Below are 72,089 nucleotides of genomic sequence, written 5' to 3' on the forward strand. Positions count from 1 at the left end.
TTAACCCATTGGGCCCTTATTACTCGAAGCCCATCTCGATTGGTCTGACTGGTCTGAATTGGTGCGGCCGAACCAATGCAAACCATTCGGCTCAACTCGAAATGGTGCAACTACTCCCAATTGGCTCAATTCGAAATGGTGCAACCATTCAAACAAAATGTACCTTTTTACTCCAAAAGGACACTACTTTTCGAACCTTATAAATAGACCCTAACTTTCCCACAATTCCTCACTTCAATCCAAAAATAAGCCTACTGCATATTAAGCCTACCCTTCACAGATTCTCTCGAAAAGTTCTACACAAAGTACAGTTCGTCGTACTTGGGATTTGGAGTGCTCCTATTCCAAGCCTTGCCGTTGTATCTTGGGAGACGATTTCCATTTAATCCGTTAGCACCGTTGCGGGGAAATTTCGTCTTAAGGACAGAGTCAACTCGCCTCGGCAAATTTACGTTCATTGCAGATAATCTTTTCGTATTTTCACTAATTAATTTGTTCAACCAATTTACTAAATTCACTACCCGTTTTATGTATCGGGAACAACAATCTTAAGACGAAATTTTGTGATTTAGTAAATTATGTTTTCTGCACACGTTGGTAAACGAGATGGAGAAGAAGATAGTCTGCCAAAAATCAAGAAGTTACAAAGTACAATTGGAGAAAGTTCATTTTCGGACAGAACACGAAGTCCACATTCCTGCCCAATTTCGAAGGTTTTAAAGTCCGAATATGGCAAATTAATATTTCACAAAAGTTGTAGATAATCAAGTTAGCTTTCCAGAACATGTTAAATCGTCACAATCGGAGATCGTACGAGGAAGTTATGATGAAAACACGAAAGGGTGGCAGAACTGCCAATGCACCTTTTCATGAAAAATGCAACCGTTCGTGACCAATGCAACTTGTCGCATATTAATTCCTCACCAATGTCCAATGCACGAAATTTTGGTGAAAGAAGACTGAATCGAAGAATAATGATGAGGTTTTATATTATTTTCGATTCATGAATATTATTTAATATTTTTTTTTGTGATTCCATTGTAGGTGCATTTTTACAGCACACCTATTCCGACTTCGAGGCTTACTTTGATCATGAACCAGTCCGAATCTCAGAAAACGTGAAACATGAAAGTTGTAGATAATTTCGTTGGCTATTCGGATCATATTGAATCAACAAAATCGGACTTCAGACGAAAGAGATATGAATAAATCATTCAGCACTGCCGTAATATTGACACGATTTGGTGCTACCCACAAAATTTTGAATTGGCGAACATATAATTTACGGGTACGCTTTTTAATTATAAGATATCTATTTATGCAATAAATTGATAATGCTATATGATATAATGGTGGATTATTGCATGATAGTTTAATTTTAATATGTGCAAGAATGGTAGACCATATACAATATATATGCTTTAATGAATATTCATTATGTTTGTGTATATACATTAATGATATAAATATTTTCTAAATGCAATAAAGTGATAGCGTATATGTTAATTATTTAAATAATTTTATCATAACCCGCATGATATGTGCTATACTACATGACATTTCTCATGAAAATGCAATATTTATTTGCATAAATTGCATATAGTTTGATATGGGATTAACTTTTCATTTGATGTGGAACCATTCAATTGATATGTTATATGAAATTTTTGAGTACGTGATCTTATTAACGTTTTTATTATTGTCATGATCGATTAGACTTGTCTCGTATATTAAGTATGAGTTACTTAGTAAGAGGAACATTATTATACATATTATTATTTGCGTAAGCCATACTAATTCCTTAGAATTGTGTTATTGCATGGACATGCATTGATTACGTGCTATAGAATTTTTATCAATTCATTATGTTGGACATGAATTTATTTATGCCATGAAATATTATGTTCAAATTTGATGTTATTATATACTCGTGTGTATACTATGTATATGTTGATATAATATGCTTGATATATTGTTTCTTTCTATGATCAACTAGTATGAAAGACGTGCTCACATGTCAAATATTATGTTTATTATAATATTGATGTACATATGTTTTATATATATGAATCATACGACGGTTTAATTAAAAGCATGATTTGAAATAAAATAGAAAGAAAGAGAAGCTCAATTCATGAGAGCACATGAGTAGTTCTTGTCTCAAGAACATAAAAGAAGATCGACTCGTTGGGTTCGATTTGATTTGATATCACATTTGCAAAATAATGATCTACAATGTGAATGGATGAGATCGGATTTTGATTTTTCAAAGATCCGAAATAGTTGTTAACAACAATGGATGTTTTGTTGAAATAAAATTCGAGCAGTTTAATTAAGAGCTCGTTTTGTAGAATTAAATCGTTGGATTTGACTGAATTTTGAACAGCATGTTTAGGACATGCAATCCTAAATTATGAATGATTAAGATTAGAATTTATATATTCTAACTTTAATGTTGAATAGTGGAGATCAACCACCATTTGAAGAGATTAATATTCTCTTGTTTATTGACAAGATTTAAGTATCTTGACGAATTTTCTCTTTTGAGGAAAAGGAAGAAATCTTACTATCTCATTTGTTGACAAGATTTAAGTATCTTGAGAATATTTCTCTTTTTGTGATTTCTTGAAATACAATTTCTCTTGTAATTAAATCATATTGGTGATCCAATATATTTCTCTAACTAAAGAAGAAATGTATTTTATTACATTGTGTATCCTTATTGATAAATAAAAAATAAGGATTTCAAAGCATTTAAATGCTATCTGAATGAAAGTTGGAAAATGCAACTTTGACAAATGAATTAAAAAATGAGTATGGAAACTCTTGAAAAAAATTATGGATATCATAATGATAAATTCTAGAATACATACTCTAGAATTTGTGGGGAAAAATAGATATTCCGAGCTAACCACATTAATATTTAGAAATGTGGGGGTCTTTAGGCCCTAAACACATAAATTAGATACCCCGAGCTAACCACATTAATATTTAAAAAATGTGGGGGTCTTTAGGCTCTAACCAGTAATCACATTTATATTTAGAAATGTGGGGGTGTAAGGCCTAGTATAATTAAGTGGATTGATTATATTGTGTTTTCTTGTAAAATAAGAAAATAAATAAGTTCGTAATAAAAGAACTTATAAATGTGTAAGTGGTAAATCATCAAAGTGATGAACAACCAAGTTAATATATGTGTGAGTGGTAAATCATCAAAGTGATGAACAACTAAGTTAATATATGTGTGAGTGGTAAATCATCAAAGTGATGAACAATCAAGATACAACAAGATGGCAAAGAAAATCAATACATGAGTTATAAAATGAACGATGGACAATTGTCTTCTTTCAAGTAGTAAACCATTAAGGTTTAGATGGACTATTCAAAAGAAGAATTAAAATGGTGGTCCAATTAAGCTAAATTAAATAGCTATGGAAAATCTTGATTATTTATAACAAGATATTGAAACTCGTTAAGTGATTCTAAAGTAATATTTGATAAAATTGTGTTATCAAATAGTTCTCGTAATAACGAGTGTGACCAGTGTGTTTATATTAAAAGCACATGGAAGTGTATGTCCATAGACGACATTATAATCATGAGATAATGATCATGATATTATTTTGAACGTTGAGAAAATATTGAAAATAAAAATAAAATTATGTTTGATGTCAAAAGACGAGGGTTTAGACGATGTAATCTTATAGATTAAAGTCACTAAAACAAAGATAGTTTTATTGAAAGTCTCATGTTGAGATACTACTAGAAAATTGATCTAGTTGTCTAAAAAACCAAGTGTTTACCTTGCCAAAAATAATGATGAACAATGGTTCAATTACAAATATTTTTGGATAGCTTGGCAGCATAATGAATTGCAAACTAGTAAATATGTAATTCCAAAATAAATAATCATTCAATGATATTATAAGGGTTCTTAGGTAATCTAAGTATCGCCTTTAAATGGATTACATTAAAGAAAATATCTTATTGTATTAGGAAAGTACATTGGATATTTGAGTCCACTAAGATTATGTATCTTGGAAATCCTCAAACAAAATTGAATAGCTCGATTCATGGACGAATTCGAATGTATAACTTGAGATAAGGTTAGAAAAGAAGTTGAATAAATTTCATAAAATTATTGGAGGATGTTCCGTGTTGGACTTAGTCGGTGTCTACAATTATGAATAAATTGTGATAACCAATCGGTTACGTTAAGGGCACAAACGACATGTATAATGGCAAGTATCGATACACTCGTACACATAAGACCATTAGGCAATTGATCTCAAAAGAAATAATATTGATTATGAAAATCAATGGTTAATAGCGGATCCGCGACTAAAAGTCAACTAAAGAGATCAAACATATTGCCTATCTAGGGGAATGGGATTAAAACCCATAAATTAAGGACAATCTTGGTGGTAACCCAACCATGCTGACTGGAGATCCCAAGAACTGGTTCAAAAGGGACAACTAAGCTAAGAAAGTTCAGTTGAGCACTAAGGAACTCATTCCTAACTCATTCCCGCGAAAGATAATAGTGCTACCTGCAGAAAGGGTAAAGGATAAGCTAACGCTTTTAATGATTCCAAAACCTTATAACAAAAGGTGAGGTATTGGCAGGATACCTTTAATAGGAGATCACCTATGTAAGTGTATGAAGTGAGGGCCGCTTCAAAACTTGACAAACACTTATGAATCCAAGATGTGTGTCCATGGCCAAAACGGACACAATCATGAGAACTAAGGAAATGTGAGAATAGTATTGTGTGGGTTGCATTGTCTTGGTTTACACGAACGGCTGACAGTTCAAGACATCGCGTTCACTACTCAGCCTAGTAAATCCGATGTAACTCCACTACGGAAGGTTCAAAGCTATATGCTACCTATCCCGATGCAATACTATTCGTGGGAACTCTAGAGAGAATCGACGCCCTCGTTTTCATTCATGTGGGGGATTGTTGGGAAAATTGGTTAAAAATTGAGTCATGAACAATTTTTTATCAATGTTATTGTACGGTCTAATTGAGTATATAAATGAATTTTGGATTAGAACCAATTTTGTGGTGAATGAAAAAATTACTAGTCCAAAACATAAGGAAAGTGGGATTTTGAGTTATCCCACATTGGAAAAGTAGAGAAGTACTGAGCTGTATATATATAAAAAACATTGGGTCATGGGCTTTTAACCCATTGGGCCCTTATTACTCGAAGCCCATCTCGATTGGTCTGACTGGTCTGAATTGGTGCGGCCGAACCAATGCAAACCATTCGGCTCAACTCGAAATGGTGCAACTACTCCCAATTGGCTCAATTCGAAATGGTGCAACCATTCAAACAAAATGTACCTTTTTACTCCAAAAGGACACTACTTTTCGAACCTTATAAATAGACCCTAACTTTCCCACAATTCCTCACTTCAATCCAAAAATAAGCCTACTGCATATTAAGCCTACCCTTCACAGATTCTCTCGAAAAGTTCTACACAAAGTACAGTTCGTCGTACTTGGGATTTGGAGTGCTCCTATTCCAAGCCTTGCCGTTGTATCTTGGGAGACGATTTCCATTTAATCCGTTAGCACCGTTGCGGGGAAATTTCGTCTTAAGGACAGAGTCAACTCGCCTCGGCAAATTTACGTTCATTGCAGATAATCTTTTCGTATTTTCACTAATTAATTTGTTCAACCAATTTACTAAATTCACTACCCGTTTTATGTATCGGGAACAACAGGACTTTCCCTGGATACAGGGTTAGGGTTGCTGTATTCGATAATGGGGTTGCCTTTGTCGATAATTTCAGATGTTTAATGTCCAAGGTCAAAGACACTGGCTTAATCGTTTGTATCTCTACACACTTGAACTCATCTTCTGACTGCGCCCATGTGACAAATTTCATGGAAGAAGACAAATAAAAAATTATTCTAGGTTATAAATTAATAGTAGCAAGTATATATTAATTGGTAGTAAAAAAGGAAAGCGAAATCAACCTTGTCTATAGAAGTCTGCTTGCAGACAACACTTGCCATTATAGAGAAACAGTATGTTAAGAATTCAACTGTATCTTCCTTAACAGAGATCCGAACTACCAAAAACACCAAAGGTCAATCAACTATATATCCACAAAAATAAAATGTCGACTTAATTAAAGGTACAAGTAATTAATTACCTGTTTTATCAATTTGGCCAAGTTTTGCACAAATATGTTCAAACTTGAGTGCTGGCATTTTAACTCTAGCATGAAACTCTAGATTTGCCAAGTCACGATACTCAGGAGGCACGGACAAGGGAGGAGCATCGGCAGAATGCATATTCGAGAACATAACTTCCAATGTCATAAATAAATAAATAAATAAAACAAAACAAACAGTTCTTCAGCACATATGGTTAGAATATAAAAATATACAGATTTCATATATAATTGAGAAGAATCAAAATAGATAAGTAAAAGATAAAAAACAATACATACTAGAATCCTCAAAATTGAAGGCAAGAAAGCCAGAAGTAATAGACATGAGGGCGATAACTCCATTGTAGTCATTGTGATCGCCGTCAAATATTTCGTAAACGTCGTTAATGTTCATGTTCATCGGCATAGACACTTTATGGTCGGATCGGTAGTCCTCCAGGTAATCCGACAGGAGCAACATCTCCACCCACGCTGCTCCACTCGAACTCGAGTGGAGAAACCGCATGAATAATCCCTTCTCGGTTAAATCGAAATACACATTGTGTGTAACATCTTTAATAGCTTCACACACCTTCTTAAAAATTCCAGCTGGCTTCAGCCTCAACATCGGGAATTTAGCTTACCGGATGTTTCGGATTAGGGAATTTATATACAATCTGGGATTCCTCTTGGCAGAGTATTTCTCTAGGTAGAATATTTCACCTTCCTTTTTACTTGCCTGCATAACATTATCACTGATATTCTTTACATATTTCACTTTCTTACCATTAAATTGCCACAATTATATTTATATTAAGAATATTTTATTTTTCTACATAATATAAAAAAATCAATATTCGAAAACCGGACCGGTCCGGACGGTTGAACCGGTTAACCGGGATTCGCCCGATCCGGTCTATGAAAAAAACCGGAAGTTCATAAAACCAGGGTACCGGGAGTCCGGAAACCGCTCCAAAACCCGGATTTCAGGGAATATGTTATTTGTTTACGAAAATAGAAAAAAGATTTGTCGACTAAAAAAGATTTGACTTACAGAACTGGAATTATGTGCAAAAGTTGAAGTCTTAGAAGAATGGAATCCAGATTTTATTGATCTTGAGGGATTTGGGTAATTTGGGTTGGATTGTTTGTTGTCGGCCGTAATAAGATGAAAAAGACGAAGAATCCGCTAATCGGACCGGGTCGGGTCGTTTTGCAATTTCAAAAAGTAGGGGCCAATTCAAGGTGCCCTCGACCCTACTCGTTATTCTCCTTTTTTATTATTATTAATAATTTTTACCTTTTTTAAAAGGGTAAATTCCACTTTACCCCCTTGTACTCTGCCCAAGAACCACTTTACCCCCTCGTACTCTTAATTTTGTCGATTTACCCCCTTGTACTTGTACAATATCCCAATACAACCCTCTTCGTCAACTTTTTTCGATTTTGACTCTGACGCCATTTGGTCAAGAGTCAAAATATTGACGTAAATATTGAATTTTTTCGATTTTGACTCTCGAGATTAGAAAAGAGAAAGTTTCACACATTCATATATTTTTTTCTTTGCACTGGGTGGAATCGATCAATTTTTGGGTCTTGATATTTACTAAGTTAGGGGTTCAATTTGGGGATAACTTGGAAGGGAAAGTGGTGGGAGAAGAAGAAATGACAATATTGACGGAGGAGAAACGACGCGTTATAGGCAGTGGCAATTTTGTAATTTACAAAGTTGACCAAATGGCGTTAGAGTCAAAATTGACAAAAATTGAAGGAAATGGCTATATTGAGAAATTGTACAAGTACAGGGGGGTGAATCGATAAAATTGAGAGTACGAGGGGTAAAGTGACTCTCAGGCAGAGTACGAGGGGGTAAAGTGGAATTTACCCTTTTAAAAAATTAGAATTTTTCCTTTCAAACTAGAGTTAGCTTTGACTGGATTAATACTAAAAGAATCCCACTAATTAAGGTAATTACTTAGGTTTTCTCTCTATGTACACTCACGTTCGGTTGTCACCTTCATCTTTTCTTTCTCAAGAAGTCTGTATTTTTCCTCCATTGAAGCATCAACATCTCCAATTTGAAGAACTTTATTACATGTTTGCATGAATGTGATTTTTTTTTATTAAATTACAATTATAATCCGATTAACTTTATATATATATATATATATATATATATATATATATATATATATATATATATATGAAGCTTGTAAAAATAACTATCTACGAATTGTCTTGATAAATAGCAGCATTTTATCTCGATTGTAATACAATTTGATCACTACAGTACTGTGCTTGAAGTTTTGTGATTTTTTTTTTTAGTTTTATTACATTCATTATTTACAGATATGGATGAAAATTGCTATTCAGAAAAGTCTCCCATACAATTGTCAGAATCACAACAAAGAGAGGTATGTAACGAGTCATTGGTAGAAGAATTCGAACGTAGATTAACAGTTGGTCAGAAAATAGCAAACCTTGAAGATGCATATCTATTATACTGTGAATATGGACGTATCAAAGGTTTTAGTGCAAGAAAAGGAAAACAATCATATTTTCATTCACTTTAATTGGGTCTTTGCATCTATTTTCAATCAAGGCTCAAAATTGTGGACAGTGGCGGAGGGCGATGCAGAGAGGTGCAATTGTGGATCGGAAAAGAAAAAAAATCAGTAGAGTCCGAACAAGGAACAATGAAAAGGTTCGAGAAGCCTCTCGTTAAATCCCAAATAAAATATACCTATTTACACCTATGGTCCAATTCTGCACAATAAAACTCTGAGCAGTCAAAATATCCAAGAGTTAAGCATAAGAAGGTACTATGTTTCATTCATTAAACGAATTTCAGCACTGCCCCAAAACAGATGAAATAAAATATAAAATAGTAATCAAATTTTAATGATCATCCGTCTGGAAAAAAACAAATATATTACCTCCCGACTGCGATTGGCGAAACCGACATAGCCAAGCTGTAGGGGAAAAACTTGTCCAAGCAAAACGTTGCGAGAAGAATACAGTTATTTTGATAGGCTCAAATATTACACCGAGGTTCTTGAAAAATAATTATGCATAAAAGTTCTCACCTGTTTCATGTCATACTCGATGAGGTTAAACCTAATATCGACACCGAGTCCGCAAAATTTTATTACAGCTCTATCGTAAGAGCTGATATATCAATAATTCTATCTAATTTACACTAAGCAGCATAAATAAAATCAAAGATGCAAAGATATAGTAAAAGTAAAATTTACTATCAACAGAGGAAATTTCAGATAGGATCTCATATTAAAAAACAAATGCATAGCAGCAACAATAGCAGTGTCAAATCCACCTAAGCAGAAACCAATACCAACGCCATCAATATTGACGAAAAAATACAGGGAAATAGATGGAAAAATAATCGAATGAAAATTGCTAAGTATAGGAAATAATTAGTATTGTTACCCAAAGAAACGTATTTCCCGAAGGTCTGCAAGAAAAATCGAGTGGAAAGGAGAAGCACACACGTCGATCAACCACGTCGCGAACGAAAAGAGAAGAGAAAAGAAAAGAAAGGAGAGAGGCTATTGGCTGAGGCGAACGGAACGGTGTCGTTAAAATCCTAGAACCTCTACTCGATAAAGGGGAACTTAGTGAGGTTAATTGTATTTTTTATCGTGTTTTGAGTGTGCAAAGTGTTATTAATTATGCACTTGCCCTGTGACTTGTTAATTAATTTTAATTTAGTAACAAATCACATTTGTTTGGTTCACTGCACTTGCCCTACTTTTAGTATGCAGTTCACACTCTTAAACATATATTAAATATAAACCCAATATATAATGTAAGTATTTAATATGTATATGCAGCAATATAAATTTTGATAAATTAAAAGAAATTTTATACTGCGAAAAATAATCATAATATAGTTAACAAATACTAAGAGATAATAAGATGTAGGCATCAGCCAAGAATGAGAACCAGTAAAATAAAATCGACCACATTTCCCTCGTCGCCACATTTCCCTGCCGACCTCTCCCCTCGTAGTGAGTGCCTTTAATTTTTTTTGCAATAAACATGCCTTCACTCTTCACAAATTGCAAGCCATCTTATTCTTCACACGGTGGTGGCCGGCTCACTCCGCCACCACAATGGTCTTCCGCCGCCGCTGCACCAAATTAAAATATTTACATTTTATTGTCCTTTAAGGGTTCAATAACGCGTTTGAATTTGTCCACCAATTTTGGCCCATTTTTATGTTTCTTTATGTCACAATTAATTTGTAGACATACTTAAAAAATTTATTTATAAAGGCCAACATGCATAGTGGGGATGTATTTGCTGATTTTGGGGTGTATTTGCTGATTTTGGGGTGTATTTGGGGGTGTATTTGCTGATTTTGGGGTGTATTTGTGAATTGAAGAAGCGGCCTTAAGGTGAATTAAATTTGGTTTAATATTTTTATTAATTAATCTACATCACTTTGGGCTAACCACTAAATATTGGTAGTTTTTTTTATCGGAGGGTTTTGTGTTGATTGGCTTATGCATTTAGTGTATTAGTTTCGATGACGAACATTTTCAATGAAAAGTTCTCCTTTCGTTCCGTTTGTTTGTGATGTATTAGACCGATTAATATTTGATTGTCTGTCGGGGAAATCGAAGTTTCTGTTCTATTCATTCATTTTTCTTTTGGTCGTCTTGAGAACTTAATGATGACTACGTTGATCTTTTCGTTTGAATCTTTATTTGATAATGCACTTATGAACAACTCTCTTAATTTTGTTGACTTGTTGACTGAAGGCACTCATTGCTTTGAAGAAAGGAACACAGCTAATCAAGTATAGCTGGAAAGGGAAGCGCAAGTTTTGTACATTTAGACTTTCTCGAGTAAGTTTTTCTGTATTCATTTAACTTTGTTGTCGCATGTTAACGCAAACTTATATGATGCAACTTATCTCTTCCTTCCGATTTTTATGCGTTCTAAAGAGTAGAAGACAATCTACATTTCCATTTATTAAAAATACTTATTAAATATTTAATAATTCTTTTTAGCCAAGAATGAGAACCAGTAAAATAAAATCGAAAGCTTCGATTTATTATTAATAATGCTTTTCGGAAGATAACAAGAAATAATTTGACTATTCTTTTGGTATGCAAAACTTTAAAAAGCCAAATTTTGGAATTTGGTATACAATCACCAAAGTATCGTTAGGACAAAACTTTAGGGTAACTGTTTTTGACAAAGGAGTTGCCTTTGTGAATACCTTCAAATACTCAAGATTAACCATCATACACACTGGCTCCATTGTCTCATGCATTTGTATCACTGTCTCGTCTTCTGGCTGCATACGACACAAGAAAAGAAAGAAACGCGTAATCGTATTGGGGAATTAGTGCAAGTTCATCAGATTCGATTAATATACTAAGGAAAGGCAAGAGAAATCATCAACCTTGTCATCAGGGACTGTTGTTTGCACGAACGTATAGTCTATAGCTCCGGTATCACATATTATCGAAAACTTCACTTGTTCCTTTGTAACTGAGATAACAACTGCAAGCAACAGTTCACACCAGTTATACAACAAGAATCTTGCAAGTGGCTAAACTTTTCATCAATTATAGAATAAATTACAACCACGCAAAACACATTTTTTTTTCATAATTACTACAAACTTTATAATTTCATATATCATAGTGTGAATTGACTAAAACGTTACGTCCATCGATTAAAAGGGATATACAAGTTACAATTTTTTAATGTTCATATTGACCATTTGCTGAATTGGAAGAAAATAAATGGAAAAACAAGGGTGTTCGGGAATTGGGATCAGGCGATTATAGAACTTCTCCATTGATGGTTGCAGACTTTATCTCTTTATTTCATGATTTTATTTTATTTTCGAAAAATTCAAATCAATTCAATTACAAAAGATTATTTTAGTTTATGACTCCGTAACATATACGGAGGGAGGGGATAGATATAGATATAATTACGAAAAAAAAGAGAGGGTTACTTGTGTCAGAAGCAACGATAAGCATCTTGCACATGCTTTCAAGCCCCGAAGATGGCATTCTAACAGTAGCATAAGGCTCAGTATCTTTTATCACGAAATCAGTCCAAAGAAAATCCGCACCAAGATTCAACTCAATAGTAGCAATTGTATCTCTATCTGCGACAAAACAAAACAAACCAATTCAACATAAAACCCGATGAGAGAGAGATCAAGAGAGAGAGCATACCAACCCGATGAGAGAGAGATCAAGAGAGAGAGCATACCGGGACTGGTAAAGATTAACTCGACAGCGCGGTCACTGACAGACTCAAGGGTCAAACTATCATCGTGTCCACATAACTGAAAGACATTGTACATGCGATCGAGGTTGATTCCCATGGTTTGTTCGAATAGGCATTCGTAGGAATTGAAGTTGTTCGACCTGAGCACGAGACTCACCTTCACACCATTCGAATCAATGGCATTCAGAGACATCTGCATTGGAGAGAAATCAAAATATGCAGAGTCGACTAGTCCTTTAATTACCTCAACAACTTCCATCAACAATCTCCCACGACCCAACTCCACCCTCACCATACTCTCTCACCTGTGCCCGGTTTTTCTTTTCTTTTCGAGTTAGACAAGATTTTTTTTTCAATCCGAGTATTTACAAGATCTTAATTAGAAAATAGGTTATAAGTTCGGTATTTTTGGTATTTTCCTTGTTAACAAATCTTAATTAGAAAATAGCTTATAAGTTATTTAATACTTTATCGGTTCTTAAATATATTTGGTTTTTTTTTTCTGTTTATAAAAAATCTTCTATCACCTTCTTCGTCTTTTTTTCTTCAACAAACAATCCAAATCACCTTCAAGATCAATAAAATCTGGATTCCATTCTTCTTCCAGATCTGTAAGTTTGTTTTGCTTGAATCGACAAATCTTTTTTCTATTTTTGTACACAAATAACATATTCTCTGAAATCCGGGTTTTGGAGCGGTTTTCGGTTTCCCTGTTCGATTTGGTGGTTTTCCGGGTTTTAAGAACTTCCGGTTTTTTTCACTGAACCAGATCGGATCGGGCGAATCCCGGTTCGACCGTCCGGACCGGTCTGGTTTCAAAACATTGATCTCTTTATATTATGTAGAAAAATAAAAAATTCTTAATATAAATATAATTGTGGCAATTTAATGGTAAGAAAGTGAAATATGTAAAGAATATCAGTGATAATGTTATGCAGGCAAGTAAAAAGGAAGGTGAAATATTCTACCTAGAGAAATACTCTGCCAAGAGGAATCCCAGATTGTATATAAATTCCGTAATCCGAAACATCCGGTAAGCTAAATTCCCGATGTTGAGGCTGAAGCCAGCTGGAATTTTTAAGAAGGTGTGTGAAGCTATTAAAGATGTTACACACAATGTGTATTTCGATTTAACCGAGAAGGGATTATTCATGCGGTTTCTCCACTCGAGTTCGAGTGGAGCAGCGTGGGTGGAGATGTTGCTCCTGTCGGATTACCTGGAGGACTACCGATCCGACCATAAAGTGTCTATGCCGATGAACATGAACATTAACGACGTTTACGAAATATTTGACGGCGATCACAATGACTACAATGGAGTTATCGCCCTCATGTCTATTACTTCTGGCTTTCTTGCCTTCAATTTTGAGGATTCTAGTATGTATTGTTTTTTATCTTTTACTTATCTATTTTGATTCTTCTCAATTATATATGAAATCTGTATATTTTTATATTCTAACCATATGTGCTGAAGAACTGTTTGTTTTGTTTTATTTATTTATTTATTTATGACATTGGAAGTTATGTTCTCGAATATGCATTCTGCCGATGCTCCTCCCTTGTCCGTGCCTCTTGAGTATCGTGACTTGGCAAATCTAGAGTTTCATGCTAGAGTTAAAATGCCAGCACTCAAGTTTGAACATATTTGTGCAAAACTTGGCCTAATTGATAAAACAGGTAATTAATTACTTGTACCTTTAATTAAGTCGACATTTTATTTTTGTGGATAGTTGATTGACCTTTGGTGTTTTTGGTAGTTCGGATCTCTGTTAAGGAAGATACAGTGGAATTCTTAACATACTGTTTCTCTATAATGGCAAGTGTTGTCTGCAAGCAGACTTCTATAGACAAGGTTGATTTCGCTTTCCTTTTTTACTACCAATATATACTTGCTACTGTTACATTATAACCTAGAATAATTATTTTATTTGTCTTCTTCCATGAAATTTATCATATGGCCGCAGTCAGAAGATGAGTTCAAGTGTGTAGAGATACAAACGATTAAGCCAGTGTCTTTGACCTTGGACTTTAAACATCTGAAATTATCGACAAAGGCAACTCCATTATCAAATACAACAACCCTAACCCTGTATCCAGGGAAAGCCTTGGTGGTTGAGTACGACGTCGGAAATATTGGCTATGCAAAGTACCACTTGCCGCACCAAAAAGACAAAACCGAAGAAGTCTAGTTTTTACGAACCATGGCTATTTTATTTATTTTTTCTATATATTTTTTAATCATATTTTGGCTAGAAAGTGAGAATGAAACCATCTACAGCACTAATACCATCTAAGACTTGGGTATAATATAAATTATTAATCTGTTTGTGTTCATTCTAATTTATTCCCTACCTTTCGTTCATAAATCTTATTTGAAAGCTGAATTCTCACTTGTGTATATTCAAGCTATTTTCTATGTTGGAAATGACTATTGATAGACCAATACCAGAGACAAAACCACCTACTATTAGCTTTGTATAAATTCTCGAGCAGGACATGTAGGAGTCCAGATGGTAAAAAGACATTGCCGATTCTCATCTCAATTAATTACTCGTAGTCAATTAATTATTCTTCTTATTAACTCTATTTTATTTTAGGGTTGTGCATGAGTTGTGGTTGTTAAGTATCGGCCACTAACCATATCTAATAGAAAAAAATAGTTGTAAATTATACAGAGTGAAAATATTCTTTCTTTTCTATTTCACTGAAGAAGCATTCCCTACTGATTGAAAATTATGAAAAATTGAAGTATGGTATTTCGATTGCAAATCATATGACCTAAAAGAGCAGAAAGGTGCCCTTGGTCCTTCTCCCAATTTAGGTATTTGATTTTGATTTGTCATTTTTTGGTTTTTGTCATCTGCTTGACTTCCTCTTACTACAACATTTATTGCTTTAAACGACGGACAAAAACCGTCGGGAAAGTGGAAAAAACCGTCAACAAACCGTCAAGAAAACCCTTTAAAACCGAGTAATCCTTTTTACTATGTTCGTTGGTTGTTTTCTTATATAGTAATTATCCGAACATGTTTGTAGACGAACAAATTTTCAAGCAATTAAACTGCTAATTTCCATAGAGCCGAGTGATTTTTAATCAAGTGGCAAATATGTAATTATGCATATAAAGTCATATATATTATATATTAAATATCAATTATATGTTTTTTTATTTTAATATTACGAATTAAATAAAGTCCTAATTTAAATAGATAATTGATTTTAAATATATATATATTGACAAATAGGATTATTTCTTCTCCCTCAAGTTACAAGAGGAATATCAATTTAAATCAGCCCAATCAAATCGCGCCACGTCATCAAGAAGGCCCATCAAGGACTCTTGTTCTACCACTATAAATAGGGACCCTCCCTTCACAATTAAGACACAACAATTGAAGGAGCAGAAACCGTAGGAGCAAAAGTTCTCTCTACAATTCAAGAAGCAAGGAAGAAGAATTCGTAGGAGGTAAGATTGTCTCTCTACATTTAAAGTGTTCTTCGTCAAATTCGAGGTGTTCTTGAGCAAATTCAAGGCATTCTTCATCAAATCCAGCGTTCGATCCGAGATAACGGTGCCAAACCTTCGGATTAACGTTAATCAATTCAAGTCAAGATCATTGGAAGATTGAAGGGCCAAATCCATCAAGAATTTCAAGATCTTCAAGTCAAATTTAGTCAAAGTTCAACGTTCGATCCGAGATTCAAGTCGCAAGACCCTTGGAAAACGTTATTCAAATCCAAAATCAAATCCGAAGAAGATCAAGTCAACGACTCGACTCTGAAAATTCAAGTCAACCATATATTGTTCTAGAGAGAAGAATCAGAGGATTAAAATAGAGATTGTAACCCGCAATTTATTTATTTTTCAATAAAAATCATCTTTGTTCAAATTTTCTTGTTTGTTTATATCGCAGATAAGAATTTGTTGTTACAAATTTTGGCACGCCCAGTGGGACATCTCTACCTCTCATCTCTTCTCTCTCTCGAAGATCCTAGTAGCTGTTCTACGTTCACGATGAAGGCTGCTACTTCAAATTCATCAAGCATGGGCGTAGTTACAAGGAGTATGGCTAAGAAGCTGCAGACATCCTCCGAGACTAGCTCAACGCCCCAAATCACCGAAGAAGGCTCGTCACCTCTCGTCAACATAGGTGGAGGCGTGGAAGGATCTAGAGGAGAAGCTTCATCATCCACGTCCCTTTCAGCATCAAACTACTCTGAAGTGGCTCCCGTCATGACGACACATGCTACGACCATGGAGGAGCAGATGGCGATCTTGACCAAGGCCATTGAAGGGTTAACAAAGCACATTCAAGAACAAGACTCCCAAATCGCGATGTTGCGGAACAAGGTTGACGGTAGTCACGACATGGGAAAACAAGGCGAAAATCACACCGAAGCTGAAACTTCTGCAAGGCGACATCCAATCGAAAGGGAGAAGAGCCCGGCTGAAGAATTCCAGGTTTCGTCAGAGGGGTTGATTCCTATAGACCAATTGAAGGAGTTCATCATGGGGACTATCAAAGACAAATTCAATGAGGGTTCAAAATCGTCATCAACATATACCAAGCCATACACTCTAAGAGTAGATGACTTGAAGATGCCAATTGGTTACCAACCCCCGAAATTTCAGCAATTTGATGGCAAGGGTAACCCAAAACAGCATGTGGCACATTTTGTTGAAACTTGTAACAACGCCGGGACTTTCGGAGACTATCTCGTTAAACAATTCGTCCGATCGTTGAAGGGGAATGCTTTCGATTGGTATACGGACCTAGAACCGAACTCAATTGACAGTTGGAGTCAGATGGAACAAGAATTTTTGAATCGCTTCTACAGCACCCGAAGAACAGTGAGCATGATCGAGCTCACAAACTCTCGCCAGAGGAAAGAAGAGGCCGTCATTGACTATATCAACCGCTGGAGGAATTTAAGCCTGAATTGCAAGGACCGATTGTCAGAGGCTTCAGCTATCGAGATGTGCATTCAAGGAATGCAATGGGGACTCCGATATATCCTACAAGGGATTCAACCTAAGAGTTTTGAAGAGTTGGCCACTAGAGCGCACGACATGGAGTTGAGCATTATGGCTAGTGGAGTTGAGGGACCACCAGTTCAAGAACCTCGACAGTCGAAAGAAAAACAGGACTTTCGGAAAGGGGGTAGAGTTTTCTCTAAGACCTCAAGCAAAGAATCTTTGACGGTGAATGCGACCCCTATCAAATTTCAAGGAAAAGTGAACGGAAACAATGAGGAAAAACAAGATTTTTCCCAAGAAAGAAGAAGACTTACTCTAAAAGAAATGCAAGCAAGGGAATATCCATTCCTCGACAGTGATGTGGCTGGAATATTTGACGATTTGCTAGGTCTAAAACTTATCGAGTTGCCTGAAATGAAGCGCCCTGAAGAAGCTAACAAAATCGATGACCCAAAATACTGCAAGTATCATCGGTTGGTCGGACACCCAATTCATGATTGCTTCGTATTCAAAGACAAAATTATGCAGCTAGCTCGCCAAGGAAAGATATCACTTGAAGAGATCAACGCCAATACAAATTTTATCGTCAGCAGTTTTGAGTCCCTTGACACGACGACAACAAACGTACACGAAGGAGATGATGATCATATTAACATCTCATGCAACACGATAATTGAAAAGGAGATCGCTGCTAGTGGAACAACTCCGTCTTCAAATGAAGTTTGTACCGTGATTGGTAAATGCATGTCAACAATGACTTTCGCTGATGAAGATTTACTTCTTGGTTCCAAACCACACAATAGGCCATTGTTTGTTGCCGGCTACGCTCGTGAGCAGAAGGTGAATAGAATTTTAATCGATGGAGGTTATGCAGTCAATATTTTGCCATTACACACTTTAAAGGAATTGGGGATCTCCACGGAGGAGCTCAAAACTAGTCGCTTGATGATCCAAGGATTTAATCAAGAAGGACAAAGGGCCCTTGGTATCATAAGGATAGAGTTGTTAATGGATGATATGTTGTCCACAGCACTATTCCATGTCATTGATGCAAGAACCTCATATCGCATGCTTCTCAGGCGACCTTGGATACATGAGAATAGTGTGGTTCCTTCTTCTTGGCACCAATGTTTCAAGTATTGTCGAGACGGAGTAGTTAAAATAATACTCGCCGATGATAAACCGTTCACCGAGGCAGAAGCCCACTTTGCCGATGCTAAGTACTATCTTGATGATGAGAAGACGGTAAAGGCCGAAGAAATTCTACCAGTTGAAGAACCAAAGCAAAGAAATAATCAAGACAATGCTCCTTTAGCGTGTGAGGCTTTGAAAGATTTGATGTTTCCACTAACACCAATTGACGATAAGCGATCAACTTCTCAACCACCTAAATGATTTGTTCATCCCACAGAAGGAACCCAAGAGGAATGCGAAGAATTCTCCGAGTCCCAAATGACAAAATGTTTTGGCCCTAATGCTTATAAACTCTTAGTGAAAGCTGGTTTCAACCCACGTGAAGATTCTACGCTTGGAAGGCTTCCTGCCGAAGTTGTTGGTGAAAAGTGCATGGCCTCAATACTACTCAGATAATGTTGAAAGAAAAGGGACATGCTATTCAAAGTCCTAGAGTTGGTCTTGGATTTGTTCCACAAAAGCCAATTCGTATTGCTATCAATAGAGCTTCCAGTAATTACATAATCGAAGATGAATTCTCATCAACAGACGATTTTCTTGAAAGTAGAACAAAAGTGAGAAGGACATCCGTCTTTGATAGGCTTACACCATCTGTCTTCGACAGACTTGCGCCATCCGTCTTTGATAGGCTTGGACCACTCAGAGAGTGGGGGCATGGAAAAGGTGACAAACGAGGGTTTGATAGACTTACGCCATCCGTTTTTGATAGGCTTGGACCACTTAGAAAGTGGGGGCATAACAGAAGCAACAAGCAAGAGTTGGGTGTCTCTAATACTAAAATCACCAAAACACGAAGGATTCGAAGTTCGATTCCATCTCGCATGAAACGGCTTACTTATTTGACCATATCATGTGGTGAAGAGTTGAAGGCTAAAATGCGAACTGTCGTCTTTACAAAAATCCAAGACGACGAGGAAGATGACAGAGAAAGTGTGGCATCATCGTATCATATCACTTTAAGAGAAATAGACGTGATTGAGGAGGAAGACGCTGAAATTGCTCCACCTGAGCTTGAAGAAGGAGTCAAAGCCACCATCGATGAGTTAAAGGAAATTAATTTAGGAGATGCGGAGAATCCTCGACCAATCTACATTAGCGCTTTACTGGCTGTCAACGAAGAGGAGACTTATATTGAATTGTTGCACGAGTTCAAGGATGTGTTTGCATGGTCTGATAAAGAAATGCCCGGATTGGACCCAAAAGTGGCAATACATCATCTCTCCGTGAAGAAAGGAGCTCGCCCTGTGAAGCAAGGCCAACGTAGATTTAGACCTGAATTAGTCCCTGCAATTGAGGCTGAAGTGAATAAACTTATTGAGGTTGGTTTCATTCAAGAAGTCAAGTACCCAACATGGATTTCAAGTATTGTCCCTGTCAGAAAGAAGAATGGACAAATTCGTGTATGTGTTGACTTTAGAGATTTGAACGAAGCATGCCCTAAGGACGACTTTCCAATGCCAATAGCCGAACTAATGATTGATGCTACTACGGGCCACGAAGCATTATCATTTATGGATGGGTCATCAGGATACAATCAAATACGAATGGCGCCGAGAGACGAAGAATTAACAGCCTTTCGCACTCCTAAGGGCATCTATTGCTATAAAGTGATGCCATTTGGCTTGAAAAATGCCGGTGCTACATACCAAAGAGCCATGCAGAAGATATTTGATGACATGCTCCATAAAGATGTTGAATGTTATGTGGATGACTTGGTAGTTAAATCCAAAAGAAGGGAAGATCATCTCCAAAATTTGAAAAAAGTCTTCAAGCGCTTGAGAAGGTACCAATTGAAGATGAATCCATTGAAATGTGCATTTGGTGTTACTTCAGGGAAGTTTCTTGGATTCGTAGTTCGTCACCGAGGCATAGAAATCGAACAAGCCAAGATTGATGCAATTTTAAAGATTCGCGAGCCTAGGAACATTCATGAGCTCAAAAGTTTGCAAGGAAAGTTGGCATACCTAAGAAGGTTCATTTCAAACTTAGCCGGTCGATGTCAACCATTCAGCCGACTGATGAAGAAAAATGTTCCCTTTGAATGGGATGAAGCTTGCACTAGTGCCTTTGAAAGTATAAAATCGTATTTAACGAAGCCTCCTGTGTTGATTGCACCAGTACCCGGACGATCGTTAATACTCTATATTGCTGCTCAAGATCGATCTGTCGGGGCTTTACTAGCCCAAGAGAATGATGATGGAAAAGAGAGCGCCTTATACTACCTGAGTGGAACAATGACACCAAATGAATTGAACTACTCGCCAATCGAAAAGACATGCTTAGCGCTCATTTTTGCAATTCAAAAGTTGAAGCATTATTTTCAAGCACATGTTGTCCGCCTAATCTCAAGGATGAATCCTCTAAAGTATGTCATGTCAAAACCCGTCCTATCCGACAGACTCGCAAGGTGGTACCTACAATTGCAGCAGTTTGACATAACATATATTCCACAAAAGGCTGTGAAAGGGCAAGTCCTAGCCGATTTCTTGGCAGATCATCCTATCCCTGCAGAGTGGGAGTTATCCGATGATCTACCCGATGAAGATGTTCTTGTGATTGAAGCTAGTCCTCCTTGGAAAATGTACTTTGATGGAGCTTCTCACAGAGAAGGAGCGGGCACCGGAGTAGTATTTGTCACATCCAACGGCGAAGTGTTGCCTCACTCTTTTACCTTAACACAAAATTGCTCTAACAATGTTGCTGAATATCAAGCTCTTATCCTTGGGCTAGAAATGGCAGTTGATATAAAGCAACTAAATTTGGAGGTATATGGAGACTCCAAGTTGGTGATCAATCAAATACTCGGATCATACGAAGTTAAGAAGCTCGATTTACTCCCTTATGTCGATTATGCTAAAAGACTTATCGGATATCTTGGTGATGTGACGATAGAACATGTGCCTAGAAATGATAACAAACAAGCAGATGCATTGGCAAAACTTGCTTCTACTTTAGCCATGCCCGAAGACGGAGCCCATATATCAATTTTCAAGAGGTGGGTCGTACCACCAATCGTTGAACATGGAGAAATTGAAGAAGACGAAACTCGAGTGGTTTACGTGTTTGAAATCGAGAAGGAAGATTGGCGTCAATCATTTGTGGATTACTTGAAGTACGAAAAGTTGCCTAATGATCCACGTCAAAGAGTTGATATACGACGTCGTGCGGCTCGTTTCATCTACTACAAAGATACACTTTACAGACGTTCATTTGATGGAGTCTTCTTGAGATGTTTAGGTGATGACGAAGCCGTTCAAGCCATGGAAGAAGCTCATTCCGGAATTTGCGGCGCCCATCAGTCAGGACCCAAATTACATTTCCGAATAAAAAGAATGGGTTATTATTGGCCATCTATGGTAAAGGATTGCATGGAGTATGCCCAAAAATGTCAACCTTGTCAATTTCATGCAAACTTCATTCATCAACCGCCGGAGCCATTACACCCTACTGTTGCCTCATGGCCCTTTGATGCTTGGGGTTTGGATGTGGTTGGACCTATGAAAAAGTCTTCCGCTGGACATCTCTATATCTTGGCAGCAACAGACTACTTTTCCAAATGGGCTGAAGCAGTGCCTCTTCGAGAAGTAAAGAAGGAGAACGTTGCCGATTTCATCCGCATCAACATCATCTACCGTTACGGAGTTCCTCGATATGTGATCACAGACAACGGAAAGCCATTCTGCAACGGTGTGATAGATAAACTTTGTGAAAAGTTTGGCTTCAAGCAAAGAAAGTCTTCAATGTACAACGCTGCCGCCAATGGACTCGCTGAGGCCTTCAACAAGACTTTATGCAATTTGCTGAAGAAAGTGATCGCCAAGTCAAAACGCGATTGGCACGAAAGGATGGGAGAAGCTTTATGGGCTTATAGAACAACGTATAGAACACCTACTCAAGCCACTCCATATGCGTTGGTGTACGGTGTGGAAGCGGTCTTGCCTCTTGAAAAACAAATTCCATCATTGAGGATAGCTATACAAGAAGAACTCACTCAAGAAGAAAATGCCCGTTTGCGTCTTGCAAAATTGGAAGCTCTTGACGAGAAAATATTCGAGGCACAACAAAGTATTGAATGCTACCAAGCTCGTCTTTCTAGGGCGTTTAACAAGAAGGTGCGGCCGAGATCGTTTCAAGTTGGAGATTTGGTACTTGCCGTAAGAAGGCCCATCATCGTCACACATAAAACGGGAAATAAATTTACTTCAAAGTGGGATGGTCCTTATGTCGTCAAAGAAGCATACACAAATGGAGCGTACAAGTTGGTTGCCGAAGATGGTTTAAGAATTGGTCCGATAAATGGAAAGTTCTTAAAGCGGTACTATGCATGAAGCGGAGGAGAAGACTCCTGGCCCGCATGAGTTGAAACTGTGCACGGCTAAAAAAAAAAAAAAAATAAATAAAAATAAATAAAAATAAAAAATAAAAAATAAAAAAAAAATCTATCTTTTTTCTTTGAACTACGTCATGACTTGATCCCATTCGGGGTACGTAGGCAGCTTAGATATTCTCTAAGTTCAGTCCTTTCCTAAAAAAAAAAAAAAAAATTCTCTATTTTTTTTTTCTTTGAACTACGTTATGACTTGATCCCACTCAGGGTACGTAGGCAGCTTAGATATTCTCTAAGTTCAGTCCTTTCCTAAAAAAAATCTATCTTTTTTCTTTGAACTACGTTATGACTTGATCCCACTCGGGGTACGTAGGCAGCTTAGATATTCTGTAAGTTCAGTCCTTTCCTTAAAAAAAAAAAAAAAAAAAAAAATTCTATCTTTTTTCCTTTGAACTACGTTATGACTTGATCCTATTCGGGGTACGTAGACAGCTTAGATATTCTCTATGTTCAGTCCTCTCCTAAAAAAAAAAAAAAAGAAAAAAAAAAAAAAAATTATCTTTTTTTCCTTTGAACTACGTTATGACTTGATCCCATTCGGGGTACGTAGGCAGCTTAGATATTCTCTAAGTTCAGTCCTTTCCTATTAAAAAAAAAAGGTTTCTATTTTTTTTTTCTTTGAACTACGTTATGACGTGATCTCATTCGGAATTCCCCACGATTTGAATGTTGTCTTTGCACTTTAAAAGTGTTTCCATCAGGCAAATTGAAGGGCATTTCCTCGCTAGATGACAAAGAGCTAAAGGTGTTTACCTCTCAGAAGGCATTGGAAAAAAAAAAACGGAAGCAACTTGTCTCACTTTGAGAAAGGTTAAGTTGCTTGCAAAAGAAAGGGTGACAATGGCCTTGAAGAGCGATCAATCTGTGGAGAAGAGAACAAGAGCCTTCAAGAGAAGTCAGCAGACGAGCCTACAGTAAAGCATGAGAAGATGACGAAGGAATTAACATCATGAGAGAGGAAAGCCTCGAACAAAATGGTTAGCTTGCGCCGGAAAAGTGGTGAATCATCTATGTACCGCTTGTGGTGAGGCGCCAACTTTGGAATATTTGCACGAAGAAACTCGGTTGCGGTGAGGCGCCCAACTTTGGAATATTTGCACGAAGAAAACTCGCTTGTGGTGAGGCGCCCAACTTTGGAATACTTACACGAAGAAGCTCGCTTGTGGTGAGGCGCCCAACTTTGGAATACTTGCACGAAGAAGCTCGCTTGTGGTGAGACGTCCAACTTTGGAATATTTGCACGAAGAAACTCGCTTGTGGTGAGGCGCCCGACTTTGGAATATTTGCACGAAGAAACTCGCTTGTGGTGAGGCGCTGCATGAAAATACTTGCTTGTGGGGGTGATCAATTAGGAGAAGCGCCCTCATTCATGGACCGATGCTCGACGTCAGTGATTCTTCTATAAAAGGCGGACTCGTGAAATCTTTGCGCATCGCCTGTTAGGATGGCATCACCTCTTTGATATAAAGTAGATTATGAAAGCGCAGTCATCACTTCTTTGAAGCACAACCATCACTTTGCATATTTACCATCAAAGAGGCATGACAGTCCGGAGCACGCCTTCATTCGTGGATTGACGCTCGAGGGCTCTTCTTTATGAAGTGGATGTGTGGAAAGCTTCGCATATCGACCATCAGGGGGCAAGCACAGTCAAAAGCGCTCATATGTTTATGGATTGATGCTTGTTGTCAAGGAATCACCGACTGTTGAAAGATTGCCCATGCTCGTGGATCAACGCTCTTCCTCAAGAATCAACAACTGTTGAAAGAGTACCTATGCTCATTGATCAATGCTCGTCCTTGAGACTCACCAGCCGTTGAGAGAATGTGCCTATGCTGATGAATTAATACTCGTCCTCGAGAATCACCAAGCTTTGAGAGAATGCCTTTGTCTATGGTTCGTACGCCCGTCGTCAATGAGAATCACCAACTGTTGCGAGCCACAAGACGAGTGCGTACCCTTGAAGTAAAACCATCGCGTAAGCTGTCAAGACAGTGCAAAGCTCGTATAATCAGCTTGTGAAAAAAAAAAAAAAAAAAAAAGAGCTAAATTCGATGGAAGTGAAAATCCTTCTGCAAGAGGGTCGATGGTTGAAAGCTGATGAATGAAAAATTGGTAGGGGTCACCTCCTTTTATAAGCTACAAAAAGACAAATCCTAATGGTATTAGGATTAGGAATTATCCAATTACAAGGAATTGTAGTGCATGTTTGAATTAAAGAAATCAAGTTACATGACAAAGAATCCTTTTGCATGTATATGTGAGATGACGTAGAGATTCTTCTTCTATTGTTTTTTTTGCCCCACTTGGAGTTTGTAGAATCGGAGTATTGTACATGAAGGGTTGTTGTCCAATGGGAATTCTTATGCATGAAGAATTCTTATGCATGAAGAGTTCTCGTTCAAATTTTCTAATTGCAATTAAAGTTGCATTCCGAGTCTCTCTCGTCATATTTGGTTTCGAGTGGGACCAGTTGCTTATATATATATATATATATATATATATATATATATGACAAAAACATGATTCCCTACAAAGAGGCGTATACATGTGTTTATTCAATGATTTTCTTTTTGAGGCCGATTTCATTAAAAAGGAAATCGAGTCTAAGTTTAATCCACTCTGATTTCACAAAGGACCCATGGAATAAAAATAGCAAAGGGTCGTGTCTATGAGAATACCGAATTATGTTTAGAAATGAAAGTTCCAAACTATTCGTGACTTATTCACTTCAAGATGCATCGTCCGTGAACAAGTCTCGAGGGGGCATTTGTAGACGAACAAATTTTCAAGCAATTAAATTGCTAATTTCCATAGAGCCGAGTGATTTTTAATCAAGTGGCAAATATGTAATTATGCATATAAAGTCATATATATTATATATTAAATATCAATTATATGTTTTTTTATTTTAATATTAGGAATTAAATAAATTCCTAATTTAAATAGATAATTGATTTTAAATATATATATATTGACCAATAGGATTATTTCTTCTCCCTCAAGTTACAAGAGGAATATCAATTTAAATCAGCCCAATCAAATCGCGCCACGTCATCAAGAAGGCCCATCAAGGACTCTTGTTCTACCACTATAAATAGGGACCCTCCCTTCACAATTAAGACACAACAATTGAAGGAGCAGAAATCGTAGGAGCAAAAGTTCTCTCTACAATTCAAGAAGCAAGGAAGAAGAATTCGTAGGAGGTAAGATTCTCTCTCTACATTCAAAGTGTTCTTCGTCAAATTCGAGGTGTTCTTGAGCAAATTCAAGGCATTCTTCATCAAATCCAGCGTTCGATCCGAGATAACGGTGCCAAACCTTCGGATTAACGTTAATCAATTCAAGTCAAGATCATTGGAAAGTGGCAATGAGGGATATGACAAGTGGCAATAACATCTAAAACTTGGGTGTAATATAGATTATTAGGCCAAGTGGCAATGAGGGATATGACAATAACATCTAAAACATTCCCGTATCTTTTGTGTGAGCTGTCCAAACTCCAAAACTTTCCTTAATAGAAGCTAATAATACCTTAAAAATGATGCTTCTACGTTACTTTCAAAAATTTCCTTTAACCGCTCTCTCTATATATATGCCTTCATTCAAACCCCAAACTGTTGAAAATCGTAATTCATATTTTCAATAATAAAGTTGGAACATCATTCAAAGATGAAGACTTGACTTGTAGAAGTCAAGAAGATTTCTTGTAATTTGTTAAGGCTTTTACATTTCCTACGAACTTGGGACTTAGAATGGAGTGTCTCTTTGTATCCATTCCTACCCTATAAATTGAACCCAAGATAAGATTTGTAAGCAAGCAAGAAAGCAGTAATAACAACTAAAAACTAAAAATTTCCAGCACTAAAAACCTCTCTTTTTCTTAAGTAAATCCATTGTTCTTCACTTAGTAAAAATCTCTACACCAATTCTTGGTGTTCTTTCTTATCACCACACTTCCGCATATTAAAAACCCCACCAAACTTGGTATCAGAGCCAGCATTCTTGGCTGGTCTCTCCACCCTTTATCCGACGATCCAAACCTCTTTCAATTTCCAAAATATATTTTCACCATGTTTGCACTTACCCCCAACCAAGTACCCATCTTCGACGGAGAACACTACGACTATTGGAGTAGTCAAATGCAAACTTTGTATACCTCTTTGGATCTTCGGGATACAAATCACATAAGAAATTTGGGTTTTGGGTCCTCGTATATGGTGGGACCCGTATAATTTTTATTTCCTATTTAACAATATTTATTTACTTATTCCTAAGAAATTTACTTTTAGTTAAAAAAACTTAAAATAAAAAATGCAGGGCCAAAGGAACCAAATAAAAAATATTTTGGACTTAAAGGTACATAAATTAGGTTTGAGGGAGGAGAAGCTAATAATTAATATCTTAAAAAGGATTCTTGTATCTTCTATGTTAGCTGTCCAAAACTTTCCTTAATAATACTTAAAAAAAACATTCCCGTATCTTCTATGTGAGCTGTCCAAACTCCAAAACATTCCTGAATAGAAGCTAATAATACCTTAAAAAAGATGCTTCTACGTTACTTTCCAAAATTTCCTTTAACCGCTCTCTCTATATATATGCCTTCATTCAAACCCCAAACTGTTGAAAATCGTAATTCATATTTTCAATAATGAAGTTGGACCATCATTCAAAGATGAAGACTTGACTTGTAGAAGTCAAGAAGGCTTCTTGTAATTTGTTAAGGCTTTTAAATTTCCTAAGAACTTGGGACTTGGAATGGAGTGTCTCTTTGTATCCATTCCTACCCTATAAATTGTACCCAAGATCAGATTTGTAAGCAAGTAATAATGCAGTAATAACAACTAAAAACTAAAAATTTCCAGCACTAAAGACCTCTCTTTTTCTTAAGTAAATCCATTGTTCTTCACTTAGTAAAAATCTCTGCACCAATTCTTGGTGTTCTTTCTTATCACCACACTTCCGCATATTAAAAACCCCAACAAATTTGGTATCAGAGCCAGCATTCTTGGCTGGTCTCTCCACCCTTTATCCGACGATCCAAACCTCTTTCAATTTCCAAAATATATTTTCACCATGTTTGCACTTACCCCCAACCAAGTACACATCTTCGACGGAGAACACTACGACTATTGGAGTAGTCAAATGCAAACTTTGTATACCTCTTTGGATCTTTGGGATAAAAATCACATAAGAAATTTGGGTTTTGGGTTTTCGTATATGGTGGGACCCGTTTAATTTTTATTTCCTATTTAACAATATTTATTTACTCATTACTAAGAATTTTACTTTTAGTTTAAAAAACTTATAATAAAAAATGCGGGGCCAAAGGAACCAAATAAAAAATGTTTTGGACTTAAAGGTACATAAATTTGGTTTGAGGGAGGAGAAGCTAATAATTAATATCTTAAAAAGAATTCTTGTATCTTCTATGTTAGCTATCCAAAACTTTCCTTACGAATACTTAAAAAAAAAACATTCCCGTTTCTTCTATGTGAGCTGTCCAAACTCCAAAACTTTCCTTAATAGAAGCTAATAATACTTAAAAAGGATGCTTCTACGTTACTTTCCAAAATTTCCTTTAACCGCTCTCTCTATATATGCCTTCATTCAAACCCCAAACTGTTGAAAATCGTAATTCATATTTTCAATAATGAAGTTGGACCATCATTCAAAGATAAAGACTTGACTTGTAGAAGTCAAGAAGGCTTCTTGTAATTTGTTAAGGCTTATAAATTTCCTAAGAACTTGGGACTTGGAATGGAGTGTCTCTTTGTATCCATTCCTACCCTATAAATTGTACCCAAGATCAGATTTGTAAGCAAGCAAGAATGCAGTAATAACAACTAAAAACTAAAAATTTCCAGCACTAAAGACCCCTCTTTTTCTTAAGTAAATCCATTGTTCTTCACTTAGTAAAAATCTCTGCACCAATTCTTGGTGTTCTTTCTTATCACCACACTTCCGCATATTAAAAACCCCAACAAATTTGGTATCAGAGCCAGCATTCTTGGCTGGTCTCTCCACCCTTTATCCGACGATCCAAACCTCTTTCAATTTCCAAAATATATTTTCACCATGTTTGCACTTACCCCCAACCAAGTACACATCTTCGACGGAGAACACTACGACTATTGGAGTAGTCAAATGCAAACTTTGTATACCTCTTTGGATCTTTGGGATAAAAATCACATAAGAAATTTGGGTTTTGGGTTTTCGTATATGGTGGGACCCGTTTAATTTTTATTTCCTATTTAACAATATTTATTTACTTATTACTAAGAAATTTACTTTTAGTTTAAAAAACTTATAATAAAAAATGCAGGGCCAAAGGAACCAAATAAAAAATATTTTGGACTTAAAGGTACATAAATTAGGTTTGAGGGAGGAGAAGCTAATAATTAATATTTTAAAAAGAATTCCTGTATCTTCTATGTTAGCTGTCCAAAACTTTCCTTACTAATACTTAAAAAAAAAACATTCCCGTTTCTTCTATGTGAGCTGTCCAAACTCCAAAACTTTCCTTAATAGAAGCTAATAATACCTTAAAAAGGATGCTTCTACGTTACTTTCCAAAATTTCCTTTAACCGCTCTCTATATATATGCCTTCATTCAAACCCCAAACTGTTGAAAATCGTAATTCATATTTTCAATAATGAAGTTGGACCATCATTCAAAGATCAAGACTTGACTTGTAGAAGTCAAGAAGGCTTCTTGTAATTTGTTAAGGCTTTTAAATTTCCTAAGAACTTGGGACTTGGAATGGAGTGTCTCTTTGTATCCATTCCTACCCTATAAATTGTACCCAAGATCAGATTTGTAAGCAAGCAAGAATGCAGTAATAACAACTAAAAACTAAAAATTTCCAGCATTAAAGACCTCTCTTTTTCTTAAGTAAATCCATTGTTCTTCACTTAGTAAAAATCTCTGCACCAATTCTTGGTGTTCCACTTCCGCATATTAAAAACCCCAACAAATTTGGTATCAGAGCCAGCATTCTTGGCTGGTCTCTCCACCCTTTATCCGACGATCAAAACCTCTTTCAATTTCCAAAATATATTTTCACCATGTTTGCACTTACCCCCAACCAAGTACACATCTTCGACGGAGAACACTACGACTATTGGAGTAGTCAAATGCAAACTTTGTATACCTCTTTGGATCTTTGGGATAAAAATCACATAAGAAATTTGGGTTTTGGGTTTTCGTATATGGTGGGACCCGTTTAATTTTTATTTCCTATTTAACAATATTTATTTACTTATTACTAACAAATTTACTTTTAGTTTAAAAAACTTATAATAAAAAATGCGGGGCCAAAGGAACCAAATAAAATATATTTTGGACTTAAAGGTACATAAATTAGGTTTGAGGGAGGAGAAGCTAATAATTAATATCTTAAAAAGAATTCCTGTATCTTCTATGTTAGTTGTCCAAAACTTTCCTTACTAATACTTAAAAAAAAAACATTCCCGTTTCTTCTATGTGAGCTGTCCAAACTCCAAAACTTTCCTTAATAGAAGCTAATAATACCTTAAAAAGGATGCTTCTACGTTACTTTCCAAAATTTCCTTTAACCGCTCTCTCTATATATGCCTTCATTCAAACCCCAAACTGTTAAAAATCGTAATTCATATTTTCAATAATGAAGTTGGACCATCATTCAAAGATGAAGACTTGACTTGTAGAAGTCAAGAAGGCTTCTTGTAATTTGTTAAGGCTTTTAAATTTCCTAAGAACTTGGGACTTGGAATGGAGTGTATCTTTGTATCCATTCCTACCCTATAAATTGTACCCAAGATCAGATTTGTAAGCAAGCAAGAATGCAGTAATAACAACTAAAAACTAAAAATTTCCAGCACTAAAGACCTCTCTTTTTCTTAAGTAAATCCATTGTTCTTCACTTAGTAAAAATCTCTGCACCAATTCTTGGTGTTCTTTCTTATCACCACACTTCCGCATATTAAAAACCCCAACAAATTTGGTATGAGAACCAGCATTCTTGGCTGGTCTCTCCACCCTTTATCCGACGATCCAAACCTCTTTCAATTTCCAAAATATATTTTCACCATGTTTGCACTTACCCCCAACCAAGTACACATCTTCGACGGAGAACACTACGACTATTGGAGTAGTCAAATGCAAACTTTGCATACCTCTTTGGATCTTTGGGATAAAAATCACATAAGAAATTTGGGTTTTGGGTTTTCGTATATTGTGGGACCCGTTTAATTTTTATTTCCTATTTAACAATATTTATTTACTTATTACTAAGAAATTTACTTTTAGTTTAAAAAACTTATAATAAAAAATGCGGGGCCAAAGGAACCAAATAAAAAATATTTTGGACTTAAAGGTACATAAATTAGGTTTGAGGGAGGAGAAGCTAATAATTAATATCTTAAAAAGAATTCATGTATCTTCTATGTTAGCTGTCCAAAACTTTCCTTAATAATACTTAAAAAAACATTCCCGTATCTTCTATGTGAGCTGTCCAAATTCCAAAACATTCCTTAATAGAAGCTAATAATACCTTAAAAAGGATGCTTTTACGTTACTTTCCAAAATTTCCTTTAACCGCTCTCTATATATATATGTGTTGGGGCTAAATACCTAACACGCAAGTGCACGTATCGCAAACAAGTAATAAAAGTGGACTCGTGAGAGTCGGATGTCGATCCCACAGGGAATACTCAAATTATCTAATCCTAAGTACCAAATTCTAACAATTATGATTTTTATTCAGCCTACGCAAGTTGTCAAATTAAATCAATTAAACAATTAAACTAGTTATGAAAGCAAATAAACACGAGAAAATATCAATAAAACGGACCTAGGATTTTATCTTCCCCTAGATGCAAGAATTGTTCACCCAAAACCCCTCAATTATGAAATATATGATTCATGATTATTAACCCGAGACACTAATTTACTCATAACCCGCTGTCGCGTGTATTATGAGTCTATTATTCATAAACGATTCACTATATGTCTATGCAAACCAATTATAAATAAAGCATTAACTAACAAGTCTCGTAAATGGCTACCTAAGGTGATATCTGTATGTCTACGACACCACATGCAATTGACACACTCATCCGGTGAAAACTACTCGAAGGATCTTCTACCTACCGTCTAATTATCAAAATAGCTCTGTCGAGTCAATCCCAATAATCACAGATAAAGCACATAAATTGATCAAGTTCATGCACTAACAATCATAACAAATAGAAGAAATAATCATAAAATCATAATTGCATAATCTCAAGAAAACGGGTTCACCATCCCCACATAGGGTTCCAACAAAATCCTAGATTAAAATCTTAGCTACTCGTAATTCTTATGATAAATAAAATAGAATTAATTAAAGAAATAAGAAAAACTATGCTTGAGTCTTCGTTGATCTTCGTTCTTCGCGCTCCTCTTCCTCCAAGATTGTGTTCCAAAAAGTCCTTTGATTCGTGCTTGGTTTGGGCTTAAATAGATGTCCCAACTTGGTAGATGATTATAGGTTTCCTTGTGTGTTTAAAAGTCCAAAATTGTCTCCAGCGTGTTTTGGCACGCCCGCGCGAAAATCAGTTAAAATCTCACACGGCCGCGCGAGAATCGCCGAAACCTTCTGCCCCAGTTCTGCTCTTGGCACGGCCGTCCCATTTTCAAGGGTAAATCTGGGACGGCCGTCCCGTGCCAAATTCTTCATATTTTTTTTTATTTCACTTTTGGCCCATATTTTCTCCAAAATTGCAGTTTTGACCCCAAACTTTTCCAATTCTTCAATTTGTACCTAGAATACAATAAATCAACTTTTTAAGCACCAATTATCGTTAATTCACACAAAAAGCTCAAATAAAAAGATATGATAAAGTGTAAAAATATACACTTAACACACCCCCAAACTTGATCTTTTGTTTGTCCTCAAACAAAAACTAGCAACTTCCACAGCAACACTCTCAACAACTGCCTCTCATCACATAGATTAATGGTCAACTTTCATTTTTCAGAACTTGCAATTATCATAACAATTCTCAAAAATTTACAAGCTTGTAATTCAAAGATACGTATTCACTCACCATTGCTAAAAACCACAAACCATGCTATCGCTTCAAGTATCCCATATTTGTACATTAAAAATGGAGAAAAATTATACTTACATAATAATATTCAACTCCAAAGACTCACCAAATTTCTTTACTCGGCTAGTATCAAATAATTGAGCTATTGGGATCATTGGGACTTTTTGGCTTTCAAATGTTGGGCTTTTTGGTTCGAGGTAGGAGATATGGGTATAGATGGCTATGCTTCTTGAATTGAGGTGATTACGCCAAATTTTGAAAGATAAGCATTTGAAACAATGAATTCACCTCCAAGGACTTTTAATAAACTCGATTTTTAAGAGTTCAAAAGTCTCAACTTTTGCTCTTAAGACAATGGATCTAGCTTTCAAACAAAAATTCAACAACCAGTCCTTTCATCTCCCTTCTAGTCTCTTCTTCTTCTTTCTCTTTTTTCTTCTCTTTTTTTTTTTATTTTTTTTTTATTTTTTGGTAGAGGAAGAAGAAGGACCTTATAAAATTTTCCAACCGAACTCCAAAGGGTAATTTTTCAAGAATCTCCATTTATTCTACCTTATACACATTGGCTAAAAGAAAGATCACCGTTTCTCCAAGGCTCATTCAAGGTTCGAATGATAAAAATTTAAAGGTAGGCTTGAAAGGCTCAAACGGTTCAAAGATGGCCCAAATCACTTCCCAAATTGCTCAACAATTTAATATTTCACTTTTGTAAATTCCTAAGGCAAGTTCTAAAACCGAATAGCATATGATATAGCATAAATTAATTCCACGTTTTAAAACACAAAACTTTCAACCAAAGCAAGGCATAATTCGTGATTCCTAACAATGACTCCTTCCTACGACACTTTGAATCAAAAGCTCACCAAAATTCAATCACAATCAAGATAAAGCAAGCAATTTCATCATTAAACATCAACCATCTTTCATCATCATGATTCATCGAAGCATTTATCTCAACACAATTTTTTTTTCCGAAAGCAATAAATAAACAAAAACAACTAAAATACAAAAAAAAAAAAAATCCTAAGGCATGCAAACTAAAAAATTAAAGCACATAAAAAACAAGTAATTTTCCACCCCCAAACTTAAAATTTACATTGCCCTCAACGTAATTCACACGAAGTTCAAGGATATAATACACCTGAATAAGTCGTTTTGGCCATGTCCGGGCTGCTCTTCCACCCTCGCCTTTGTTATGCTTCAGTTACATGTCGCACGGCCGTATGAGTTCTTACACTTTTTTTTTTTTTTTTTTTTTTTTTTTTTCGGTCGGCTGTGCGAAATTCAAGTTCTGGGGCACTAGCCTGCTGTTTCTCGAACGACCGTGCGAGAATTCAATTATTTTTTCGCACGGCCTCCTCAATTTTATACAGTAACCTCTCCAATTCTCGGACGGCCGTGCGAGAATTCAGTGTAAATTTCGCACGGCCGCGCCCTTTCTCAATTTTATACAGTAGCATCTCGAGAATCTCACACGGCCGTGTGAGATTTCTGCTTTTTCCTTGCACGACCGTGTGAATAGTTACGAAAATTGCAATTTAACCCCTGAAAAATAAAAATTTCTTATTTCGTTAGTGTGCATGCTTTTCAATAAAAAAAATTAGATAAATAAAAACTAAAACTAACAAAACTAAAATAAAATAAAAGAAAGAAAAACAAAATCTCGGGTTGCCTCCCGAGAAGCGCTAAGTTTACAGTCTTCAGCCGGACTTTGTCTGCTTTTCAATTCTTTAGTTTTTGAACCCATCTCCTAACTTCCTTTTGGAGTAAGTCTTGAATAAATGGGTTGATCCGATTCTTCTTACGACTGGTTCGCTTAGGAATGCCCTTGAATTTATTCTTCTTGATGTCATGAGGCTTGCCAACATCGTCTTTTATCACGGTGTTTTGAGTAGGTGTTTTAACCAACTCAAACTTTTTCTTTTGTTCTCCTACATGCACATTAGTATCCACAAAATTTTTTAAATCATGTAATTTAACAGGAAAAAGTTTAGAATCACTTACCTCATCAAGAAGATAAAATCCATTAGCCGTGATAGGCTTTTCATCCACCCGGTACACCTTGAAGATCATTGTATCGTCCCCCACACTCATTCTTAGCTCTCTCTTTCCTACATCAATAATTGACCTACCGGTCGCTAAGAAGGGGCGTCCTAAGATAAGGGGAATATTTTCATCTTCCTCTATGTCTAGCACTAGAAAATCGGCCGGGAGTATAAACTTATCTACCTTGACCAATACATCCTCCACTATACCTAAAGGGTGAGTAAAAGATCTATCGGCTAGCTGCAAGGTCACGGAAGTGGGCTTAATTTCTCCTAAATTCAATTTCTCATAAATTGATAAAGGCATTAAATTTACGCTCGCCCCTTGATCACACAACGCCCGCCCAAAATACCTAGTACCTATTGTGCATGGAATGGTACAACTGCCCGGATCTCTAAGCTTCGGTGGAAGTTTATTTGCAAGGATAGCACTACTTTGCTCATTGAGGTCTACAATTGCTGCACACTCCGGAAGCCTCATCTTCTTCGATACAAGTTCCTTTATAAACTTAACCCAATTCGGCATATGCTTAAGTGCCTCAACAAAAGGAATATTAACATGCAACTTTTTAAGATAATCCAAAAATAACTGAAATTGCATATCAAGCTTAGAATTTTGAAAACGTTGAGGGAAGGGTACCTTGGGAGTAGGTTCACTTACAGTTATTTTTGTGTTGCTTGGCCCTACCTCGGTTTTTTCCTTAGGCTCCTCTGCAATAGGCGGTGGTGCTACGGACTTTTTTGGACCTTCCTCTAATTGCCTCCCATTTCGCAAACTTACTGCATTGCACTGCTCGATGTTGCTCTTCCGAGGATCTTCTATATTCGAAGGCAGTGCTCCCGATGGTCTCGCGTTTAGCTGGGTTGCAAGTTGACCCATCTGTGTTTCCAAATTTCGTATGGAGGCTTGAGTGGATGTCATAAATTGAGCTAAGATGTTCGCGAGATCTCCACCTTGTGGTGGTGCTTGCCTTTGTCCTTGCTGATTTCCTCCCCATCCAAAGTTGGGGTGATCTTTCCATCCCGGATTATATGTGTTGGAGTACGGGGTCCTCTGTTGTCGGTTGGTATCATTCACTTAATTTAGAGACTCCGTTTCTTCTAAGCACTGGTCGGGACCGTTGACTGCATGGACTTGCTGAGTCTGCAAAACTGCTACTTGCTTTGATAGCTTTTCCAACTGGGCAGTGATTGCAGTGACCCCATCCAACTCCAAAATTCCTCCCGTCTTCTTTGTTCCGCTATTTGACCGGTCCGATGCCCGCATGTATTTGTTCCTTTCGATCCGCTCCAAAAGTTCGTAAGCTTCGTCATAGGTCAAGCTCATGAACATACCGCCAGCTGCTGAATCGAGCACCGTTCTCGAATTATCTTGCAATCCATCATAAAATATTTGAAGTTGCCGCCACTCTTGAAGTTCGTGATTCGGGCATCTCCGAATCAATTGTTTGAAACGCTCCCACTTCTCGAATAATGCTTCACCGACTTCTTGTAAGAAGTTTTGTATTTCTCTCCGGATTCTCTCAGTTTTGGTTGGGGAGTTGTACGTATTCATGAAGAGTTGTGCTAGCTGGGGCCAAGATGAGATGGAGTGCGGTGCACGAGTTTGTAACCATTCTCGGGCTGCTCCTTGCAAAGAGTGCTTGAAAATGCGGAGTTGCAGTGCTTCAGGGGATACTCCGTTCATCTTGTGCGAATCACACGTTTCGAGAAAGTTGACCAAGTGGAGATGCGGATCTTCATGAGCTAATCCGCTGAACAACCCATTGTTTTGGAGCATAGTAAGGAGTCCCGCTCTAATTTCGAAATTATTGGCTTCAATGGGGGGCTGCTGGATGCTCGATTGGAACCCATTGACTGCTGGAACGGTGTACTCATGCAATGCACGTTGACGAGGTGGTGGATTAATGAGCTGCTGTTGCTCTTGCTCGTTGACGATATTTCCTGCCGCATTCAGTAGGTGCCCTTGGTCATCTCCCTTACGATTATTCTCTTCTTCCATTCGCATAAAAGTACCTAAAACAAAAATAATAAAAATAAAATAAGCAAATAAAATAATTAAATAAAATAAATAATACGGCTGATGTAAGAAAAATTGCTTAAATTTGATATTAGAATAAATAGATAATTTATCCGTATTCCCCGGCAACGGCGCCAAAAACTTGTTGGGGCTAAATACCTAACACGCAAGTGCACGTATCGCAAACAAGTAGTAAAAGTGGACTCGTGAGAGTCGGATGTCGATCCCACAGGGAATACTCAAATTATCTAATCCTAAGTACCAAATTCTAACAATTATGATTTTTATTCAGCCTACGCAAGTTGTCAAATTAAATCAATTAAACAATTAAACTAATTATGAAAGCAAATAAACACGAGAAAATATCAATAAAACGGACATAGGATTTTATCTTCCCCTATGCAAGATTATTAACCCGAGACACAAATTTACTCATAACCCGCTGTCGCGTGTATTATGAGTCTATTATTCATAAACGATTCACTATATGTCTATGCAAACCAATTATAAATAAAGCATTAACTAAAAAGTCTCGTAAATGGCTACCTAAGGTGATATCTGTATGTCTACGACACCACATGCAATTGACACACTCATCCGGTGAAAACTACTCGAAGGCTCTTCTACCTACCGTCTAATTATCAAAATAGCTCTGTCGAGTCAATCCCAATAATCACAGATAAAGCACATAAATTGATCAAGTTCATGCACTAACAATCATAACAAATAGAAGAAATAATCATAAAATCATAATTGCATAATCTCAAGAAAACGGGTTCACCAAGCTTAGCTACTCGTAATTCTTATGATAAATAAAATAGAATTAATTAAAGAAATAAGAAAAACTATGCTTAAGTCTTCGTTGATCTTCGTTCTTCGCGCTCCTCTTCCTCCAAAGATTGTGTTCCAAAAAGTCCTTTCATTCGTGCTTGGTTTGGGCTTAAATAGATGTCCCAACTTGGTAGATGATTCTAGGTTTCCTTGTGTGTTTAAAAGTCCAAAATTGTTTCCAGCGTGTTTTGGCACGGCCGCGCGAAAATCAGTTAAAATCTCACACGGCCGCGCGAGAATCGCCGAAACCTTCTGCCCCAGTTCTGCTGTTGGCACGGCCGTCCCATTGTTAAGGGTAAATCTGGGACGGCCGTCCCGTGCCAAATTCTTCATATTTTTGATTATTTCACTTTTGGCCCATATTTTCTCCAAAATTGAAGTTTTGACCCCAAACTTTTCCAATTCTTCAATTTGTACCTAGAATACAATAAATCAACTTTTTAAGCACCAATTATCGTTAATTCACACAAAAAGCTCAAATAAAAAGATACGATAATGTGTAAAAATATACACTTAACAATATGCCTTCATTCAAACCCCAAACTGTTGAAAATCGTAATTCATATTTTCAATAATGAAGTTGGAACATCATTCAAAGATGAAGACTTGACTTATAGAAGTCAAGAAGGTTTCTTGTAATTTGTTAAGGCTTTTACATTTCCTAAGAACTTGAGACTTGGAATGGAGTGTCTCTTTGTATCCATTCCTACCCTATAAATTGTACCCAAGATCAGATTTGTAAGCAAGCAAGAAAGCAGTAATAACAACTACAAACTAAAAATTTCCAGCACTAAAAACCTCTCTTTTACTTAAGTAAATCCATTGTTCTTCACTTAGTAAAAATCTCTACACCAATTCTTGGTGTTCTTTCTTATCACCACACTTCCGCATATTAGAAACCCCAACAAATTTGGCATCAGAGCCAGCATTCTTGGCTGGTCTCTCCACCCGTTATACGACGATCCAAACCTCTTTCAATTTCCAAAATATATTTTCACCATGTTTGCACATACCCCCTACCAAGTACCCATCTTCGACGGAGAACACTACGACTATTGGAGTAGTCAAATGCAAACTTTGTATACCTCTTTGGATCTTTGGGATAAAAATCACATAAGAAATTTGGGTTTTGGGTTCTCGTATATGGTGGGACCCGTATAATTTTTATTTCCTATTTAACAATATTTATTTACTTATTCCTAAGAAATTTACTTTTAGTTTAAAAAACTTAAAATAAAAAATGCGGGGCCAAAGGAATCAAATAAAAAATATTTTGGACTTAAAGGTACATAAATTAGGTTTGAGGGAGGAGAAGCTAATAATTAATATCTTAAAAAGGATTCTTGTATCTTCTATGTTAGCTGTCCAAAACTTTCCTTAATAATACTTAAAAAAAACATTCCCGTATCTTCAATGTGAGCTGTCCAAACTCCAAAACTTTTCTTAATAGAAGCTAATAATACCTTAAAAATGATGCTTCTACGTTACTTTCCAAAATTTCTTTTAAACGCTCTCTCTATATATATGCCTTCATTCAAACCCCAAACTGTTGAAAATCGTAATTCATATTTTCAATAATGAAGTTGGAACATCATTCAAAGATGAAGACTTGACTTGTAGAAGTCACGAAGGTTTCTTGTAATTTGTTAAGGCTTTTACATTTCCTAAGAACTTGGGACTTGGAATGGAGTGTCTCTTTGTATCCATTCATACCCTATAAATTGTACCCAAGATCAGATTTGTAAGAAAGCAAGAAAGCAGTAATAACAACTAAAAACTAAAAATTTCCAGCACTAAAAACCTCTCTTTTTCTTAAGTAAATCCATTGTTCTTCACTTAGTAAAAATCTCTACACCAATTCTTGGTGTTCTTTCTTATCACCACACTTCTGCATATTAAAAACCCCAACAAATTTGGTATCAGAGCCAGCATTCTTGGCTGGTCTCTCCACCCTTTATCCGACGATCCAAACCTCTTTCAATTTCCAAAATATATTTTCACCTTGTTTGCACTTACCCCCAACCAAGTACCCATCTTCGACGGAGAACACTACGACTATTGGAGTAGTCAAATGCAAACTTTGTATACCTCTTTGGATCTTTGGGATAAAAATCACATAAGAAATTTGGGTTTTGGGTCCTCGTATATGGTGGGACCCGTATAATTTTTATTTCCTATTTAACAATATTTATTTACTTATTCCTAAGAAATTTACTTTTAGTTTAAAAAACTTATGATAAAAAATGCGGGGCCAAAGGAACCAAATAAAAAATATTTTGGACTTAAAGGTACATAAATTAGGTTTGAGGGAGGAGAAGCTAATAATTAATATCTTAAAAAGGATTCTTGTATCTTCTATGTTAGCTGTCCAAAACTTTCCTTAATAATACTTAAAAAAACATTCCCGTATCTTCTATGTGAGCTGTCCAAACTCCAAAACTTTCCTTAATAGAAGCTAATAATACCTTAAAAAGGATGCTTCTACGTTACTTTCCAAAATTTCCTTTAACCGCTCTCTCTATATATATGCCTTCATTCAAACCCCAAACACCCATTCTCGTGCATCTACAATTTACTAATTTTGGGTTAATTTCCATTGATTTTGAAGAAAGAAAAGAGCAGACTCTCTCCTAAGAGGCTAAAAATGGGAATCCATGGGTTGTATGGCTTGTTGAAGGAACTAGCTCCCGCCACAATTACCCACACCAAATACCCGTCGAATTATATAAATAAAATAGTAGCAGTTGATGCACTTATGGTCATATATGAGTTTCTTAAACGGTCTGGGAAAATATTATCTGGGAAAATATTAACTCGTGATAAAACTCCAACCGGTGAAGTGACCAATCATATTCAAGGATTATTAGAACGGGTGACCTTCTTTATCAAGAGCGGAATAACTCCAATTTTTGTTTTTGATGGCTTCGATAAAGTAGCAAAGGCACCGGTAATAGCTGAACGACGTAAAAGCAAGAGGCATTGATGTTCATGATGCACCAGAGGGAGTGTCTTCGTTGAGAAAGCTTTCCCGAGATGTTGATGAGAATAAGTCAGATAAGTCAACTGAAGAAAGCTTAGAAAAATATGATTTATTGATTAAACGAGCAATGTGTATCTCGTCGAACGATATTAAGGACACGAAGACACTTCTTATGTTTTTGGGGATACAATATCATGACGCTATTTCTGATGCAGAAGCATGTTGTGTTAAGTTACTGCAAGAAGAAATTGTTGATGCTGTTGCCTCGGGATACACCGATTGTCTCCCGTTTGGGTGTTCAAAAATGTTACCCAACTTCAATGTTAAGGCACTTTCGAACATTAAAGATCGGACTGTGACGGAAGTGAGTGTGAATGAAATTTTGGAAGCATTGACATTGTCTAAGTCCGAATTCGTAGACCTATGTATACTATTGGGGTGTGACTACTGCGCTAAAATTGAAGATAAATGTAAAGCAATGGAAGGTAGTGAGTCGAGAGAAATTGTTTTTTATAATCTTATCAAGAAACATCACACAATCGAGAAAGTTCGGGCAGCAATCGATAAAACAAGATTCAAAGTACCCGAATTTTGGGACTATGAAGTGGCTAGAAAGGTTTACAAGAACAATATTAATATTCCTAAGTTTGTAGTTGAGATGAAAAATCCACAGTATCACGAGTTGGAATGTTTCCTGTTGGCAAAAGGATTCAAAGTCAAGAGTCATATAAAATCACTTAAGGATGCTCGGGACCTTATGCAAGGGGGTAGTTTGATGAATAATTTTGTAATTAAAAAGAGCCCTGACTTGTGAGAGAGTTGAAAGTTAGGTTTGTACATAAATTTAAAAGTATTGAGATGAATAGCATGCAATAAGAGTGACATTCTTTTGTTCATTGTTTAATTTGTTATTAACTGATTATGTATATTGCTGAGATTAGCTATTTGCTGGCTTATGGTTTGGTTTTCTTCTGTGATATATTGTTGGACCCTGTCCTTGCAACAGTACTTTTGGATAATGTTACCTGATATTATATAAATTAATAAAAGTACTATTAAACTATGTTACAACAACCTACATATAAATATAATATTTTTATTTAACCAACAGTATAAACATTAATATACTAAATTAAATAACAAAATTATATGTTCAATAAAAGGTCTTAAAGATAAAATTTAGATTAGGTCATTTATACGCATAAATACCAAAGTCCACAAATCCCATAAATCGCTATTATATAAAGGGGTTTTTGTGCATAAGTCCCTAACCAAGCATCTTTATTAATCTAAGTTTAGGGATTATATCTCTTTCACCAATAAGCTCACCTCTTTAATATCTTATATATAAAAGAAAGAAACGTTGGGCAACCCTAAAAAACCCTAATGATATTTCCGTAATTATTTATTTTTAATATTTTTATTTACTAATTTTAAACTATAATTTTTTACAATTACTAAAATTGAAACTAAATTGTGGAGAATCCTACTAAAATCCTATTAATATTTATAATAATAATAATAATAATAATAATAATAATAATAATAATAATAATAATAATAATAATAATAATAATAATAATAATAATAATAATAATAATAATAATAATAATAATAATAATAATAATAATAATAATAATAACAATAAGAATAATAATAACAATAACAATAACAATAACAATAATAATAACAATAATAATAATAATAATAATAATAATAATAATAATAATAATAATAATAATAATAATAATAATAATAATAATAATAATAATAATAATAATAATAATAATAATAATAATAATAATAATAATAATAATAATAATAATAATAATAATAATAATAATAATAATAATAATAATAATAACAAGAATAATAAGAATAACAATAATAATAACAATAATAATAATAATAATAATAATAATAATAATAATAATAATAATAATAATAATAATAATAATAATAATAATAATAATAATAATAATAATAATAATAATAATAATAATAATAATAATAATAATAATAATAATAATAATAATAATAATAATAATAATAATAATAATAATAATAATAATAATAATAATAATAATAATAATAATAATAATAATAATAATAATAATAATAATAATAATAATAATAATAATAATAATAATAATAATAATAATAATAATAATAATAATAATAATAATAATAATAATAATAATAATAATAATAATAATAATAATAATAATAATAATAATAATAATAATAATAATAATAATAATAATAATAATAATAATAATAATAATAATAATAATAATAATAATAATAATAATAATAATAATAATAATAATAATAATAATAATAATAATAATAATAATAATAATAATAATAATAATAATAATAATAATAATAATAATAATAATAATAATAATAATAATAATAATAATAATAATAATAATAATAATAATAATAATAATAATAATAATAATAATAATAATAATAATAATAATAATAATAATAATAATAATAATAATAATAATAATAATAATAATAATAATAATAATAATAATAATAATAATAATAATAATAATAATAATAATAATAATAATAATAATAATAATAATAATAATAATAATAATAATAATAATAATAATAAGGGGAAACTACAGATAAATCCCTAATCCAAAACTCAACTCACAGATCAGTCCCTAGGTAGTTTCCCCAAGCAATTCAGTCCCTATTCACGCGTCTGACATGCAGATCAGTCCCTAATGTGAATTTTGAATATTTTATTATATTCTCTTTTCACTCTCACCATTTTCTCTCTCCTACTTTTCTCTCTCTTCATCTTCTCTTTCTTTCTTCATCTGCTCTCTTTCTTCTCTATTTCTTCTCCCTTTCTCTCCTCTGGTTTGCTCTTTTTCCGGCGAAAAAATCACTGTAAAAGCCACCCACCCCACAATGGCTACAAATGATGTATCAAATGATTTACCCACTGTGATTCTTGGAAGTTGTCGATACAAAATGGAACTTCACATTATTTCCATAAAAAGTAATTCGACCTTAATGGAGATATATGGTGCTATTATCAACAAATGGAATCATATCCATCCAGATGCACTGATCCTCCAATACTTGGCTCATCGGGAAAGATTGTATGTGACATTGGGCAGTGATGAAGATGTGGAGAATATGGTTGCATTGCATCTGATAATGAAGATGAGTGTGGTCGACATTGTCGTGATCCGCAAAGATGAAGCTAATTCGCGTGGAAAGAGGGTTCGCACCGATGGCTGGTAGGTCTCCATCTTTTTCTGTACTGCTGAAATGCATTTCTTTATGGTTGTTAATTATTGTGTGATACATAGTATAAAATATGGCACATAATAGTATCATGCTAATATAAATATGGTATGGACGTATGGTACTTACAGTACGTAACCTTCATCTGAGTAGTATGGGTGATAGGTAAATTTGGTACTGCTGGTTGGAAAACATAGTATCATATAATGAGGAAGATAGTGCGTAACCTTCATCTGAATAGTATGGGTGATAGGTAAATTTGGTACTGTTGGTGGGAAAACATAGTATCATATAATGGGGAAGATAGTACGTAACCTTCATCTGAATAGTATGGGTGATATGTAAACTTGATACTATTTGTGGGAAAACTTAGTATTATATAATGGAGAAGATAGTATGGAACCAGTGCATTGTTATGATATTTTCATGTACATTGTTATTTGGATTCCACTCTATTGTAATCCATTTTTAAATATTTTTTTAAACCAAAAGCGGCGATCAATCGATGGAAATCGAGGGTAATCCGCTTGGAAATTCAATTGATGCATGGAGACATTGCATCCGTGGGGAGAATCAATTTTTTAAAGATCCTGATGATTTTCGGCATATGCTGAAAAACTATTCTATTGCTAATAATCGATCATTTAAGTACATGAAAAATGATCAACAAAAGATCATAGCAGTATGCATTGACGAAAACTGCAAATGGAGGGTTTATGCATCATTGTACAAGTCGGATAAGTTATTTAGCATTCGCAAGTGCAATCTTGAGCACACTTGTGGTGATGCTACTCTTCGTACAAGGGGTCATCCTAAAGCCGATGCTACATGGATTGCTCAAATTATGAAACGAAAATTGAGAACGCAGCCAGCTTACACACCATGTGGTATGTTAGAAGATATCCGAGACGATTATGGTCTGGAGCTTCAGTACTACACAGCATGGAGGGGTAAAGAAAAAGCAATGCGTGATATCCATGGTGATGAGACGACATGTTTTGATAAACTGAGACGCTATTGTCGTGCATTAAAAATGCATAACCCTGGTAGCATGGCAGAGTATGAGATTGAACCTGCTACTCAAAAGTTTATTGGAATATTTATTAGTTTTGGGAGTTCTATTTCCGGCTTTCATCGGTGTAGGCCGATGATATGTTTGGATGGGACTCACATTAAAAATAAGTACAAAGGATGCTTGGTTTCTGCTGTGTGCAAGGATCCAAATGATTCCTTATATACATTGGCATACGCAGTTGTTGATGCTGAGAATGATGAAAACTGGGAGTGGTTTTGCATTAAACTGAAACAAATTCTAGATCTTCACAATGACAATAGATCTTTTACCATTTTCTCTGATCGTCATTCGGGGCTTCTTAAAGCCGTCCCGTTGGTATTTCCTAGTAGCCACCATGCATATTGTTTGCGACACTTGGTGGATAACTTTAGAACTCAGGTATTTTGATTCTCTTTAATATGCAAATTGGAACGTACCATTTGTCACCTCATGTCATACTTTTGTATAACATGTTTCATACTTTTGTATAACATGTTTCATACATTTGTGTGACATGTGTCATACTTTTGTATAACATGTTTCATACATTTGTATAGCATGTTTCATACATTTGTATAACATGTTTCAAAATAATATAGGTCCTGAGGAAGTACCCATTGCACAACAAGTCATATTGGGCGAGTGTTTTACATAATGCTGCATATGCTCCTACTCGGCAGGAGTTCGATGCAACTATTTCTCGTATAGTGCAATCTATGCCTCTCGCGGCATCATTTATTTCGAATTCTGATCCAAATCATTGGGCCAATGCCTATTTTTCTGGAGAAAGATGGGGAATCGTGAACAATAATCAGGCAGAAAATTGGAATGGTTGGGTTAAAGATGCCCGATCTTTGCCTGTTCCATCCATGATTGATCACATACGGATCAAAATAATGGAGATGCTAGTTAAACGACAAGGAAAAAGTTTGGCAATGACTGGCATATTGTGCAAGAAAATTCTAAAGAGATTAACAATCAATCATATGGCCTCTCGTTCCTTAAAATATTGTAGATCAAGTAGTACCGCTTTTGAGGTATATGATGAGGATAAGTCGTATAAGGTTGACTTGCAACACAAGACTTGTTCTTGTAAAGCATGGCAATTAGAGAAACTTCCATGCAAACATGCATGTGCATGTTTGGAGTCAAAAGGATACTCAGTATATGAGTTTGTTGATCCATGCTTTCATATTGATACGTACAAACAGGTATATCAATTCACGATTAACCCAATTCCCTCGTTAGATGAGGACTTTGACTTGTACGATGCGTGGAATGCTCCGCCCGATGTCTTTGTTAATGCACCTGATTCGAGAACTCGACCGGGACGTAGAAAGACAAAAAGAATTCCTTCACAAGTGCAAACTCGTAAACTGAAGTGTACTCGTTGTGGGAAGCCTGGACACAATCGTCGTACTTGCACACAACCAATCTAACTAGCAATTTTTTTTTAATGTAAATACCGTCTGCATTTGTGTTACTTAAACTAACTAGTTTTGTTTCTAATGTAAATTTTATGTTTTTCATCAGGGAGGACAAGATGGAGGAGAGCTTACATGATTGCCCATTATGTTATTCAAGTGATTGAAGTGAATGAAAACTGGCTGTTTGTACTTTATTATTATGTGATTTGTACTATGTTGATTTGAACTTTGTACTATGTTTCAATTTGCACTATGTTTTTGCTATTTGTAGTTTGTACTATGTATTAGGTACTCTGTTCATTGATGGTTTATCATTTTCAGTCTAATGGTACTATTTTTATTTACACATGGTATTATCTATGAGATAGGATGGTATGACTTACTCAATTTATGACCGTTACAATATAGCCGTTGCTTATAATATAGCCGTTGCTTATTGTCAGAACTAGTCAAGTCATAATATGACCATAAATAACACATAGGCTCATTTGTTTCTAATTCATGGCTTCTTCGAGTAGCACCACTCAAATGAGTGAGTTAAAATACAAAAAAGGGAAATGCAAGCGTCTTGATTGTGGGAAGAAAACAATAATCATGGTTTCAGAAACTATTTCGAATCCCGGAAGGTTATTTTATTGTTGCCCACACCATGGCTACTCCCATTGGTGTGAACCATTTGAAGTTGGGCAAACTTTTTCCAACTCAAATCGTGAAGAAAATGAAGCTACAAGTGCGTCGATGAACCAAGTCCATCAAGAAAGTGAAGTGAAGAATTGCAATTCTGAAGGTGGAGTAGTTCATAGTTTGATAGTGTTGAATCTAGTAATATTTGCAGTCTACATGCTATGTAAAACCTATGTACTGTTGTTTAATTAGTGAACATAAGAGTACAATGTATAAGCTGGTAAAGTTCGGGTTATTCGTGACTATAGTACGCTTTGTTCACCAATTAAGTATAATGTATAAGCCGGTAAAGTACAAGTGAGTCGTGACTATAGTACGATTTGTTCGCTGATAAAGTATATGTTTGCCATTCATATAGTATTTTTACACTCTATATATTATTGTCGGGCCAATGCATCCATATGATCGCATTTTAAGACACAACTCTTCAGTTTTAGACTATTAAGAATGAATTGAGACAATGTGGGAGTCGATCAACATCGACTATGGTAAGAATTGAGGAAAGTATTAGTTTTACACTTGAGCATTGTAGACTTGTATGAATATATTGTATAGTATATGAGTATCATGTATGAAATTCAACATATTTATGGGATCTTGTATTCCAAACGCAACAATAATGCTCACCTACCTTAAAATAATCATTTAAAACATAATTTATGCAACTCCCGTACTTATTGATCATTAAAACGTCGATGAAATATGTACAATTCAATTCATCAAAAAATATAGTACGCTTTGTTCACCAATTAAGTATAATGTATAAGCCTGTAAAGTACAAGTGAGTCGTGACTATAGTACGATTTGTTCACTGGTAAAGTATATGTTTGCCATTCATATAGTATTTTTACACTCTATATATTATTGTCGAGCCAATGCATCCATATGATCGCATTTTAAGACACAACTCTTCAGTTTAAGACTATTAAGAATGAATGGAGACAATGTATGACTCGATCAACATCGACTATGGTAAGAATTGATGAAAGTATTAGTTTTACACTTGAGCATTGTAGACTTGTATGAATATATTGTATAGTATATGAGTATCATGTATGAAATTCAACATATTTATGGGATCTTGTATTCCAAACGCAACAATAATGCTCACCTACCTTAAAATAATCATTTAAAACATAATTTATGCATCTCCCGTACTTATTACACTCTATATATTATTGTCGGGCCAATGCATCCATATGATCGCATTTTGAGACACAACTCTTCAGTTTAAGACTATTAAGAATGAATGGAGACAATGTATGACTATATTGTATAGTATATGTCTATCATGTATGAAATTCAACATATTTATGGGATCTTGTATTCCAAACGCAACAATAATGCTCACCTACCTTATAATAATCATCTAAAACAATAATGGAGACAATGTGGGAGTCGATCAACATCGATTATGGTAAGTTTTTCGTGAATACACATGTGAAATACGCTTTGTTCATCAAATAAGTACAAGTCTATTGTTGACAAGGTATCTTTGAATGGACTAGAAAGTATTTGTTGCTCATTTTTATGGTACTCTTATATTCTTTATACAAACTAATTAATCGCAAAATAAAGTACCATGTGTTCAAAAGGCAAGTACATTTCATCGAAACATATAGTACAATGTATACAATACGAAAGTACGAGTAGAGCTAATCAATAGTATTATTAGCTCTACAACAAAAGGACAGATTGTTTATGGCATAAAAACACATTCACCTGTTCATTAATTAATGAGTAAAAAGCAGTTTACCCCCTAAACAAATGCCCGTTTTGCACTTTGCCCCCCAAACAAAAAAAATTTGCACGTTCTTACCTAAACTCCAGTTTTTGTTGCACGGTACCTCAAAATTGGAATATTCAGGCCATTTTAACCGGAATCTTACACACGTGCTATTCACGTGAGTTTTAAAGGGGCAAAAGAGTCTATTCTCTTACATTCTTCATAAATAAAAAAAAAAAACAAAAACAAAAATTACAGTATTATAATACCTATTGCAATCAAAGCAGCAACAGCAAACATCTCAGCAATCGCCAGGGGCAAATTGGAGAGAATCGACAACACTTTTCTAGGCAAACCCTTCAGCCTCCACGAATCGACCTTCGGCGGCGGAATTTTCGGATCTCCACCACTTCCGCCGCCGGAAACCGCCGGAGCTCCGCCAGGATCAGGTGCTTCAATTTTAGTTGCCGTGCTCTTGTTCTTCTTCTTGCCCTTGTTAATTCTACTCTCATTGTCAGAGGTTTTGAGCTGCGCAAAAACGGCGGTGTTGGTGGTGAAAGAGAGAGTGAGGGTTCTGCCATTTCCGGTTTCTGCCATTTCCGGTTTCTGCATGAAGTGTAGAGACAGTAATAATTGTTGGGGAAGGGTAATTGGGATCCAATATACCAAATAATTGGTATATTGCCCATTCCTTGTAAAGAGGCGGGCGGCGGCGGTGGAGGGTAGGGTGGAGAGTGTGAAGAGGAGTAGAGTTGTGAAGAGGAGGAGCAAGCAGATGGAGCTTGTGGATTGGGCTTTGTTTAGGAGGTGGTGGTTCGAATTGTTGCGCCTGAGGGTGATGAATTTGGGAAAAGATTGAAATTGTTGAATTATTTGTTGGTGGTTGTGGCGGCGGCGGTGGTGATGGCGGCGGCGGTGGTGGTTTCTTGTTCTTGATTTTGGTGGTGTTCGTCGGGGAAGAAAACTAAGAGGAAACCCCCAATTGCAGATTTTCCCAATTTTGTTTTTATTTTTTTTGTTATTTTTTTTAATTTATGAAGAAGGTAAGTGAATAGACTATTTTGCCCCTTTAAAACTCACGTGAAAAGCACGTGAGTAAGAATCCGGTCAAAATGGCCTGAATATTCCAATTTTGAGGCACCGTGCAACAAAAAGCGTAGTTTAGGTAAGAACGTGCAAATTTTTTTTGTTTGGGGGGCAAAGTGCAAAACGGGCATTTGTTTAGGGGGTAAACTGCTTTTTACTCTTAATTAATTACCAAAAACACAAGAACCCCAAAACACTTCCACTCCCAGTTTTTTCACAATAACGCCAGATCTATTTCATATTTAGCTTCCACTTCTACTCCCCGATGCCTCAGAAAGATGGCTGCTAGTTTTGGGCGAAGTGTTTTGATATCGCAAGTTTTTGCCTTAAACCAAATATCTTCACTGTTTACAGCATGACAATATGCCCACATGCAGACAAACAAGCCGCAATCAAGGTTCCCATCCTGCTGCCTACATCCATGAACCCATTTAGCTTCCGATTGTATCTCCAACCCAGACCTTCTTTCAACCACCTTGCTGTAAAACGAGGCCTACGAAAATAAAATATTATATTAGTCTACAACAATTCGCAAGAATAAAGAATAACTAATTACAAGAATATGGGCTTACGACATAATCCGCAATTCCTGGGAAATTCGGAGAATAGTCTATGGAGTTCCAATGGTAAATACATTTATCTATTGGGTTCAGAACAAGCAGGAACCAGTGTTCACTGGAATTGATAGGTATCATGACAAATGTTTTACTGAAGATATTTGCTGTGTTTAGCTTGTCAAAAGCCATCGTTCCAAAAATAGTAAAATCATTGAGAAGACAATCAAAATTGGCATCGCTCATTCGTTCTACGTCCACCCGAGGTCGTGACATTAACTCTTGCTACGAAACATAATAGAGAATATTAGATAAACATTGTAATGTATTCAAAATTATTTGTTAAACCACTATATACCTGGGCAGGGGAGTCAAGGTAATCAATCTCATGTCCATGCTGGTTCATGATAGATTCGGAACATAATAGATTCAAGTAAAAATCTATGTGTTCTGCACTCAGCATTTCATCAAATAAAAGTTCGCACATATGCCTACCCGTCAATTGATAAGGGCCTCTCTCCACAATAGTTTCACTACAGTAAGACATAACCACGTACTATTGGATAAGTAAACTTGTACTATGTACAAAGTTACTACATACTATAACATGCAGTCAACATGTACTATTGGATAAGTAAACTTACACTATGTACAAAGTTACTACATACTATAACATGCCGTCAACATGTACCATTGGATAAGAAAACTTATACTATGTACAAAGTTACTACATACTATAACATGCAGTCAACATGTACTATGTATTCACTTGACATATACCATTAAAGACATTAACATGTACTATCAAGGTGGTTGTGCACTTACCCTAAATCAACACTTTCCAAGAACAGATCCAACAATATCCTCTCTTCTTCGGATATTTGGTCACGACGTACGTAGTCCTTTCTTCCCCGGTAATAATCGGCATTCTATATAACGAATAAATCACACCAATTATGACAAAAATAATAATAATGTAATACTAATATAATCATAAATACCTTGATCCCAGGGACTGAAACCGAAACCTTGGACACAGGAACTTGTTTACGACCACGTCCTCGTCCTCGTCCTCGCACGCGTGGAACTTTGGCCTTTGACTTTGGCCTTTGACTTTGACTTTGACTTTCGTCTCCTTGATTTCTCTCTTTTTCTTCATTTCGTTCTCCTTCACCTTCCATCCCCTCTACTTCATTTTTTTCTCCTTCTTTTTCCCTTTCCTCTATCTCTATCTCTGCCTCTATCTCTATCTCTTCCTCTGTCTCTGTCTCTCTCTCTTTTTCTGTCTCTCTCTCATTCTCTCACTCATTCACTCTCTCTGTCTCTTTCTCTTTCTCTTTCTCTTTCTCATGCTCTTTCTCTATCTCTATCTCCTTCTCTTTCTCTATCTCTTTTTCTTTCTTTCTCTTACTCCGCATTTTTTTTCTCTTTATTTTCTTCTTCTGTTACATTCCCCCTCTTCCTTTTTCTGTTATTCTTCTTATGCTGCAACTAAAAAAAACAATAGTACGAAACATGTTATACAATAGTATTATATTAGTTGACATATAGTATGTTCCAATGTGAACGGAAGTATGAAGTTTAGGGTTTATTGTATTAATGACTTACAGGTGTTGCTTCCACGTCTTCTATCTCATCTTCACTACCTTCAGAACTTATTTCAACAAACCTACCAGCACTAATTCCAACAACTGGACCAGAAATTACTTCTAAAACCGGAGAAAGCAACGCTTTCTCTTTTGGGTACACAGAAAATGGTATAACCTAATAAACGTAAAAAATTTGTTAGCAAATACCTAATACATTATATATTTTGTAACTCAAAGTGTTCCCTGTACTTGTTTTATCTGATCAAAAAGCAACCTAGCTGCTTCTTCATCGATTGGAATTTTGCTGTCTCGCCACCGGAAGAACCGGGGAAATTTGTAAACGCTGGTGGAAACCCCTAGTGACGTGATCCTTTCATGCACCCATGCCTGCGTATTTTGGAATCATTATTAATTGGTATATTCAATATAATATAATATATATTCACTATTAGATATCACTTACCAATAAGCCGATAGTGCATCCATCAAAATACTTTAACCCCCCCTTCAGATACATCTCCATATTCTCAACAAGAGTATCATATACCAACTTTCCCCATGCAAAAGACCCTAAAACCTCCAAATCTTCTACATGCGGATAAACCCACATTTCTAATGTTTTGTTACCCTTTGGCAGTAGAATAGTATTAAACAGATAAATAGTGTACAATCTGCTGAAATCTTCAACAGATTGTTGATCGGTCATAACTGCATAGGCCTCCAGTTTATAACCAATATATGGCCTCGTCATTAATGATAACTTACCATCGAAAATACGTGTAATGAAATCATTGTCTCTCCCATCCATATTCACATCCACCGGTACGCCTTCGTACTGCAGCCCTAATACGATAGATAATTGCTGCGGAGTGAATTCCAAGCGTATAGTATTTTCCCCAAACCAAAAGGCCCGATCTTCTGCATTGTACGCTTGCATGAGAGACACAACCCTAGGGAAGCTGTGGTTTATTTTAGGCATGTCCATGTAGTGATAGAATGGATTTTTCTTCAGTACTTCATAATGTTGTTTCTTGATCACTTTTTTCACACCTTCCATAGTTGTTTGAAAGGCGAACGGTGAGCACCTGCAGCCTATTGATAGCTTGCTGCAATCTTCTTTTACAACAATTCCTGCAATTACATACACATAAAACAAATACAATTATAACAAATACAACGTACTATAAAGTTCCACATGTCAATACCATCCGAAGTCACTAGTAATACCATTCAAAGGCACTAGTAATACTATTATGGCATATGACTTATACTACAGGATCATCAAACATTATACTTCTAGTACCACAAGTCAATACCATCCGAAGTCACTAGTAATACCATTCAAAGGCACTAGTAATACTATTATGGCATATGACTTATACTACAGGACCATCAAACATTATACTTCTAGTACCACAAGTCAATACCATCCGAAGTCACTAGTAATACCATTCAAAGGCACTAGTAATACTATTATGGCATATGATTTATACTACAGAACCATCAAACATTATACTTCTAGTACCACATGTCAATAACATCCAAAGTCACTAGTAATACCATTCAAAGGCACTAGTAATACTATTGTGGCATATGACACATACTACAGAACCATCAAAGATTATACTTCGAGTACTACATGTTAATACCATCGAAATGCACTATTAATACCATTACTGCGCATGACACATACTATAGAACCAGTACGAAAAATACAATAAGCCTCTTTCCCATATCCTATATGAAACCCTTGTTAGGACTCAAAATGCTTTGGGGACATGCTAATGTCACCGAAGAATAATACCCATGAGAAAACTGTTACAAAATCATGAAATTCGACAACAAATAAATGATCTTTGCAAACCCAAACAACTGAACAACAAATATTGGAACCGATTTAATGATTAGGGCAAACACCGAATAAAGTCCAGGCATAATACCCATGAGTGGATATGTTCAAAATCATGAAATTCTATAACAAATAAACCTTTTTTCCCTGCTTAAGCAACACCCAAATGGGTCTGTTTCCAAGAAAATGAAAAAAAAAAATAAAAAATCAAACCTTGTTGTTTGCCCTGCTTCACCATTGTTTATAAATGGGTTTGTTTATTTTTATTTTTCTGTTCGTTTTATTATTTTTCTGCGGTTTGTTGATTCTTCGTGCTTCGTAATTTCTTCCTTCTTTGTTCTTCGTTTCTTCTTGGTTTCTCTGTTCTTCGTTTCTTCTTGGTCTGAAAATGGGTATAACTGAACGGTGGTTTTTTTCTGCGTCTTTTTAGCTTCTTTTTTGTTGTTTGATTTTTGAAATGTAACGGGCAAAGAGCGTGTAACACAAACGGCGCGTTGGAAGTTGTAAAGAAGTTATGTAAAATTAGTATAAAGTAAAGGGTATTTTAGTATTTGCACATTTTATTAGGGACTGAACTGCATGTTAGGCGCGTGAGTAGGGACTGAATTGCTTGGGGAAACTACTTAGGGACTGATCTGTGAGTTGAGTTTTGGATTAGGGATTTATCTGTAGTTTCCCCAAATCCTAAAAGCAATAAATCTAACTTAATTATCTAATTTGAACTATTTTAATTTTAAGACATACAGTCTAAATATTTGGACGATTATTATTTGTTGAACTAGTTATGTTTAATTGCAATATATATGCACGTAATGTTTTGAATCTTTTATTTGAATATTATTGAACTAGTCGCATTTAATTTATAAAAGATATAGCGTTGTAACAAGTAATAAAATATTAAAAAAAAAATATATATTTAGATGGATGATCCATCAACCAAACCACCAACCAACCGATTAATTTGGTTTTCAACCATCACCCAACCCATGTAAGTTGGGTCGATAACGGTTTCCAATATTTACCAAAGTTGGTTGGATGGGTTGGGTTGGTTTTATGCCTGGTTTTTAACCAAACCAACCAACGCACAGCCCTAAATGGGGTTATCAAATTATGGTTCTATTTTGATAATACAACTTTTGGGATGTAAAAATACTGGCTGAAAATTGGATTATCAAAAGTGTAATTATCTAAAGATCCAATCAACAGTGGACATGTGGCATTATAAATAAAATCACTCATAAACTTCCAATTGATAATTAATTTGATAAGATTATTGGAGTAAATGAATTTTAATCAATATTAAAATATTATCTCAAATATTAAATAAATATTTAATAATTTAATTTTAGTATTTAGTATTGGATTTGCTATAACTTATACTTTTCCATCAAAAGTAGGAAAAAACGTATCCAACTTATAATTTAGTTTTAATAAATCACTGTAATATCAGTTAAAGTTTAAATGGAGATATTAAAAAAAAACCTTAAATGAGTATGAAAAAAGATAAATTTAAAAAATGTCATGAACTTTATTACTTAATTAATTTTGTTTACATAACCCAGATTAGAGTTTTTCGAAGTTACTATTAAGTATTAATTAAGAATGTATTATGATGCTTTATTTTTACTTGAAGATGGAATCCTTCTCTATAATTTTTATCACGTAAATTCCACAAATATGAAAATATAATAATGTAAACTCGAACTAATTATTATTTACTAATGCAAATAATAATATTTATATTATAATATATTAAAAGTATTATAATCTTTTCATATTTTATACTTTGTTTCGAAAGTCGAAGTTTATTTTCTTAAATTCATAAATTAAATATATTTCATATAAAACTCATAATAGAGTTTTTCAGTGACATGTCATAAACATGGAAGTTTGATTTTAAAATAAATACTGATAAACTATATATAAGAAATATGTCTAGAAATAAGATGAAATGGTTGTGAATGACTAAGATTGATTTTAAAATATCGAGGTTAAATAAATTCTTAAATTTTATTTATTATCGTTATTTATGCATTTTATTAGTATAAGTGACAATATGATTTAACCATGGTCAATTATGTAAAAAGATATTAAAATATAATAAGTTAATAAATTATAATGTATGTTACTTACTTTTTAGTAATATAATTTTAATGTCAAAGACATTATATCACAAAATATGTTAAAAGTTGTTTTCTTTTTGTTATTGTAATTATTTTGATACATTAAATTTGAACAACGCTTTTTCTTTAGAGTTACATTTCAAGAATTTTCCAATGATCTTAATATTGTAAGCTTATTCATTGATTTGTCTAATTGGCCCGACCCAATGGGCCCATAATTTCTTAACCTATTGGGCCACGAGCCAAAGGTTGAATCACAATACAACAAAAGCCCAATCACCTTCAAATAAGGTCGAGTCCAACAATCTCAATTTCAACCAATCAACGAGGTGTCAAGGTACATTCTATTATTTAAGCAATTCAACTTCTTGTATTCTTTTAATTATCTCTACTATCCTCTTCCAGCTGATCCTACTCCAACTACCTTTGGTGATCTAGTTCTAGCGTAATCATCATGGCGCTGTCTGTGGGAATGCATACAAGATCACGTAGTGCGCATGATGTCCCTGAGACGTCTGCTCGAGGAGAACGTGACACTGTTAACTATGATCCACCACTCCCCACTCCTCGAACGGTTTAAATAACTAAGGAGGCCCTTCAACGTATGATTACAGAAGCTTCTACTCGCGATGACGTTGAAGTAGTGGCCCAATACATCGCCACAGCAGGAGCCAACGCTCCTCTTATAACCCAACAAGTGGCACATGCCCCATCACAAGAAAATGAACACCGTATAAGTGTGTCATCAACATCCACTTCGGACCCAAAGGTCTTGAATGCAATAGTCCACTCACCGCCGAGGGGCACAACCCGAGCAACAACGCCCACGTTCACCTCCAAGGGGCAATGCCTCGCTCCGGCAAGTTCCTCCACGCAATGGTGGAGATGATGAATTTAACAGCCGAGTATCTCGCTCGCTCCCCACATAGGCAATCCTAGTGGTGGAATAACTACAGCTCCAATAAGGCGTAGTCCCTTCACTGTTGCCATACTCAATGAGATATTGGCCCCAGGGGTAAAGGTCTCAGGTCTACCACAGTTCGATAGAACCAATGATCCACATAAACACATCGAGAAATTCTACGCCATGGCAAAACTACATGGCCCCACTGATGCGGCCTTGTGCAAAATATTATGCACAACGCTCTCCAAACGAGCCCTAAGTTGTTCAATTTCCTCTCGACGGGATCAATTGCATCTTTCTCACGACTATTGGATCACTTCATCGACCAATTCGCCATCAACAATAAGTACGCTAAAAATCCCGCGTACCCCTTCACCATCACCCAGAGAGAAGGCAAAGCCTTTCGCATTTACATCCAACGCTTTGTGGAGGCTGTTCATGAAGTTCCCAGCATGGGAGAGGACATGCTTTCGGGTTTCATAGAGCAAAACTTAAAGCAACGTAGATTCAAGAAATCTATCGCATGAAGATCTATAGCCACTCTGGAGGAGCTATTAAGCCGCGCTGAGAAATGCGTGCGCATCGAGGACGACTCGTTTCTCGCTCCTTCCAAGAGGAAGAGAGAAGATGATCGCCCCGACACCCCCCACTGACATATCGAGGCCAATCCTCTTATTCTTACGGGAATTTCACTCCATTCAACCCCCATCTTATTGAAATCCTTTATGTCATAGAACAAAAGGGTTTGGCGGAGCCTCCACGACCTATGCATGACAATGCAAAATGGCAGAAGTCCGATCGCTATTGTCGTTTCCACAAAGACAAAGGGCATGCCACTGAAGAGTGCATTCAACTTAATATCGTGACCGGAACGTTGATCAAGCAAAGACACTTAGGAAAATACATTGAAAAGCCCCAACATAAAAGGCGAGATAAACCCCCACATCGAGATAATAATGGAGATCATCAACAACGACGAGGTAAGAGAGGTCGTCGACGCGACAGAGATGACAATGACAATCAACCCACCCGAGGGATCGCACCGTCATTTCCGGAGGACTAGCGAGCGGAGACTCACACAACGCTAGGTGCGCTCTCGCTCGATCGGCCCGCATGAGCCAATATATGCATCTTCTTCCGCGCCAATCTATCAAATAAGGAAACCCTAACCAAGTGTTACCTTCTATTCCTCTAATCTGGAAGGTTAAATTGAAGATAACAATGATGCCTTGGTTATCACCGCTTTTGTGGCCAACTTCTTGGTCAAAAAGATATTAGTCAACGGTGGAAGTTTAGCTGATATCATGTACCTCCACACTTTCAAGAAACTGGGCATAGACATGTCATCCATGCGTGAGGTAACATTGGCCATCTCATTGGGCGATAACCCATGTTGTGTGACGAAGATGGTGAAGTTCCGTATCGTTAACAAGCCTTATTCCTACAGCATCATACAAGGGAGACCAGAAATACATGTATTCAATGCAATCCTGTCCACTTACCATTTGAAGTTGAAATTTCAATCCTCCCACGGAATAGGGAAAGTACTCGGGGACCAACGACTCGCTCGCGAATGCTATGTGAAGGCTCTCTGAGAGCCAAGCAAAAAACCTAAACCATCAAGCAGGGGAGATGACACCCCAAACCACGTCAAACGAAAGTGGGTGAACGTTGTCACCAAGGGGGACAATGAGATCCTCATTAGCATGCCTGATGACAACACCAAACTAGCAGCTGTCGAAGAGCTAAAAATGATAGAGTTAATTCCTGGTGACAGCTCCAGACTCCTGCGCATCGGATCTGACTTAGATCAGGTGATAGTAAATCAACTTGTTAGCTTCCTTTAGCACAACGAAGACGTGTTCGCTTGGAAGGCCGTAGACTTAACGGGGATACCCCCTACAGTAACTGTACATTGACTCAACGTCGATAAGCGATTGAAGTCGGTTAAGCAATGAAAACGGACATTTGGTCCCAAACGCAACAAGCACATCAAAGCGGAAGTTGCAAAACTTTTTGATGCATGATACATCCGACCGATTCAATACCCCGAATGGTTATCCAACGTGGTGCTCGTCGTCAAGCTTGGAGGCAAGTGGCGATTGTGTGTGGATTTCACCGATCTCAACAAGGCTTGCCCCAAGGATCATTTTCCCTTACCAAGGATCGATCAACTTATCGACTCGACATCGGGGTGCGAGCACCTCAGCTTCCTTGAAGCATATCAAGGATACAAACCAAATATTTCTCTCTCCGGAGGATCAAGAGAGAGCCAGCTTCATTACGGACCAAGGCATCCATTGTTATCGGGTCATCCACTTCGGTCTCAAGAACGCGGGAGCTACTTACCAACGTCTAGTGAACACAATGTTCACAGACCTGATTGGTAAGATTATATATGTCTACATTGACGACATGCTAGTCAAAAGTTTCCAAGTATCGGACCACCTTGCAGACTTGGACCAAGGCTTCTCCATCCTACGGGAATGAATACCAGATGAAGCTCAACCCTCTCAAATGCTCATTCATGGTCCGGGGGAGTTCAAATTCTTAGGTTAAATGATCTCGTAACGTGGGATCGAGTCCAACACCGGCAAGATCGACGATATCATCTTCATGGCTCTTCCCACGTCTATCAAGAAGGTTCAACAACTCAAGGGTTGTTTAGCATCCTTGAACCAGTTCATCTCCCGGTAAGCTGATAAAGGCCTTCATTTTTTCAAATTACTAAGGGGTGGTTAAAATTTTGAGTAGGACGAAGAATGTCATCGCACTTTCACTGAATTGAAAGCCTACCTTACCTTTCCACCACTACTAACCAAGCCTCAACCATAAGATACGTTCTTCCTATATTTGGCTATCTCTACCGACGCCATCAGCGCGGTGCTCGTTCGAGGCGGTGAGAAGGGTCACCAGACGGTATACTAGATCAATCGAGCCTTTCAAGGATCCGAACATCGCTATACCAACATGGAGAAGATTTCTCTCGCCCTCATCAATGCGGCTAGGAAGCTCCGACCCTACTTCCAATCAAATCAAGTGGTAGTTCTCACAAACCATCCCCTCAAGCAGATATTAAGGAGCCCCGAGACATTGGGTTGGCTGGTCAAATAGGCCATAGAGCTAAGCGAGTATGGGGTAGATTTCAATCCACGCCCCAACATCAAGGCTCAAGTCCTAGCCGATTTTCTAGTAGAAATTACCATGACTGAGGAGACCACCTCCTTACCTACCTGGACCATCAGCGTCGATGGATCCTCCACTAACACAAAAGGGGGAGCATGCATCGTCCTCACGAACCCTAGTGGGGATTAATTCGAATATGCGCGACGATTCGATTTTGCGGCCTCAAACAATGAGGCTGAATACGAGAAATTGATCGTTGGGATCCGCCTCGCTCTATCTATTAGAGTAGGTGACCAACAATCCAACTTGTGGCTATGGTCTTTAATTTATTCTTGTAATACATAATTATTTTTCTTATTTTTCATATTAATGATAAATCCTTTTGGAATTCTATATATGTGTCCCTTGCATAAGCGTAGATACAGTCCTTACAGTAATTATAATTACTTATATGTGATCTAGTAGGATCATGAGATACTTAGTTAAGTAATATAACTGTTAATTTTGGGAATCAGGCACGTGTACGCAGCGGAAAACAAAAATTTTTAGATGAAAGAAACAATTTAATTCATATATACACATGCTCGACTCATATTAAGCAATTAATTACGTACCTTAACGCTTCCAGCGAAAATTAAAAACAACATGCGTATAATTAATTCGATAATAAATCACATAGCATGCTCGCAGTAAATCATGAATTCATACAAACAATTACATATGGCAATTCACGAAAACTCATACTACGAACATTAACATTTAATTTAATCTTATTAAATTAATACCTAATAAAAACGGATCCGAAAATTACCTCTTGAAGCGTGAGGTAAACTCTCGGATTGAAGTAAACTGCCATGGAAACCAATCTGTGCATTCGGGTGAAGCAACGGCGGTGCAACAGCGACAGACGCGCTCAATGACGGCGGTGCGTGAGATCCACGAGCGGTCTTCGGGCGGCGCGTGGAGGCGCGTGCGGCGGTGCTTCGACGATGGATTCTCGGCAATTCGACTCATTGGTCTTCCTCCTCTAGGATTCCAACTCGTATAATGAGATCTACTAAATACGTGGCACTAGACACGCAAAAGTTAGAATAGACGGAACAAAACGACAAAAGGAAAGAAGCTACCAATAGCAATCGACGCGTGGTGGAGAGTGGCCGAGGGATGTGAGAGAGCGGCTAGGGTTTATTATGTCTCTTGTGTGTTGTGCAAGACCTATAAATCTCATATTTATAGTGTCTTGTATAAAAGCCCTAACGGGCTTAAGTTGGACCGGACCCAACAGCTTAAGTTCGTTAGTCTTTACTCGCTCGTTGCTCACAACTCAATGATTGAAAAATTATAACGATTACATTTTCGGAATCATTAAAACGTCCTCGTCATTACGAGAACCAATTCTCGATTTCCAATTTCTAAAAGTGGAAAGCCTAATTCAGTGGACTTTCTAAATTTGGAAACTTCTCGATTTAGAAAGTTCACTAAGATGTTCGCCTATTATTTTCCTTTTCTTATTCTCATTCCTAATTCCAAATTACAAATGTTGGACTCAACCATATTCACCTCCAATCATGCAAAGATTAATTTTTTTTTTATCTTTGACCGTTTATTCAAAGAACTCAAGTGCACGAGCAGTGTGACCCTCGATGGTTCAGATGTAAGCTAGCCGTGGGTCAACAACCCTTTGTGGTTTAAACTCGTCCCTAGAGTTACGATTAGGATGAAGCTCGTTTCAACTTCATCACCCAACGAATCAAGATTAGTGTCTAGCAACTACGCGTCATGATTCCCTAGATACAAATGAAGTGCCTGCAAGAACCTTTTGATATAGTTAACGTACACTACGATCCCTTCAATTCATATGTTCTGATTGAACAAGAGGAATTGGTTCATCGAGACCTCCTTAGTAGTTCAATAACTGTGCGATCATTCTAAGTGTTGTAATCGGTACGTGCATGACTTAGAGAATCAAATTCTCTAATCATCACTTAGTCAGCTCTAGCCAGACACTTAAAGATTACAAACTATGGGAACACACAGGACATCCAAGACTATTCTAGCGATCGAATCCCCCACTACAATGCACAGACCTCCCACTAGATTTTGGATTGCACGAACACTGGCCCTTGGGGTGGTCCTCGGTGGAACTCAGGGACATGTCACGATACAGCTGGTCCTCTAGTGAAGTCGCGGTGATGTCTAGGTCTTAAGGACTAATGATGTACAACTATACCATAGATATCTCTACTCGATTATTGAGAACCACTTAGAGATTTCTAGGGTGAGGGACTTCAGTGAACTCGTCAACTTACGAGCACCCACCTATGCATGCCGAGTTATAATACTTAGGTTAATATCTCACGATCCTAAAAAATCAATTACAAGTACTTGTAATAACTGTAAGGACTATATCTATGTTTGAACAAGGGACAAAGATATAGAATGGCAAGGTGTTTTATCAATAATACGAAAAAAATATTATTTATTATAAGAATAAATGGAAAGACCACAGCCACAAGTTGGCTTGTTGGTCACCTACTCCAACAATCTCCCACTTGACCTAAAGTCAACCACCCATAAATCATAATCTCATCGACTCTTGATGTTTCTCGTGGACCGACCTTGATAAATGCTTCGTGAAGGGGTCTGCAACATTCTCTTCTGAGGTGACTCGTTCTACTTTGACTTCACCTCTATCAATAATCTCGGCTCCTTAGCTTCCGCCACGGCTCCGGTGTTATCACAGTACAACGGTACTGGATCATTAGCATTAGGAATGACACCCAACTCTTGGATGAATTTTCTTATCCAAGTCCCTTCTTTTGCAGCTTCGGACGCTGCAATATACTGAGCTTCGGTAGTGGAATCAGCCGTCGTGCTTTGCTCTGAACTCTTCCAACACACGACACCACCATTAAGCGTAAATATAAATCCCGAGTTCGACTTTGAGTCATCCACATCCGATTGAAAACAAGAGTCGGTAAAGCTCTCTAATTTCAACTCGGCACCCCCATAGACCAAAAATATATCCTTAGTTCTTCGCAAGTACTTGAGGATGTCTTTCACAGCCTTCCAGCGAGCTTGACCGGGGTTAAGATGATATCTGCTTGTGACACTCACAACATATGCAATATCGGGTCTAGTACATAGCATCCCATACATTATGCTTCCTATGTTAGAAGCATAAGGCGTCCTTTTCATCTCCTCGATTTCACTAGGTGTCTGAGGACACATGGATTTCGAGAGACGAACCCCATCGAACATTGGCAAGAATCACTTCTTGGATTTTTCCATGCTAAACTGTTTCATAACGGTGTCTATGTACAGGCTTTTGGATAAGCCAAGCATCTTTCTTGCTCTATCTCTATAGATGCGTATGCCTAATACGTAAGATGCTTCTCCGAAATCCTTCATTGAGAAACGTGTGGACAACCAAGCTTTTGTCTGTTGCATCATTCCTATGTCATTCCCAATGAGTAGAATGTCATCGACATAAAGCACCAAAAATATCACTACCCTCCCACTAACGTTGTTTTATACACAAGGTTTCTCCGGGTTCTTCTCAAAGTCAAACTCTTTGGTAGTTGAGTTGAACCTTATATTCCAACTACGGGATGCTTGTTTCAATCCATAAATGGATTGCTCGAGTTTGCAAACCTTTTTCTCACTTCCAGAAGATATGAAGCCTTCTAGATGCGCCATGTAAATTTCTTCCTCAATGTCTCCATTAAGGAAAACGGTCTTCACATCCATTTGCCATATCTCGTAGTCGTACCACGCAGCTATGGCCAGCAAAATCCTAATGGACTTCAGCATTGCAACTGGGGAAAAGGTTTCCTCATAGTCAGCACCTTGCCTTTGAGTATATCCCTTAGCCACCAATCTAGCTTTATAGGTCGATACCTTTCCATCCACTCCAATTTTCTTCTTATAGATCCACTTGCAGCCTATGGGAACTATTTCCTTAGATGGATCTACCAAGGTCCATACCTTGTTGGAGTACATGGAGTCTATTTCGGATTTCATGTCATTTAGCCAATGTCCCATGTCCGCATCCGATAAGGCCGCCTTGTATGTTCTTGGATCTTGTCCAAGTTTAACATGATCTTCATCATTTTCGAGGTGGAATAACCTATCAGGCATTTTCCGAACTCTTTCGGATTTACGTACTGAAGGTTCATGAAGTATATTAGTGGATTGTTGTATTAGATCGATTACTTGTTCTTGTGCTTGAACTTCACTTTGCGGTTTTTGAACTACATCAAGTTCTATCATGCTGCCATTTTTATCTGATAGAAACTCCCTTTCTATAAAGGTGGCATTCCTCGAAACAAACGTTTTTGCTTCCTTGACATAATAAAATTCGTATCCCATTGAGTCCTCAGGATACCCCACAAAGTAGCATAAGTCGGATTTACTATCCAACTTATCTCCCACTAGCCATTTCACATAAGCGGGACAACCCCATATCCTAATATGTTTGATGTTGGGCTTCGGGGAATGCCAAAGTTCGTATGGTGTGGATTAAACTGCTTTGGCGTTAACTCTATTCAGCAGATACGCGGCAGTGCGAAGTGCGTGACCCCAAAAGTATGCCGGTAAGTTGGTAAACCCCATCATAGATCGAACCATGTCTAACAAGGTTCTCTTCCGACGTTCGGAAACTCCATTTAGTTGAGGAGTTCCAGGCGGAGTCCATTGAGATTGTATTCCATTCTCTTTTAGATAGTCAATGAACTCGATGCTCAAGTACTCTCCACCACGATCAGATCACAGTTTCTTAATACTTCGTCCGAGTTGTTTCTCTACATCGTGTCTTAAATTTTTGAACTTTTCAAATGTTTCAGACTTGTACTTCATCAAGTACACGTACCCATACCTAGAGTAATCGTCGGTAAAGGTAGCGAAGTAGTTGTAACCACCCTTCGCACTAACACTTAGTGGACCACATACGTTTGTATGGATCAAATCCAAAAGACCTTCGGCTCACTCCATTTTCCCTTTGTAGGGTGACTTAGTCATTTTCCCTTGAAGGCGTGATTCACAAGTTTGTAGTGATTTCACGTCGTCCAAAGTGAACAATCCTTCACTAACAAAATCGTTCATCTTTCTTAAAGAGACATGACCTAATCTAGGGTGCCAAAGTTGTGCGGTGTTTTGATCTATCTCCTTACGTTTTGCTGATATAACATTAATAGGTATTTCACTTGGATTTAGTTCAACTTCACCGAAACACACAAGAGTTCACCGTTCACCACAACACACATAAAAGGAACACAAATTTTTTTTTAATCTTCTTTCTTGATAAATTGCATTACATGCTAGTTCCTACAACCGCGTCGAATCAAATATACAAATAAAATCAATGCAACCGGAGAATCTCCATTCAACTTAGCTTTTGGCATGGAAGTTGTCGCACCTATCGAAATCAGCGAACCTTCTTGGAGAGTCATCAATTACTCTCCGGAAGCTAATGAAGAAGCTATGCCGACAAGCCTTGACCTTATTGATTAAATGAGAGAGATCTATTTGATCCACCAGCAAATGTACAAAGCTCGCATGTCAAGGGATTACAACTCCAAGGTAAGACCTCACTCCTTCCAAGTGGGTGACCAAGTCCTTTGCAAAGCCGAAACCTCACGCCCTATCGGCAAGCTCGACCCCAAGTGGGAGGGGCCTATAAAATAACACAAGTGGTTAACACCGGATCATATCGCCTAGAGAACCTTGATGGACACCCTATTCCTAGAACCTGGAACATAGGAAATCTCAAAAGATTCTACGCTTGAGTTATACTCTCAGCTCACTTCAAGACACTATACTCTGCATCCACGCATTTCGTACAAAGACATCCCTTTATAAATGAATACCCTTATAGGTGCTGCTTTTCCACATCCCTTGGCTTGCAAGGCTATCCACGACACGAGGAATCTCTTTAGCCCATGATAAGGTGTGTGATCGCCTCGCCCTAAACTGGGGGCTCCTCAAATTGCCCACATCATCATATCCTAACATCTTCATAATTTTCTCTCTACAAATTAAGGATCTATCAACATGTTGAACTCCCCCCTAGTCAGTTGCCCAACGTGGAAGATGATATGCATCCCCTCATGAGGGGTAATTCACTTTAACTGCCTAATATCACATCAACACATACATAGTATATCTCCTAACACATTAATGTCATCCAATTTGATATACATGAATGCACTCTCGAGTACAATAGATCAGAGATCGGTCATGTAATTCGATGTGTGAAAGGATCTACTCGATCCCCACTTCGAGTATGCATCCCCACATTTTGATTACATCTCCCTACAATTTACTAAATATCCACTTCACATGCTTAGAAACTTTCTGCAACATTTTTCAGGCATAAAGACATCAATGGTATCCTAAGCATCATCATCATCAATAGTTCTCTTGAGCCGGACAAAACAATTCACATAATAACAAAGGGGAAATTGGCTAGACACCCATTATTGTGTATCTATATAGACGGAGATCCAAATTGTTAGATGAATATAGGTGTAGGTCGTTTGACCAATAAAATTAATATTAATTAAATTAAAATATTATTTATAGACATAAATACCCTTAATTAATATTTATATGAAAATACTATTTTGGAAAATTATGTATCAAATCCCGCATATCACTCTCCTCTCTCTCCCCCCCCCCCCCCCCCCCCCTTCACTCATTTCTCTTTACATATCTCTCTCTCTCTCTCTCTCTCTCTCTCTCTCTCTCTCTCTCTCTCTCTCTCTCTCTCTCTCTCTCTCTCTCTCTCTCTCTCTCTCTCTCTCTCTCTCTCATACATACACAAACACAGACGCACACCTGTATCTCTCTCTCCCATTCACTTTCTCTTTTTTTTATTGTACTTTATAATTTATTTCTGCATTTTTCTAATTGATTTGGTTCCATCTAATTGATTTGGTTCTCTCTCTTCCATACTCTTTCATTTTCTTTTCTTTTTTATCGTACTTTATAATTTCTTTCTGCAATTTTCTAATTGATTTGGTTCAACTAACAGTAAAGATCAAACAACAAAAAAGAATTTGAAAACGGATATTTAATATTACCAAATTATTGTAATATGGTATTTACTTGTTGTATGTTTTTTTTTCTTCAGTTGTTTTCATTTTGCATTTTGCAATTTCATGTTACATATCGTTTTCTCATTTTGAATTTTTTCTTCCGTTTGCTGTTTGCATTTGGCGAAGTCATATGTAGTTTTTTGTTTGCAACTCAATAGTTCAAATTATGAATTTTTTTTCTGTTTGTTGTTTGCATTTGGTGAAATCATAAGTATTTTTTTGTTTGCAATTCAATCATAAAAATTCTAATTTTCAGTTTGCTATTTGTAGTTCAGGGAGTAACAAGCGTCAGTTTGCTATTTGCAGTTCACGAAGTCATAGGCGGTGGTGGTGGCATTTTTAGAGTATGAGTTTGTACAATAAATAGTATATTTTCTTATGAATTAATTTAAATTTTTTTGTTAATATTTGGAAAAGAGATGTTTGAGAATTTGCTTAGATAGAGAAGTTTTTGAGGGATTTCATTTAATTTGACTAAGGTATTTTTGCCACATTAAATATTATTAATTTATTAAACATAGAAATTTTGACTTGAATCTATACACATAAATTATAATATAGTGGGACCTATAGCAAATTGCCCCAATAAAAAATACTAATAAGAAGTGAAATAACAATAATAAATCCTCAATATGCATCAACGATCTCCTTGAAAACTATCTTCTAAATCTCCATAACCTGTAATTAAAATAAAATAACAGCAGATAAATATATTTTAACATAGAATACAACTTATTAAATTACTTTGACTGCTAGCAGAAGTAAAAAAAGGTATATTACGGACATACATTCATATACTCCCATTCAATACACTTGTGTAGAACTTCTCCAATTATCTTAGCACCGACACATGATTTAAGCAAATTTTCACTAGGAATCAAAGAGGTTATTTATTCTTAATTTGGGGCACTTTTTTTCTTTTGTGATTAAGTGGGAATTAATATTATTTTGGATTTTTTTTCCATTTCGAACATGCCGTTATTATGAGTGTGTTTGTGTGTGTGAGAGAAAATTCAGAAGAAAGTAGACAAGACTGTACTAGAGATGAATTGAATGGATCTTCACAATCCTTTACGATTACGTGTTTAAATTGTTGTTGATATGCAACTATACCATACAAATTCCTCATGTTCCGTTGATTCTGGTTGGAGATGAGCTATCGCTTAGTTGAATACATGTCGTTTTGGTCAATGTGATGAGATTATCTATAAATATTTGTTATCATAGATTGGTTCTTGACAAAATGTTTGTGACCACCTAAGAGCTTATTTCAGTTGTGACTTATCTAGAGCATGTTGGAAACGTGTTTGTGGTCTATGTGGCGAAGAAGTCATAGTTTGTCCATTTGAACTGCTTTGTTTCTTCTTTTTACCTGAAGTATCTCTGACATAGTTTGTCCACATTTCCTCTTCTTTCGTTTATCCATTCTCCACTTGTAAAAGTAATTACACAAGTATATCACGATTAGTTGTTACATTAAATAATACGAATGCTCATGCAAGTAAATGAACAATTTATTGTAAACAAACATTTGATTGTAACCATGTACAAAAAAATGCATCATTACTAATATTTATTCATCAAAATCATATATAAAAAGTTACTAGTTCAGATTACATACTCGCTATATGGTCCAACTGAATCAATATTTGCCAACACGTAACGATGAATTTGAAGATATGTATCCTTATCAATGATACACCTCTTTCCCGAAAATAAATTTATATTGAGATAAATCATTACCCTATATTTTCCATGGAAAAATATTCAATAAGTGTTTAATATTACCGCTCTATTGGGTACATCCATCGGAATTGAACTGGTCCAGCTATTATTTCCGTTTCTGCCAAATGTACTAGTATTCCATAATGTCAAAGACTAAATGAGGAAAAATCTTCTCAAGGTGACTTAGTATGAGGGCAATTCGATCTTGAATTTTCTCCAAATCAGGTATCGAGTTCTTCTTAGAGCATAATGTCCTAAAGAAGTTTCTTAATTCAATTAAAACATCAATAACATTCTTAGGCAATGCTTTACGTGCATCTATGGAAGTATTTTCTGCATGAGAACATGATTGTCATGGCTCTTTAGAGCCCATATTGTCTGATTCTCTACTTGTACATGACAAGATATATTCGACGCATGTCGCATAGCCCATTAGGAGATCTTAAACTCTTCAACACACCACAAAATATATCCTTCTCATGCTTACTCATTGTAAATGATGCAACAGGCAAATAAACACCTCCAGCAGGTCTTTGAATTGGGTGCAACGAACTTCTCATATTTAATAATTGGAGATCATTCCTAGCTTTGAGATTATCTTTTGTTTTACCTTTAACACCTAATAATGTAAATAGTACGTTATTACAAACATTATTTTCGATATGCATAACATCGAGATTATGTCTAATAAGGTTTCCAGACCAATATGGCAAATCAAAAAAGATACTTCTCTTCTTCCAAATAGTTTTTCCATTTTCATCAACTTTTATTTTTTGCTGAATACTTACTATTTTTCTCTTTCCACCTAATTTTCAAATCCTCTTTTGTATAATCAGTAGGACGGCCTCTAGATGTCGTAGTAAGTGTAGCTCCGAAAGAGGAATTGGCTTATGCATCAGATCTAGCGTCCCATCAAATGATACCCTATGACTCCGTAGTTTGTGCCGAGTGGGTAAGAAACGATGATGACCGCAATAACTAAATTTATGACCATTCTTCAAATATTTAGACTGTGTATGTTCAGCACAATTAGGACAAGCAAATGAACCTTTTGTAGACCAACATGATATGTTACCATAATCTGGAAAATCACTAGTTGTCTATAGTAGAGCCACATGCAATTAAAAAGGTTGATCAACTGAAGCATCATAAGTTTGTACCCATGTGTCCCATAATACCTTTACCTCATCAATTAATGGTTGCAGAAACGCATCAATTATATTCCCCAGTCCATTAGGGCCATTAATGATAATGGATAATATAAATGAAGGTTGCTTCATACAAAGTCAAGGAGGTAAATTATATGTTATTAGTACAACTGGCCAAATACCGTTACTAACATTCATTTTTCCGAAGGGGTTGAAACCGTATGTTGCTAAGCCAAGTCTGACATTTCGAACGTCGCTTGCAAAAATTGAATTTCTCTCATCAAAAGTTTTCCATGCTTGATTAACAGTTGGATGTCTAATTATTCCATCATCTTTACATTCTTTCGCATGCCATCTCATAAGAGAATTTGTCTTTGACGACATGACAACTTTTGCAATCTTGTCTTCAATGGAAAGTACCGCATCCGGTGTTTTGCTATTTTTTCAGCACCATCTGCATATCTAGCTTCATTTCATATTTCATATTTATCCAATTTTTCATCTTCACCTCGGAATAATATACAATTATTGGGACACGCATCAATAATCTTATATTTGAAACCCAATTTTGTTGTCATTTTGTTGGCTTCGTAGTAGTTAGACGGTAAGTTCACATCATCATGAAACGAGTCTATCAACAATTCAAGCAGTAGGTCCACTGGTTAGTCTAACGGCATAAAATCTTCAGATGCAACAATCGAGCAATAAAAGATAGTTTTGTTTTATTTTTTACATCCTGAAAATAATGGAGTGTCAGCATCTCGCAATAATTTAATGAAATTATTTGTTTCTGGTTCGGCTCCATTGGAATTGAAATTACTAAAGCTGGATTTATGGCCATTATCCTTCTCCTTTTATTCGAAAATCCCATTGCATCATGCAACATACTAGCCATGTCATCTCCAGAACCAAATATTCCAGTGTCTTCATTTGTGTGAAATAGAAGATACGTTTCACCATGACAAGTCCAATTCTTATACGTAGGATCAAATCCATTTCAAAGACAATGTAACATCACATCTTCACGGGTCTTGGTAAAGAGATCGACATCTTTTACAAGGACAACATATTCGAGAACCATTTACTTTACTTCATAATGCAAAATCTAAGAATTTAACAACTCCGTGAACATAATCATCAGATATACGACTTTTATCCATTTGAAAAGGTTTTTTTTTTCTTGCAAACTGTAACAATCAACATGCAATGAATTAATTACAGTAAAATAATATTATCTTTAGAAAAGCATAAACAAAACTACAAGAAATAGATATAAGATTCAATAAATGAAATAACATTGGTAAAGATGATACCGACCCAATAGAATAATTTGCATACAGATTCCGAAGTCTTTGAAGAAATCCTTGCATTAAATAAGCATGTTAATGAAACATTTCACGGTCATTACAAATTATAAATTCAATTTGTTACAGGACTAACTTTTTTGTTTTCATATTCTAAAAGTTATAATCCTCAAGGCATGACCCTAGTATTATTTGTTTGAAATTCATACTCTCTCTGTCCATTCTCTGTATAGGAAGAATCCCAAAACCCCAAGCTATATATGCCTCTTTATATTATCCATTAATTTGTCTGTTTCACAAAAAAAAAAAAAAACTCAAGTAACACCAAAATCAATTCCCGAACTTATCACATTAGAGTGATATAAATTTTGCTAAATCTCGAACGATGGGTTTTAATTTACCAGTAATTGTGCTTAATCGTAACCCAGTAGAAGAAAATAAAATTATGAGTAAT

At 36.1% G+C, this 72,089-nt stretch overlaps 8 protein-coding genes and 2 pseudogenes across 8 annotated transcripts; 6 read left to right on the forward strand and 4 right to left on the reverse strand.

Moving 5' to 3' along the window:
* Positions 1 to 11,291: 11,291 nt before the first annotated feature.
* On the reverse strand, positions 11,292 to 12,743 carry LOC105962684 (DNA sliding clamp PCNA). Its single transcript, XM_012986998.2, has 4 exons — positions 12,431 to 12,743; positions 12,168 to 12,323; positions 11,604 to 11,704; positions 11,292 to 11,495 (listed from the first exon to the last, which is right to left on the reverse strand). Exons 1-4 carry the CDS (start codon positions 12,741 to 12,743, stop codon positions 11,292 to 11,294), a joined length of 774 nt encoding a protein of 257 aa, XP_012842452.2.
* Positions 12,744 to 13,441: 698 nt separating this feature from the next.
* Positions 13,442 to 14,939, forward strand: LOC105962685 (DNA sliding clamp PCNA). The gene is made up of 4 exons (XM_088818933.1): positions 13,442 to 13,825; positions 13,970 to 14,125; positions 14,206 to 14,300; positions 14,413 to 14,939. Exons 1-4 carry the CDS (start codon positions 13,498 to 13,500, stop codon positions 14,635 to 14,637), a joined length of 804 nt encoding a protein of 267 aa, XP_088675059.1. The 5' UTR covers positions 13,442 to 13,497; the 3' UTR covers positions 14,638 to 14,939.
* A 1,619-nt stretch (positions 14,940 to 16,558) lies between these two features.
* On the forward strand, positions 16,559 to 18,821 carry LOC148770216 (uncharacterized). The gene has a single exon (XM_088819054.1). The coding sequence runs from the start codon at positions 16,683 to 16,685 to the stop codon at positions 18,819 to 18,821; it is 2,139 nt and encodes a 712-aa protein (XP_088675180.1). The 5' UTR covers positions 16,559 to 16,682.
* Positions 18,822 to 34,792: 15,971 nt separating this feature from the next.
* LOC148770217 (uncharacterized) lies at positions 34,793 to 36,006 on the reverse strand. The gene has a single exon (XM_088819055.1). The coding sequence runs from the start codon at positions 36,004 to 36,006 to the stop codon at positions 34,804 to 34,806; it is 1,203 nt and encodes a 400-aa protein (XP_088675181.1). The 3' UTR covers positions 34,793 to 34,803.
* Positions 36,007 to 41,084: 5,078 nt separating this feature from the next.
* LOC148770218 (uncharacterized) lies at positions 41,085 to 41,986 on the forward strand. The gene is made up of 2 exons (XM_088819056.1): positions 41,085 to 41,767; positions 41,899 to 41,986. The coding sequence occupies exons 1-2, from the start codon at positions 41,085 to 41,087 to the stop codon at positions 41,984 to 41,986; spliced, it is 771 nt and encodes a 256-aa protein (XP_088675182.1).
* A 2,485-nt stretch (positions 41,987 to 44,471) lies between these two features.
* Positions 44,472 to 45,786, forward strand: LOC148770219 (uncharacterized). The gene has a single exon (XM_088818934.1). It carries the CDS (start codon positions 44,745 to 44,747, stop codon positions 45,699 to 45,701), a length of 957 nt encoding a protein of 318 aa, XP_088675060.1. The 5' UTR covers positions 44,472 to 44,744; the 3' UTR covers positions 45,702 to 45,786.
* A 223-nt stretch (positions 45,787 to 46,009) lies between these two features.
* Positions 46,010 to 47,046, forward strand: LOC148770220 (uncharacterized). Its single transcript, XM_088819057.1, has 3 exons — positions 46,010 to 46,709; positions 46,827 to 46,902; positions 46,992 to 47,046. Exons 1-3 carry the CDS (start codon positions 46,010 to 46,012, stop codon positions 47,044 to 47,046), a joined length of 831 nt encoding a protein of 276 aa, XP_088675183.1.
* Positions 47,047 to 58,191: 11,145 nt separating this feature from the next.
* LOC148770221 (uncharacterized) lies at positions 58,192 to 58,830 on the forward strand. The gene is made up of 2 exons (XM_088819058.1): positions 58,192 to 58,279; positions 58,451 to 58,830. Exons 1-2 carry the CDS (start codon positions 58,192 to 58,194, stop codon positions 58,828 to 58,830), a joined length of 468 nt encoding a protein of 155 aa, XP_088675184.1.
* Positions 58,831 to 62,939: 4,109 nt separating this feature from the next.
* LOC148770222 (secreted RxLR effector protein 161 pseudogene) lies at positions 62,940 to 63,559 on the reverse strand (annotated as a pseudogene).
* Positions 63,560 to 69,242: 5,683 nt separating this feature from the next.
* On the reverse strand, positions 69,243 to 69,743 carry LOC148770223 (uncharacterized; annotated as a pseudogene).
* Between the last annotated feature and the right edge of the window lie 2,346 nt (positions 69,744 to 72,089).

The sequence above is a fragment of the Erythranthe guttata genome, chromosome 6, assembly GCF_056151865.1.
Source record: "Erythranthe guttata isolate IM_541 chromosome 6, IM_541, whole genome shotgun sequence".
Lineage (NCBI taxonomy): Eukaryota > Viridiplantae > Streptophyta > Magnoliopsida > Lamiales > Phrymaceae > Erythranthe > Erythranthe guttata.

Coding starts and splice junctions, on each gene's coding strand:
- LOC105962684 (XM_012986998.2), bottom strand. CDS start 12,743: ATGGTGAGGGTGGAGTTGGGTCGTGGGAGATTGTTGATGGAAGTTGTT. Junction 12,324..12,430: donor GTTAATCTTTACCAGTCCCG/GTATGCTCTCTC, acceptor GTTTTGTCGCAG/ATAGAGATACAATTGCTACT. Junction 11,496..11,603: donor CAACAGTCCCTGATGACAAG/GTTGATGATTTC, acceptor TGTCGTATGCAG/CCAGAAGACGAGACAGTGAT.
- LOC105962685 (XM_088818933.1), top strand. CDS start 13,498: ATGTTGAGGCTGAAGCCAGCTGGAATTTTTAAGAAGGTGTGTGAAGCT. Junction 14,126..14,205: donor TGGCCTAATTGATAAAACAG/GTAATTAATTAC, acceptor TGTTTTTGGTAG/TTCGGATCTCTGTTAAGGAA. Junction 14,301..14,412: donor AGCAGACTTCTATAGACAAG/GTTGATTTCGCT, acceptor ATATGGCCGCAG/TCAGAAGATGAGTTCAAGTG.
- LOC148770216 (XM_088819054.1), top strand. CDS start 16,683: ATGACGACACATGCTACGACCATGGAGGAGCAGATGGCGATCTTGACC.
- LOC148770217 (XM_088819055.1), bottom strand. CDS start 36,006: ATGGGTCAACTTGCAACCCAGCTAAACGCGAGACCATCGGGAGCACTG.
- LOC148770218 (XM_088819056.1), top strand. CDS start 41,085: ATGTGTATCTCGTCGAACGATATTAAGGACACGAAGACACTTCTTATG. Junction 41,768..41,898: donor ATTAAAAAGAGCCCTGACTT/GTGAGAGAGTTG, acceptor TGCTGAGATTAG/CTATTTGCTGGCTTATGGTT.
- LOC148770219 (XM_088818934.1), top strand. CDS start 44,745: ATGGAAATCGAGGGTAATCCGCTTGGAAATTCAATTGATGCATGGAGA.
- LOC148770220 (XM_088819057.1), top strand. CDS start 46,010: ATGCCTCTCGCGGCATCATTTATTTCGAATTCTGATCCAAATCATTGG. Junction 46,710..46,826: donor GAAGCCTGGACACAATCGTC/GTACTTGCACAC, acceptor GTTTTTCATCAG/GGAGGACAAGATGGAGGAGA. Junction 46,903..46,991: donor GAAGTGAATGAAAACTGGCT/GTTTGTACTTTA, acceptor TGCTATTTGTAG/TTTGTACTATGTATTAGGTA.
- LOC148770221 (XM_088819058.1), top strand. CDS start 58,192: ATGGAGATCATCAACAACGACGAGGTAAGAGAGGTCGTCGACGCGACA. Junction 58,280..58,450: donor CCCACCCGAGGGATCGCACC/GTCATTTCCGGA, acceptor GTTAAATTGAAG/ATAACAATGATGCCTTGGTT.